The following is a 71,802-nucleotide window of genomic DNA, read 5'->3' as shown; positions in this document are numbered from 1 at the left end:
CTCTCTCTCTCTCTCTCTCTCTCTCTCTCTCTCTCACACACACACACACACACACACACACACCATCCACCTTCATGGCTTGTCGAAACCATCATCAGGTTATGGTACCACACAGGTGTTAAAAATAGGGGAAGAGGTTATTGATGCTATGGAAGTATGAATAGCTCAGCGAGGATACAGGCACCCTGAAGTTCTCCCGCGGCAGAGCGCGTCTGTCTTTTGCCTTGCAAGTCTTTGCCTGGTTAGTTTCAACCCCTCCTAAGTATCCCAGACTTCATTTCCCACAAAGAAAGGGGAAATTCTATGAAAGATGCCAGACAAATTAGCAGCTGTAAAGGTTTTAAAACGCCAAAATGAACACCCGCTGTCCTGCGGTTCCAAGGGTGTGTAGTGGTGCACGTCCCCTATGTATTGAGAAGCAGAGTTATACGGAAAGAAATAAAAATAAAAGGCAGGAGAAAGGGGGACGAATTTAAGAAAATGTCAGAAAATAGCTACAAAGACAAGCAAAACTTTTCCTGCAGGAATGTCGCAAGGGCGAAACCTTAAGCTATTGTCAGTAATCTAAACGTCCTGCCTCACCACCATGCTACTTAAACACGAAGGGGTGCTTGAGAGGGTCCCTGGGGCAGAAACGGCGAGCTGGGGGTGGGTGGGAGCGGGGAGAGGGTGTCTTTGTGACATTAAAAGTTGATGTGTCAGTAGGGATCGAGAACCTTTTATTTGGTACAATTAAGGGTCCGAATGATGCGGGCTATAGGTATTAATAGGCAGGATGGGCCGGGGGAGTAGGAAAGGAAAGGAATGAGCAGCGAAGTTTGGGGGTCTCAGAGAAAGTAAGGGGCCTCAGAGAAAAGCGGCCAGGCGGGAGCCGCAGCTCGCTAGCCTCCTGTCACTCGCCCCCGCCTTTGCTTTTGCGCAGAATCCACCCCTTGGCTGCAGCACCGCGCTGCCCCCACTGGCCTGCGCACAGCGATCGATCACAGTCTGCGTCAGAGTCCCGGCGTATAAATAGAGGTGGCAGGACCGCGCCGAGCCGCACACAGCCATCCATCCTTCCCTTTCCCTCTTCTCCCCCGTTCTTCTCTCTAGGTCCCTCATCTCCGCCCCGGGCCTGAGGGGCGCACCGGCCGCCACCATGAGTTCGTTCGGCTACGACCCGTACTTTTCGACCTCCTACAAGCGGCGCTACGTGGAGACGCCCCGGGTGCACATCTCCAGCGTGCGCAGCGGCTACAGCACGGCGCGCTCCGCGTACTCCAGCTACTCCGCGCCGGTCTCCTCCTCACTGTCCGTGCGCCGCAGCTACTCGTCCAGCTCCGGCTCTTTGATGCCCAGCCTGGAGAACCTCGATCTGAGCCAGGTAGCCGCCATCAGCAACGACCTCAAGTCTATCCGCACGCAGGAGAAGGCACAGCTGCAGGACCTCAACGATCGCTTCGCCAGCTTCATCGAGCGCGTGCACGAGCTGGAGCAGCAGAACAAGGTCCTGGAAGCCGAGCTGTTGGTGCTGCGCCAGAAGCACTCAGAGCCTTCCCGCTTCCGCGCCCTGTACGAGCAGGAGATCCGCGATCTGCGGCTGGCGGCTGAAGATGCCACTAACGAGAAGCAGGCGCTGCAGGGTGAGCGCGAGGGGCTGGAGGAGACTCTGCGCAACCTCCAGGCTCGCTACGAGGAAGAGGTGCTGAGCCGAGAGGATGCCGAGGGCCGGCTGATGGAAGCGCGCAAAGGCGCCGATGAGGCCGCGCTCGCTCGCGCCGAGCTGGAGAAGCGCATCGACAGCCTGATGGACGAGATAGCTTTCCTGAAGAAGGTGCACGAAGAAGAGATCGCCGAGCTGCAGGCCCAGATCCAGTATGCTCAGATCTCCGTGGAGATGGACGTGTCCTCCAAGCCCGACCTCTCCGCCGCTCTCAAGGACATCCGCGCTCAGTACGAGAAGCTGGCCGCCAAGAACATGCAGAATGCCGAAGAGTGGTTCAAGAGCCGCTTCACGGTGCTAACCGAGAGCGCCGCCAAGAACACCGACGCTGTGCGCGCTGCCAAGGACGAGGTGTCGGAAAGCCGCCGCCTGCTCAAGGCTAAGACCCTGGAGATCGAAGCCTGCCGGGGTATGAACGAAGCTCTGGAGAAGCAGCTTCAGGAGCTGGAGGACAAGCAGAATGCAGACATCAGCGCCATGCAGGTATGGCACGGTTTAAGCCCAGTGGGGGAGGGGAGGTCCACAGACAGGGGTGGAGTGGGGGTGGGGGGAGAGGTGCAGGGCGTACCCAGAGAGTGAACGCTAGGGGGTCCTCCAGCATAGAGCAGCTATCCTTGGGCTTCGGAGAGGTGGTGGAAAGGATGGGGCATTTGTAGGGGGCGGGGCGCTACTGATGCCTGGGAATTGCTTGTTCTGGTTGAATCAGTGTTCTTAGGGGTGAGTTGGGAGGAAGAGGTGGAGGGAGTCGGAGTTGGGCGTTGCCACCAGTCTAATGCCTTCTCTCTACTGACAATCCTTAACTCCAAGTTATCCTTAGTACTTCCTGGATCTCCTGGTTAATAAATATGGCTGCTAGCCCTCACTGGATCTGGACCACCCAGCCTTAAGATAGTTTTGTTTTTAACAGGAACACAAGAATAAATTCACAATATTTTAGGTCAATTAGTCACTGAAATTCATTTTCTTTTTAAAATTCTTCATCTTTAGGGGAGAAGAATTAGAGTTGTGGAAAACATTTTAGACAAACAACTATACAAATATATATATATAAAATCTATAATTTTTTCTTTATATATTTATTTAGACAAACAAATATATACAAATGCATGCACACACACACCCATTCCTTTCCCCAAATGTGACCTGGCTAAAAGAAGTGTGACAAGGTGGTTAATAATAATGATGATAATAATAATAATAATAATAATAATAATATCAATTTGGTAGTTTTAAAAGACAGCTTACCATAATCAATAGACTGAGGACAATTTTCAAAACCGCTTACATCAGTCTACTCCCCTCCTTTTCCTCTTCTCTTGCTTCACTAGACCGGGCATTTTAGTCCAACCCCAACCACACTATTATTTTAAGGGAGATTTCTTGAAGGTGTACACTTTGGAGTTAACTGAGGCCAGGCCTTAGCATAGATATTACAGTAAAACAAATACAGTAGAGATTTGGGTTTTGAATTTTTAAAGCAATCTTCCGACAGGACACGATCAACAAACTGGAGAATGAGCTGAGAAGCACGAAGAGCGAGATGGCCAGGTACCTGAAGGAGTACCAGGACCTCCTCAATGTCAAGATGGCCTTGGACATTGAGATTGCAGCTTACAGGTAACAGGAGAGCGGCGGGGGACCATGGGCGTGGCGGCTCAGGACGGAGCAGATGGCCTAGAGTCAGTGCAGAGTTACAGTGAATGACAAGTGTCCTAGAATCCCAAGTGTTCTAGAACAGTCTTACTCTGGTGTTCCTCCAAGAGGCTACAAATGTGTAAGGAATTAACCCTGAGGTAACATAAGCCCCGTTCTTAGCATGCATATTTAAAACCTAATAGGGATGCATAAAGTCTTTTTGGGTGGGGTCTCTCGTGAGCTCCTTATTAGATTTTCACTGTGCCTAATCTTGCTTGTCCTTGTATTTGCTTCTGAGGTTGGCTATAGGGGAAAGTGATGGATGTGTGCTTAGAGCAAGTCATGAACACATCCAGTGTTGGTCTAACTGTACTGTTCATTCCCTCCCCACCAGGAAACTCTTGGAAGGCGAAGAGACCAGGCTCAGTTTCACCAGCGTGGGTAGCATCACCAGCGGCTACTCTCAGAGCTCGCAGGTCTTTGGCCGTTCCGCCTACAGTGGCTTGCAGAGCAGCTCCTTCTTGATGTCTGCTCGCTCATTCCCAGCCTACTATAGCAGCCACGTCCAGGAAGAGCAGACAGAGGTCGAGGAGACCATTGAGGCTACGAAGGCTGAGGAGGCCAAGGATGAGCCCCACTCTGAAGGAGAAGCAGAAGAGGAGGAGAAGGAGAAAGAGGAGGGAGAGGAAGAGGAAGGTGCTGAGGAGGAAGAAGGTATGCAAAGCATAAAAAAAATCTTTCAGAATTATTACAAACTGGCTGTGGATCTTTATTGGGAGATCCATGAGCTATGCAGGCCTTGCTTACCTAGAGAATTCTATGTGAGTTTTGCAGTCATAAACAATACACATATGATGAAAACATATACATTTAATAGGCACAGATGATAAATTGTAAAACGTTCATATGCACTCATTAAACATAGTGGTTTGGTACCCAAAAGGACACTTGATGTTAGCCAAAAGACGAAGAATTGATTGTGCCCTAAAGAACGTGAATTATAAAAGAACACACTTATAAAACCATTGAGGCCAGGTCTTGGAGAGGAGATGAGCTTCCAGCACGTGGGAGTAACCTCCTTTTACATGTACATGCAAATTGTTCATGGCAAGCACTGTCTGTAACATGTCCTTCAGGAGAGTGGGGCCAAGAGGATTTTAGACACAGTCTGACAATAGTTTAGTAACCCACAGAGCCTCAGTAGAAAAGTTTTGCCTAGACTTAACCTGGAGTTTGTATTCTCTTCTTGTGTTCAAGCTGCCAAGGATGAGTCCGAAGACACAAAAGAAGAAGAGGAAGGTGGTGAGGGTGAAGAGGAAGACACCAAAGAATCTGAAGAGGAAGAGAAGAAAGAGGAAAGTGCTGAGGAGGACCAAGCTGCTAAGAAGAAAGACTGAGCCCCGTTCCCAACTATTCCAGGAAAAAAAAAATCTCCCCAAATCAGGTCAACCTCATCACCAACCAACCAGTTGAGTTCCAGATCCTATACAAATTAAGAAGTCAATATATGTATAATTCTGAGATGACTTAGGTTGGACATTCAATGTTGTGATATGACTTTCCTCCTTCCTCAGAGTATCCGTTTGCTTGCAGAGTGGCTTTCTGGCTTGCTGCCAGCCTGTGCATGGTCCATGCTTATGAGTTCAGGATCTGTGGCAATGTGAATCACACAGATGTTTACAATAATAATTAATAATAATAATAAACCACACACACACAACACGAATAAATGAATTCACTAATGTTCATGTGCAACTTCATGGAAAAAAATAGTCATTTGAAACTTCAGTGGTCAGAAATTAAGGACCTCGAGTTATGTGCAATAAATAGTAAATAAAGTTACACTGAATGACATATTTTGCTGTTGTTTTTACTTAACTAAAGTACCTTAAATAAGGCACCAACATAAACTGTATATAAGTGGATGACTGACCTCCAGTTTTTTATACAGTAAGAATTGTAGTGAGTACAGTACATAATTGGACATTCTGAGGGATAGACAAATAGGTCAAGACCAGAAAATATCCCAAACTTTACTGATAATAAATATGAATGAGGCCATTCATAAATAAGAGTGTAATTCACCATGCAAAACACACACTGCTAGCTGGAGAGATGGCTTTCTAAAAGACAATTTTGAAAGTAGGATGGATTGTTATGTAGTAGTGCAACCTGGACAGACTATGAATCCCACACAATTGTCACCATGGTTACATCTTTAATATATTCTTGAGTATCATGGGCATAAATTGAAACCCAAGCCTGTGATATAATTAAGAGGAATGTTCTTGGGGTAGGAGGAGTAAGATTATCAGAGGTTATCTGCCACTGCAAACATGTTGCCTGGAATCCTGAGCTCATGAATGGTGTGTTGTCTGCTTAATTATACTGCCTCACATAACTGCCTTTGCTGCGATACATTTTGAAACTCTTTAAAGACCACACAAGCAGGTAATGGAATTATATTACTGTCACTTCCAGGGGGAGAGAATAAATTTGCGTGCTGCAATGGCATTGCTCTGCATGTCTTAATTGGTAACTATTTGGATTTCAATGCCTGGTTGGACACTGCATCACATATTTTCCCCCATCCATCCACATCCATGGTAAAGCCACGACAATTCTTGCACTTGTGTTTGGTGTGGGGTATATGGATGATGTCTTTGCCTATCTACAGCTCTGCTGTTCTTCTACTGCTCTGATGTTCTTAAGGAACTGTTTGGTTTGTTGATTTCTTCACTACCTGTTTGTTTGTTAGATGACCTTTAGACTTAGGAATTTTACCTAAAACCAAAGTGGTCTCCATTTAAAGTTACACAGTCTCTTTGCATCACTTACTTCTACTTGAATATGTGTTACTACACAAGTAGGCAAAGCATTTCTTTATCTATCATGACCTGAGTTTGAATGATGAAGGCCCTTGGTGTTCCTTTGTAGATAGGAAGTTCCTAGTGTGCAAGCTTTTCACACTCGTCAGTCATGAGTGGATGCAAACAGCTGGTTGTTTTAAGAAATACTTGATTGAAGAACACTGTTTCATACCTAATCCTGTGTGCCATAATAAAATATTGAAAAAATCTAAATTTAATGAGTGTGCAGTCTTTTTTTTTTTTTTTTTAACCACTTCTCTAACTCGAGTCACTGGCCAGTCTTATTTTCCCTGGCTCTGCACAAGCACAGGCTGTGACTCCCATTCTTCATCCCCTGTCTCAGTGTCCCTCCTCTCTAGTCAACCAGCTCATGATATAATTAAGAGAAATAACTTTTAATCCATATTTGATTTCAAGTGGGAAAGTAAGACTATCCAAGGTCATCTTGAAGAAGTACAAAACACACACTCGTTCATGATGTTATACCCTTGTTTTTTCTCCTTTCCAATCCCATTCATTTCTTGAATCCACAAGCACCACCCCCCATACAACACTGTCCCAAGGACTTCATCAGTGTGTATTGAAGCCACTGCAATCAGCATCCTGTAACAGTGCTCAGCCCCTTCTTCTTGGGTCTTGAACTCTGTCTAGGGCAGTGAGGGAATGTAGAAAGGACTGTGACGTTGAAGACATGACAAACATGTGGTTATAGTAAATCTGGGGTCAGGTGGACCATGTGTTCTGATGGAGCCACAATTACTATCTCCACATCCCAGAACCTTATCACATTTATTGGGTACAGCATTTATTGAGAAGGAGCTAATGAGTCTGGATAGGAGGTCTGTATAGGTGAGCTGTCTCAAATGGTCAACATATGAAGTGGGGGTGGTGGGAGGGGAGGAAGCTACATTAGCTAGATTTTGTACACACTGATCAATCATCTGGGAATGCCAAAGCTTGGACCAGAGGAAGAAGGCTGTGCCAATTCTGAGTCTGAGCCATATGGGGAAAGGCCTTACCATTTGCTCATGGCATTGGTCCTTGTCATGGCCGTGCCCATGTCAACAATACACACTCACATGGGGCTGCTTCCGTTCTCTACTTAGTAGGTTAATCATTGGGAAAGCCAAGTTCAATCATGCCACAACCCCCTCCCCAACACCTTTCCTGGCTAAACTCTCTTATAGCTTTCTATTTATTTGCATATAAAACTCAGAATCTCTAATGCCATCTACACAGCTCGTTATTGTGTAAATTTCCTCTGAGACTGAAACATTGCATCGTTAAAGGAAATTCTTTAAGTAGAAAGATAACCTAAAATAGCTTCAAGAAGTCCCTGAAACCGATCAGATTCACTAGGCCCCCTCTCTATCAGAGTAAGCAACAAAAGCTGAGAGCCATCCTCAGATGGAAGAGAGCTGGGCTGCAAAGAAAATTCTAGGCAGAGCCAAGCTGCAAGGAAGACTCTCAAACACGCAAAGCTACAAAGAGAGACCACACCAGCTTTCTGGAAGAAGCAGGAACTAGTTGATCTGCTTGGAAGAGGTTTAGATCAATTGAGGCACATGGAAAGGATGTTCTCCAACCTGTTGAGCTGCTGCAGACTGTGCAGCATGTTGTAGTGTCAGGGGCAGCCTTGCTTATACAGTGAGGGTCTAAAATCAGCAATAGGCCTAAGTCAGCCTGCTAACACAAAGTCTTGGTCTCTGTGGAAAAACACTGAAACAGACAGCTATAAGATATTGTAAACAGGCAGCTTTGGTGGAAATTTACCAGCCTGGATAAGAACTAATAGTCGTAGACCTTGTAGATGGGTAGTAGCCTTGGTGGATAGCACCAGCTTAGATAAGAAACAAGTGGATCATAGACAGAGTCATGGTGGCCCATTCCCTGAACCTTCACCCAGCCGATATCCTGTTCTGGAAGATATCTGTACTCCCCCTGAAGACACCTATGCTCCCGCGTCATCCTCTTCCCCATATCCTGCCTTTTTGTGTTTATAACCCCTGTGTGAAAAAGTAAAAACTACAGTTTGATCCGACTATCGGCAAGCCGTGGTCCTTTGTATCCCCTGTTCTCCACTTCTCTCTTCCAGGTCCCCGGATCCTAGTTCACTGCCCCACAGGTCGGGGCATTGTAGGTTCCTAGCTTTGTGAGCTGTCACCTGTGCTGGGGTGGGCTTTGGTGATGCAGCTGTTTTTGAGTCATTTATGCTCCTGTAAGTAACCCTTCATCCATATTCCTGTAAGCAACCCCAATAATACAAATTGGTTCACCAAGTTGGTCTTCGGTGGTATTGTAGAATCCCTACCTGGGGTGAGTAGACATGAGTGTTGCATGTCTCCAGGAAATGTTTTGTCACACAACTGACGAGATCTTATGCTTACCTATTTCTCTGTCCCCACCTTGTGTGTATTTCTCTGTCCCTCACTTTAGGTTTCCCAACCACCTTGATCTTTTGATCCCATCCTCATCCGTGCCTGACAGTTTATGCTCACAATCCAGTTATAGGCTAATTACTGTCGTTGTGTTAGAAAGCCTTTTTGACCTCTTCAGTTGGTCAAACGCCACTGTTAAATGTGCTCATAAAACTTTGCAGACACCTCATGCTTGCCTTTGTTGTCTGTTTTGTGATCATTGGATGATTTTCTGCTCAACCTGACACCATGATCTTCAGGTGAGAGTTTGAGCTTTGCTGGTCACTTTTCTCTTTTTAAATTTTTTTTTTTTTTTTTTTTTTTTTTTCCTGCATGAGTGTTTTGCCCGCATGTATATGTGTGCCCCTTTCATATCTGGATCCCACGGAGGCCAGAATAGAACATTGGATCCCCTAGAACTGGAGGTACAGATGGCTGTGAGCATCCATGTGGTTGCTGGGAACTGACCTTGGCTCCTCTACAAGAGCAGAAAATGCTCGTAACCTTTGGGCCTCCCTTTCAACTCTGCTTACTACATTTTAAACTTTTAATTAGTGTATATTCATTGTATGAAGTTTTGTTAACATATTTTACACATGTTTCTCATTTAGTTTATGTGTATATTCATTCTATAAGTTCTGTTACTCTAGAGAACCCTGACTAATATACATACCATACCCAGGAAGATATTTCTAGTTCCATTCATTTACTTGAGAATTTTGTGATTTTATTTTAAAATGTCAGTAATATTTCATTGTGTAAATATACACATTTTATTTACCTGTTCCTCTGTTGAGGGACACCTAGATACTTTCCAACTTCTGGTTATTATGATTAATAGCCAGCAGTAAAAACAATTGAGCAAGTGTCTCTGCGGTGGGATTAAGCATCCTTTGGAAACATACCCAAGAGTGTTATAGCTGGATTTTGAGTTAGATTGATTTTCATCTTTCAGAGGAACTGCCACCCTGATTTCCACAGTGGCTGTACAAATTTGCACTCCCACCAGCAATAGAAGAATGTTTCCACTCCCTTTATTTCATATCCTCCACCACACAGGCAGTCATTTGTTTTACTGATCTTACCCATTTTGACAGGTGTAAGATGAGATCTCAAAGTAAGTACTTTCGATTGCCAGGTGGGGTTGTTGTTGTTGTTGTTGACGACTAAGGACGTTACCATCTCTTTGCATGTTTCTCAGCCATCTGAGTTTCCTGGTTTGAGAGTTCTGTTTAGATCTGTACCCCATCTTGTATTTGAGTTACTTGTTTTCTGATATCTAGTTTTTGAGTTCTTTATTTATTTTAGATATTAGCCCTATATCAGATGTGTAATTGATAAAACCTTTCCCATTCTGTAGGTTGCTGCTTTGTTCTTTGCTTCTTAGTTTCATGGCGTCCACTTTTTAAATGCTGATCTTAGTACCTGCATCAATGGTGTTCTGTTTAGAAAGTCTTTTTAAGCAATGAGTTCAAGTCTATTCCCCCTTTCTCTTCTGTCAGGCTCAGTGTATCTGGTTTTATGTTAAGATCTTTGATCTACTTATGGCTGAGTCTTGTGCAGGGAAGTAAGCACGGATCTATTTGTACTCTTCCATGTCCAGCCATCAGTTTAACCAGCACCATTTGTTAAATATGCTTTTTGTTTTTTTTTTTTCTAGTGTATGTTTCTGGCTTTTTTTTTAAATAGAAAAATCAGGCATTCATAAGTATGTGGATTTATGACTGGGTATTCAGTTTGATTCCCTTGATCAATATGTCTAGTTTTGTGCCAATACCATGCTGTTTTTATTATTATAACTCTGTACAACAATTTGAGGTTGGGGATGCTAATATCTCTAGCAGGTTTTAATTTTTTTAAAAATTTTTTGTTGTTGCCGTTGTTGTTATTCAGGGTTGTTTTAGATAACCTATTTGTTTGTTTGCTTGTTTGTTTTCTATATGAAGCTGAAAATGTCCTTTGGAAAGCTGAAGAACTGTATTGAAGTTTTGATAGGGATTTCATTGAATGTGTAGATTGCTTTTAGTAGGATGGCCATTTTTATTTTATTTTATTTTTGTGGTGTGACTTTTTTTGTTTTTATTGGATATTTTATTTATTTACATTTCAGATGTCATCCTCTTTATCCATTTCCCCTCTCTAGAAATCCCCTATACCATCCCCCCTCCTTTTTTTTGCTTTTATACCATTTTAATTACATGCATGTATGAATGTCAGTTCTAGGTTGAGGAACTAGCAATACAATAGACGCAAATAGTCAAGGAACAAGCAATACAATAAACACAAATAGTCAAAGAACAAGCAAGGGAATAAACAAAGTTCTGTGAACACTCTTGTGATCACTGTTTCTAAGGGCTTATCCGGATGACCAAAATATCTGAACCTACTTCCCTGTCCTAGCCCAAAGTCATTTTCATGTCTCAAGCCTACTTCTTTGTTCTCACCTAAGATTTAGATTCCTGCCTGAAATTACTTTTTTGTTCTAGCCTAATATTTAGATTCCTGCCTGAAATTACTTTTTTGTTCTAGCCTAATGTCAGCTTCCTGTCTGAAGCCTACGTCCTTGTCCTTGGCCAATGTCCTATTCCTGCAAAACAGCCCATTTTCTTGTCCTTGGCCAATGTCAAATTCTTGCAAGCTTTTTGGAGCTCTTTCTCTTTTTATTTCATAAACAAGTCTGAGCCTGTCTTAGGTCATTCTGCCAAGAATGCCTTCCTTAGTCATCATGGAATATGCATTATCAAAAGCAATGAACTTCTGTCTTAGGTTGGTAAGGCTCTGTACAGAATCTTATCAGCCCTTGGATTGCCAGCCTGTTAATTTAATAACTCTGTCTGGGGGTGTGTGTGTCCATTTTCAGTTTCAAGCCATGTACTTTGGCTGCCAACTTGTTGATGTTGTTAAAGACAAGCTTTAACAATGGGTAGGAATAAAAGTATTCCCAGGACAAAAAGGGCTAGCATGATCAAGTTATATATGCCCTTCTTGAAGCTTGACCAAAATAGAAATACTGACCTCAGGCCGGGATGGCCATTTTTAAAAACTATATTAATGCTACTGATCCAATAGCATAAGAGATCTTTTCATGTTCCAATATTATGTGATTTGAATAGGTTTGACTCCCATAGATTCATGTGTTTTAATGCTTGACTCACACTATTAGAAGATGTAGCCCTTTTGGAATAGGTGTGGCCTTGTTGGAGGAAGAATGCCACTGTGGGGCTGGGCTTTGAGGTCTCCTATGCTAAGCTCTGCCCTGTGGAATTCCAGTCTCCTCTTGGCTGTTGTTCTGTTTCCAAGAGTTTGTGAGCTTTCTGTTTTTTTATTTTTTATTTTTTAATTTTTATTTTTTTGTTTTTCAGGTGTTGTTGACATCTGGCTTTAATCTGTAGTCATTTGATAGGATACAGAGTGTTATTTCAATATTTTTGGTACCTTTTGAGACTTGCTTTGTGGTGATGTATGTGGTGAATTTTACAGAAAATTCCATGAGGTACTGAGAAGGAAATATATATATATATATATATATATATATATATATATATATATATATATATATATATATATTTGTGTTTGGGTGAAATGTTCTGTCAATAGGTCCATTTGGTTTATAACGTCTGTTAACTCCAGATTTTCTCTATTTGGCTTTTGTCTGGATGACCTGTCTATTGGCAAGAGCTGGGTGTTGAAATATCCCACTATCAGTGTGAGGTTCAGTATGTGACTTAAAGTGTAATAGTGTTTCTTTTATGAACTTGAGTGTCCTTTTATTTGATGTGTAGATGTTAACGATTGCAGTGTCCTCTTGGTTGAATTTTTCTTTGATAAATATATAAACGTCCTTCTACATCTCTTCATTAATTTTGGTTTCAAGTCTTGCTTAGTAGGTGTTAAACTGGCTATACCGGCTTGCTTTGTAGGTCCATTTGCTTGAAATATATTTTTTCATTCTTTTACCATGATGTAAGGTCTATTCTTGACATTAAGGTATGTTTCTTGGACACAGTAGAAGGATGGGTCCTGTTCTTACCTTCTGTTAGTCTGTGCCTTATTGGGGGAATTGAGACCAACGATGTAGAAGGTTATCAATGAGCAATGCTTGTGGATTCCGTTTATTGTGTTGTTGTGTTATGTGTGTGTATGTTTCCTCTCTTGATTTGTTGGTGTGGAATTATTTATTCATGTGTTTTCTTGGATTGGTTATCCTTTTTAGGTTGGAGTCTTTCTTCTAGCACATTCTTCAGGGCTGGATTTGTAGATAGATATTACTTGCTTAAATTTTGGTTATGGAATGTCTTACTTTCTCCATCTACAGTGATTGAAAGTTTTGCTGGGAGCAGTAATCTTGGCTGGCACACCTAGTCTCTTCGAGTCTGTAGCACATCTGTCCAGTCCCTTCAGGCTTTTAGAGTCTCCATTAAGACAGCAGGTGCAACTGTAATAGGAAGACCTTATATGCCAGTTTGTCTTTTCCCCGTTGCAGTTTTTAATATTCTTTGTCTGATCTGTACATTTTATGTTATGATTATTAGGTACCCAGGGGAATTTCTTTTCTGGTCTGGCCTATTGGTGTTCTCTGTGGCTCTTATACCTGGATAAACATCACTTTTAGGTCAGGAAAATGTCCTTTTATTATTTTGTTGAAAATATTTTCTGTGCCTTTGACCTGAGGTTTTTCTTCTTCCTTTGTTCTTATTATCCCTAGATTTTTTTCTTTTTATAGTATCCTAGAGTCCTTAGATGTTTTGTTACTATTTTAAACACTTAATCTTTATATTTGCATATATAAGTGGATTTTACTCTTTACTGCGTATTAAAAGCTATTTCAGGCATTTTTCCTCAAACTTCCCCCTCCCCTTTTGAAAATAGATTCTTTCCTCACATATTATGTGCTGATTAGGGTTTCCTGTCCTGTTGCTCCTCCTACTTTCTCCTGACATCCTCTCCCATCCTTCCTTCCTTTCTGACTCTCATTGAAAAGAAAAGGCTGCCAAGAAATAATAATAAAATATAACAAAATAAATTATAATAAGATCAAATAAAACCTATCACATCAGAGTTGGACAGGACAAACAGAAGGAACAGAACCCAAGAGAAGACATGAGATTCATAGACCCACTCATTCACACACGCAGGAATCCCATCAGTACACTAAACTGGAAGCCACACTACATACAACAGAGAACCTGGTGTAGGCCCATGCAGACTCTGTGCATCTGCCTCCATCTCTGTGAGCTTTTATGAGTTTTGATTATGTTGATTTACAGGGCCTTGTTTTCTTGGTGGCCTCTATCCTCTCTGGCTTCAACATTTGCTCTGCCTCCTTTTCCAAGGATCTCTGGAGCTCTGAGGGGGAAGAATTTGATAGAGAAATCCCACGTAGGCTGGGGTTCCAAGCTCCCTCGCACTCTATAATGTCTGGCCGTGTGACTCTCTGTATCTGTTCTCATTTCCTGTAGGAGGAAGCGTCTCTGAGGATGGCTGAGCAAGTGCCAAGGATTTTAGATTTAAATTCTTCTTTGGTTGTGGTGTCATTTCTTTTACCTTGTCTTCAAAGCCTGAGACTCTGTCTTCCATCTCTTCTACTCTGTTGGTGAAGTTAATCTTGGAGGTTCCTGTTTGAGTTCCTAATTTTTTTTTAATTTCCAGATTTTCCTCAGTTTGGGTTTTATTTATTGATCATTTTTCCACTTTCAGATCATGAACTGTTTTATTTATTTTCTTACACTGCAAGTTTGTGTTTTCATAGATTTCTTTAAGGGATTTATTCATTTTCTTTTTAAGGGTCACTATCATGTTCGTAAAGGCTGTTATAAGGTTTTTTTGTTTTTGTTTTGTTTTTTTTTTTTTTTTTTTTTTTTTTTTTTTTCTTGTGCTTTGGCTAGTTTGTAATCCCCAGGGCCTGCTGTGGCAGGGTTGCTGGGGTCTAGTGGAGACATTCTGTACTGGCTGTTAGTGTGTTTTCATATTGATTTCTAGGTAACTGGGTTTGGGAAGATTGTAATTCTAGATGCTGAAGTAGTTGTCTTGTCTTTATATGGTAGATATTTCTCCCCTTGGTTTCTCATTCTCTCTGTGGTTCTTAGGAGGGTGTGGTGGCTGTGTGTTGCCTCATAGTGAATTCTTCTGGAATCCAGCTAGGTGTGGCTTCTGAGAGGTTTCCAGTCAAATGTGGTTCTAGATATTGACAGCTGATGCTTAGGAATGAGGATGGACTAGGAGGCTGAGGTAGGAGGATATACAGGAGGAAGAAAGGCAGGGTGTTGCCTGAGGATCTGCTTAGTCTCCTAGAGAGTAGGAGAGGCCATAGCAGGTAGTCTGCTATGGAGCTGGGTATGAGGGGATTGGATTTGGAGAAGAGGAGTAACGGTGAAAATCTGAAGCTTGCCTAGCTGCTTCACTGGCCTACTTGCTTCTCTGTTAAGTTTAACAGGTGGGTACCTAAGGAATGTGTGCTGGGTTGGGAGCTGGGATTGTAAACCACTTCTTAATGAGAGCATGACTGCATGGAGATAGAACGTGGCAAGCAGTATGCTCTCTCAATAACAGCATAACCTATACCAAAGCATATGTACGCAGCATGTCTGAGTAACTCATCGCTACATAACAAATCGTTCCAAGCCTTCGCTGGCTACAGTTATATGTTGCTCTGACCAAAGCTGCAGAATATGTTTCAAGGTGATTCATTTCTGTGGCTGGTAATTTCTTTTTGACCGGGGCCTCTCTCTCTTAGCTGGCTAAGTATCCTTACAACATGGCAGCTGGCCTTCCTCAATGCAAGGCTACTCAAAACCAAGGCAGCACATACTGTGTCTCTTATGACAAAGCCTTCAAAGTCAAATATCACCACCACCAGTACTCTCCTGGTCACAGCTGCCCTTACAGGACATTGGGCATGTGATTATTATGTTTTGTAATCAGGAAGCTTCCATTCTGGAGGTTCTGACACAATTCTACTGTTAGAAATTCTTTTACCCTCATTCTTACTGGATTACATGCTCCAGTTTAAGCTTCACAACATGTTACGACAATTATAAACAGTTTGACAATGAACATGCCCACCCAATGGCTATCTACATACACCATCTTCTAGTATTTATTTAAGTATTCTGCTGGTGGAATTATGTGTTCAAAAGGTAGTATGGGATTGAGGAGATGTCTCAGAGGTTAAGAGCACTTTTGCAGACCTGGATTTGGTTCCTAGCATCCATATGGTGGTAAACAAAACAACAATCCTTAACTCCAGTTCCAAGCTATCTAATAAGCATCTGCAGGCACCATGCATGCATGCATGCATGCATACATACATACATACATACAGGCAAAACATTCATACTCATAAAAAATAAATACATCATTAAAAAGGAATTATGTTCATTTTAATCACTCCTGATAACGATCTCCATATTTGTGGGAGGTTGGTTAGTCTGTTTTGTCATTGGTTGCATGTGTATGTGTGTGGTGTGGTTCGTGGGCATGCATGCATATGCATTCATATGTGTGTGGGTGCACATGTGTGCAGGTGCATGTTCACCTCTGTGCGTTTGGAAGTATGGGGTTGGCATGTAGAGCTTCCCTCTATCTCTATCCACTGTATTCATTGAGGCAAGATCTCTCAACAGAGCCCTGGGCTGGTGAATATGGGCTAGTCTGGCCATCCAGCTTGCTCTGGGGAATCCTGTCTCGGACTTTCCAGCAGGCTGGAATCACAGGTGGATCAGCACACCTCGAAATTTACCGGGATCTGAAGATACACACCCTGGTCCTCACACTCACATAGCCAGTGCTGCACACACCCAGGCTTCTCTTCCTCCTGTATACACATTTCTCTTCTACAAAGCCTGGCATTCTACTTTAAGACCTCTGTGTTCTTGCAACAATTTATTTGAAGTAAAACTAATATTACTCTAATTATTGGGAGATAAATAGGTAAGCACTTAATATAGCACTTACAGTAAGTTGTGACAGAAACATGATACTGTTAATTATTTTCTTCTGTCCAGAGATTCATCCCAGTTGACATCTTAGATTTAAGAAAAATGCCTTAGATTCTAAACATGAGTTTACAGAGCAACTTTTACTAAACAAACACACAAAATTAATCTATGTTGATTACAAAGGAGATAAGCAATGTCTTAGCATGCAGAGGTCTTTTTTTTAAAAAATTGGTTTCGATTTCTGGGATTTATTAAAGATACCCCCTACCACCACCAGTCCTTTACTGTCCCCAGAGACATCCCAAATTGTATTGATAAACTGGGATCTTGTTTCTGGAGCTGGTAATTGAGGTCTTACTCATCAGCCTGCTACTCTGTTTCCTTTTCAGACACATAGATGCCATCCAAACCCATCCAAAATACCCTTCCTGATATCCTTGTTCTCAACTGTTGTGGCTTGCTGAATCAGAGCCGCTGAATCCAAAACAAGTGCAATATCATTTCTGTCAAGGATTAAATCATCCTTCTGGGCCTGAAAGACAGAACAGTCAGCACCTATCTTCTTCCAGACCCTGTGGATATATTTTTTTACCCAAGAAATTTTGGATTTCAACCAAAGGCCCATACTTCTGATTAACGACACCTATGGGGAAGTGAGCTCACACAGATCACATCGTGTTATGGAAGCCCTGTAACTCTTGACTCCATGAACTTGGCTGTAGATGGTGTGGACAGTGGCCAGGACCTTTCCATTTCCCCACCATTTCTTGTTTTTTTTTTTTTTTTTTCCAAGGAGACGGGGCTCCACATTGATGTGATTGAAGTCCCTCCAGGGTCCCTCTGTGGCCCTGTATACCCCCTCAGAGTTGCGTCAACATTTTCTGGAATGTTGGCAGTCTGATTGCTGATAATGCCCTTCATTCTCTCAGTAGATAAGGGAAAGCCAAGCCACTTTCCTCTGTATTCTGACGACCAGAAATCTCTTTGGTCTTAGCTAAATGTCATCCTCCAATGTATAGACAACTCATCACTATAATTTCATATGACATAGGCCTATTCCTGAAAGGACCACTGGAAATCAAACATTTCTGAGAAGGATTCCACTGGCAGAAACAGAATCCCACAATGAAGACTTTGTTTCGAGGATGAGAAAGTGACCTATTCATATCTAGTGACTCGGTACTTGTTTCTAATAATTTATTCCCTCGAGATATGTCACCATTTTATTACACATACACACAAACACCCACCCCCCCACACACACAAACACACCACACACAGCTGGACAGAACCCCCTACACCAACTCTCAACCACACAAGGCTTTAAGTGTTGAGAGAACCTCACCTGTAAGTCTCAAGTTGTTCACACAGTTTAAAGCAGAAAAATTGGTGTCAGGTATGTGTAACCAGGGGTCAGTTTTGAGGAGAGAGTAATCACAGTCCTCTATTGACCGGCTCCCACATTCAGTGTGTGTGTGTGTGTGTGTGTGTGTGTGTGTGTGTGTGTGTGTGTGTGTGACTGTGCTAAGCACCATTTTCTCTGTTTGCAGTTCCACATAGAGACAGACATTCTGTCTTCCTCCTGTACTGTTTCATTGCAGCGTCTTGTTTCTGTTTGGTAATAATTTAGCAACATGAGCAGGAAAATGCACTCCCACCCTATGCCTGCAAAGACCCATGTCCCTGTCTCCTCTCCACACCATGCCACAGTTACCCACAGCAATGGTCTTGGTTGTGAGCACCAAGGCTATCTTCCTAACACCATACCTTTTGGGATTGCACTCAGCACAAATATCACATGAAAAGAATATTTTATACACATTCCCTCAGTCTGCAATAATCTACACAGTTACCCAAGATGAAAGTTTCAAAAAAGTAAAATGGATGGTCTAATTCAGCCCTGACTTTCCCTGTGTTTGGCTTTGTTGGGATGCCATGGCAACCTCCTAATCACAGATCCTTCGGAGAATGCTGACAGGATGCAGGGACCAAGATGGGTTTCTTAGAAGCATCTGGGATACTCCCCCACTTCCTCCTAGAAGTCCTTACCTCTCCTAATGCCTTCTGGGTACTTCCCTAGCTCTGCCCAAAGGTCTTTACTGTGCAATACCTTCTGGGTACTGCCCCAGCTCCTCCCGGACGACCCTACGGCACAATGCCAGACAGTTGGACTTTGTGCTTTTTAGGCTAGAGTTCCCTTCACTCACATGGGTAAATTATTCTAAGACTGGTTGAACAGAAAACTGGGGTGAAGCTGAGGGGGAAGGAGAAGGCACCTGGAATACCCTATTATTAGGTCTTTCTCTAGGTCATTGCACCTGGAGGATGTGACTGAGTCCTGTCCAAGGCAAGGATGTGCCCATGTACTCCTGGCCAGGAGGAGGAGAGGGCATCCCTGAGGAAATGTGCTTCAGAAGGCAAGTGTCCTTTATTCAAGGATGAGGCAGTTCTGGGACTCCAGTCTCAGGCTGGGAAGGTGAGATATGAGTCTTTTGACCGATGCCTCTTCCTTATGAAGCCAGGTAAGCTCCTGAGCCACTGGAATCTGATTTTAATGTGAGACAGGAGGACTCGGGCACTGTGAGCAACTCTCTGGCATAGATGCAGGAGGAACTGGGCAGCTGGGAATCAGACCAGTGGTCAGGGTGGGGGTAGGAGTGGGGGCTGGTCTGTCCCTTCTTGGATGGGCATTTTGGGCCTTTTCATAGCTTGGGCATTGACTAGGCATACAGTTTTGACTGCATTCGAACCAGGTTTTCTTCAGTTCCTGGGAATAACGATTGTGAGATATGCTGGACAGGAAATGAGGGGTTCTGGCATTACAGTCCGGGTAGTGAAGCTGGTGAAAGAGGCAGAAAAAGTAGGGGTTACTACTTACAACAAGAAGGAAGCAAGGAAAGGCCCAGCCTTCCTTGCCAATCATAACCAGGGATTCTCTTGCAGATGGGTGTGTGTGTATGCTTCCAAAAGTTGATAAAGGGTTTTTGTAGAGACTGCTGTCCCTTATCTGGTAGGCCCAATTGGTTCTTCCCTTTATCATGGTCTGTTGCCCAGGCTCCAGTTAGACAGAGCTGTGAAGGCATATGGGTCTGCAGAACAGATCCTAAAACCCCTGAAAATCAGCATTTTTAGAGAGGCCCAGTTCCCCATCTGACTTCCTATCTATCCCTTGTACCTATCCCTTGTGCTTCTTGGAAGACCAGGCTCACAGATCTCTTTGTGAAAGCTCTTTCTGTATACTTCCTCTTGTCTTCGAGTTGAGGTGGTGAAGGTCAGGAAACATGGAGTAGTCATTTCTCTGGACCTGAGTCTGAAGCTGAGGCTCTGTGCAGTTATTAAAGTAGGTGCTTAGGGGCTCACGTGAAGGAGGGAACTGTGGTGGACAACAAGACTCAGACCACCAGAACCCGTTTACTGGGCAGTTTTTGATATTATAATTTCTAGGCCAAGCTTCGGGGACCACAGTACTCCACCTCTGCTGGGAAGGACTCCAGGAAGGAGATGCCACTGGTGTTTTGCTCATTCACTCACTCATCAGAGACTGCTTGAGAACCCATGATGGGCTAGCCACATTGCTGAGGTTCTAGGCTATTGTAGTTACAATTCAAATGTTCTGTTTCTATATAATTTTATTGAAAAAATAAATTATGTGCCAAGGGGTATGGAGTATAATGAAAAATGAATTATTATAAATAGAATGGAACTTGAGTAAGAATCTGTGATTCTAGGTTAAGGTAGATATTGAGCAAAAACCTGCAAGTGACCAGGTATCTTGCCTGGTGGAAAGCCATGTGCCTAATGGGTAAAGTCCAGTCCAAAGGCCTGAGGTGGGAGTGTGTAGGCTTACATTTTTAAAAACCTACTCTAATAAGAGTTATCAAACACTTCAACCTCCCTTTCTAGCCCACAGTCCAAAGGTCAGGCAGAAAAGATGGTAAATAAGACAAGGGAATGTGGACCTGTTTAGAAGTAGCTCTTTGGGGTGATTCCAATCACTGTTGTCAGGATACCAGCAATCCAGTTCAAAAGTGTCACCAAACATGTAGGCACAATCCAGCAGAAAATGCTAAGCCTCCACCAAATTAGAACAAGTTAGCAGAAGCAACCAAGACCAGCCAAAAAGCCAAGAGAAGTTCTCCGCCATGCCTCTTTCAACAAAGTGAAAATCAGCCAAGACTTGAGACCAATGAAGTGGTGCATGTCTGGTTATGCAAACGTCCTGTCGCTGTCTGTTGGGTCCTACTTATACTCTCTCCAAACATCATATGAGTCTGCATCACATGACACAACCAAAAATTTCCACTTCATGAGTGTGCTCTGTGTGTTGATACAAGGACAAAGAGGGTGGTGTGGCCATAGCAAACTAGACAAGAAAGAAATTTCTGGAAGATCAGATGTTGGAAAATATGTGGAGTCAGGATTACTCCAAAGTTTTGATCTGAGAATCTGCACTAGCTTTTCATTACTGAGCAAATATCTGAGACAGCCACCTTAAAAAGAGGAGAGGTTTATTGTGGCTCATAAAAGAGGAGAGGTTTATTGGTTCAGAGGTTTTTGTTCTTAGTGAGTTGGCCCTGTTGATTTTGAGCTTAGGTAGCATCACATGGCAAGTGTGTGATGGAGCAAATCTGTTCACGTCTCAGTGACCAGGAAACCAAATGATAGGAAGGGGCTGGAGTCCTAATATCCTCTTCAAAACCATGTCTCTAATAACCTTACTTCCTCCCAGCAGGCTGCACCTCTTACTGGTTATAAAGCCCCAGCAACATCAAGGGTTGGGGAACCTAGCCTTTAATGCATAGATCTTTGGGAGACACATATTCAAATGGTAAATAACATGATGGAATGGAGTTTCCATTTGATGAAGGGACACCAAATTGCAGCAGGTTGTGGAACTGAGGTAACAAGGGTCAGGTTTTATGTATCTGTCATTTGAGGACACACTCACATATACATAGTGGGAGTTTGCTGATAAAGATATGAATTTCACTAGCATTTGGGACTCTTCTTTAGCCCTTTACAAAGTAAAAGTTCCTTCAGTGAGGTGTGGTGCTAATACCTGTAATCTCAGGACTAGAGAGGCCGAGACACCAGGATTTCTGTGAGTTTGAGTCCAGTATGGAGTATGTAGTGAGCACCAAGTCAGCTTGGGCTACATAGCAAGGCATTGTCTCAACCAAACAACCCACCAACCCACCAACCCACCAACCCACCAACCCACCAACCCACCAACCCACCAACCAACCAACCAACCAACCAACCCACCAACCAACCCACCAACCAACCAACCCACCAACCAACCAACCCACCTACCAACCCACCAACCTACCAACCCACCAACCAACCAACCCACCCACCAACCAACCAACCAACCAACCCACCAACCAACTCACCAACTCACCAACCCACCAACCCACCAAGCTACCAATCTACCTACCCACCAACCAACCAACCAACCAACCCACCAACCAACTCACCAACTCACCAACCCACCAACCCACCAACCTACCAATCTACCTACCCACCAACCAACCAATCAACCAACCAAACAACCAAACAACCAACCCACCAACCCACCAATCAATCAACAACACATAAAACATAGTACCATCTCCTTTAATATGAAGTACCACAGAATCAGGGAGTTTCAGAATTATAAAAACTCTGGTAGTGGCTCAGCAGCTGAGTGCCCTGGGTTTGATCCTGTCTAATGTTTGAGGAAAGTGAGAGTCAGCAGGGAAAAAGTACACTGGGATTGTCTACAGTGGAACTCGAACTGGAGTCTACCAGTCCAGTACACTTGGCTGTAGGAGTCAGTTCTGACTGCTGAGAATGGCTGCTTTCATGCTTTGAGCTCTTTTTGGTGACCACGATTATGGAAAACTATATACATGTGTACGTTAGTTAAAATGATCCTTTTCAGAAACATTGGAACAACAGAGAATAGGTCTGTATTGTGTAGCATAGAATGGGTGTTCCATTTCCTACTGACCCTGGTGGCTAATGCTAGACTTAATGCTACTTACTGTTTGGGAAGTAAGTGCATAATCTGTCAGTGAAACTGACATTTGCAAACCTCATCTCTTGACACACAGGGTTAAATAATGTGCCAGAGCAGGCCATTTCTTCTTAGAAAAGCGATTGATCATAATTTCTGAGGAACAAAGGCAGATCTTCTGGCCAGGAACAGCCTGGCAGTAAAGCACCACAATAAGAAACTGTCTTTGGAAGGCTTAATCTTAGGGAGAGCAGGCGGCTCTGTTATCTGCAAAGCCATGTTTCACCACTAAAGCCAAAAAATTCGTTTCCAGTCTCTGTGATCAAGCCTGATTTCTCCTCTGTCTTCAAACCCCTGCCCACATGGTACCAGTTCCCCATCTGTCAGTTCCTTTGATTTTTTTCATTGTTGAGATTTCAATTTGAATTGTAATAAAATTGGTCACTCCGATGGTTTGAATAAGAATAGCCCCCATAAACTTATATATAGGAATGCTTAGTCACCACGGAGTGGCACCATTGAGAAGATCAGGAAGCTTGGCCTTGATGGAGTAGGTGTGACCTTATTGGAGGAAGTATTCCCCTGGGGGTGGGCTTTGAGATTTCAAAACCACAAGCCAGACCTAGTGCCTCTTCTTTTCCTGTTTCCTTTGGATCAAGATGTCAAACTTGCAGCTACTTCTCCAGCACCATGTCTGCCTGTGTGCCAGCACGCTCCCTACCATGATGGTAATGAACTGAACCTCTGAAACGCTAAGCAAGCTCTAAGTAAATGCTTTCTTTTATAAGAGTGGCTCTTCAAAACAAAGGAACACTCAGACAGTCACTACCACCACAACTCATATGAACAGTGCAATTGACCTCTTAAAGCACTGCTATCCTTCCTCATTGTGCTGCCAAGGGATAAGGGACACACACACTAAACAAGAAGCACCCTGTCTGTGGCAGTTTCCCTTGAGTTGCCATCTCCATTTATAATACCTGGTGATAATTTCCATGGCTGGGCCAATGCTCCCCTCCTCTTCCCCAAGTCTCTCACAGTCATCTCTGCTGGTTTCTATACCTAATCACAGAGAGCAATTCCGTAATCTAGTTTCCCAGGCCAGGTACTCTGATGTATTCTCTGATTATTCTTCAGGTCTCGATGTCAAATTCCATAACTTTCCCTTTCAAAATGTAGCCCAGGACTTCTTCTATCTCCCATGCCATTATTATTATTTTATTATTATTATTATTATTATTATTATTATTATTATTATTATTATTATTATTATTTAGACACCAAAACCTTTTACCCAACTATTACAATTGTTTTGTAAGTGACCTTTTCTTCTTAGGTATTTTTGTCCCACATTCTAGACTCAACAAGGTAGTTAAAGAGGTTCTTTCAAAGTTCATCGATTACATTCCTTTATTCAAAACCCTCCAAAGCCTTATACTTACTGAGACCTACAAGGTCCTCCTGGACCAGTTCCCACTTACCTCTGACATCCACTCCATCTTCCCTTCATTTATTTCTATCAACCAAGCCTCCTCCTCTTCCTTGCAAACGTACTACGCAAGTTTCTTCCTGGGGTCTTTTCATTTGTTCTGTCTGGAATGCATTGTCTCAGAGCTCTCTGTATGTCCTTGATAGGTAGTGAGTGACATAAACATCTTACATATGCTAGCTCTCTGTAGCTGAAGACTATTGTAGTCATGGATTCAGCCAAGGGTGTGTCAAAATATTTTTTTACATTGTTTCTGATGACTGTATCTGGAGTTTTTTTCCCTCGTTGTTATTGTCTAAACCATATAGAAGAATAACTAGACATAATGCTTTTATATTGTGTTAGGTGATATGCCATTTAGTGATCATTGGAAAGTGTGGGAAGATGTTTTTAAGTTTTTTATATATGGTATAGTGGGTCAGGTTATCTTCCTGCCCCTGCTTTTGAAATAGCTGGAACTATAGGCACACCTAACTGAGTGTTGTGCCCGCTTAAGTTTCTCCCCCAAGGCAACATCTCCTTTCAGCTGCTTTCTTTCCTCACTTCTACAGGCTGATAAACTCCACTAAGGCAGGGATTAAATTTGTTTACTATTATATTCTCAGAACCTGAACTATGCACTTAAAAACAATAGTGTTTGCCGATACTTGTTGACTGATCAGTTAATAAATTCAAAATTGTCCAAAAATAGGGTTTGCCACCTTGATTGACATTATCAAGGTTTTCTAATATTTTCAGAATGTATAAAATGGACCTAACATTCTACGAGCTGTACAGAACTAGAGAGCAATAAGATAGAGCCAGAGACACATGTCAGAGGCAATGGTCTTGAATCTGTTTTGTAATGGCTATTTATTTTGGATATTAGAATGGAATTAAAGATAAAATCTCACCCAGGTGTGGCGGCACATACCTTTGAACCCAACACTTGGGAAGCAGGTGGATCTCTGTGAGTTCCATGCCAGTCTGGTCTACATAGTGAGTTCCAGGATAGCCAGAGCTGCAAAGTGAGACCCTGTCTAAAACAAACAAACAAACAAACAATCCAACAAACAAAATCTCTATGTGCATGTGTGTAGGTGCATGTTGTCTAGAGAGCCCTGCGGATGTTAGGTGTTGGTCTTTGCTTTCTTCATTTCCAAGCAAGGACTCTTTGATATATATATATATTTTTTTTCTGCTGTAAGGCTAGCTGGCCCAGGAGCTTCTGGGCAATCTCCTTGTTTCTACCTTCCTTCATACTACAAACACATTTTTTAGTATGTCTTCTTATGTGAGTTCAGAGTCTTCAAATTAAGGTCTTCATCATGTGACAAACATTTAACCTACTGAGCCATCTCCCCAGCTTTTAGCACAGACATTGTGGTTGTGTTTCAGGATTACAATATTAACTTAAAGATTGCCTACAAAGTTAGCCTAGTGTTATGGTTATTCTTGGTTGTCAATTTGACCACATCTGGAATTAACTATTACTCAGAAATGGAGAGGCACACCTATAAAGGATTTTTGCTTAATATGAAGTGGGACGATCCACTTCTAATTCAGCTCTTCGAGATAGAAAGACACACCTCCAATACAGAACTTTTGAGGTGGGGAGATCCATTTCTAATCTGGGTTATGGCTTCTGCTGGGAGCCTGTATAAAGGATATAGAAGAAGGAAGCATTGTTTCTTTGCTTGGTTGCTCTCTCCTTTTAAGCTTGTCCATTCCTTCACTTTGGAATTCCAGCATATGCTGAAGACCAGCTGAGACATCTAGCTTTGAGGCATGAATGTGTTCAGAGGCAGCCATTGCTGGATTAGCTGGACCACAGTCTATAAGTCATTCTAATAAATTACACACACACACACACACACACACACACACACTACATATATGTGTGTATATATCAACTCACTTAATGCTACAGTTGGCATGTCTTCTGCATCACCTCAGTGCTATTGTGCAGTCACAGTGAGGTCTTTAAGAAGTGACAAGTTTAAGTGTCACATTAGTAAAGATTATATGCATTATATGTATCATGTATTATGTATTATATATTTATTATATAATATATTATATATGTTATATGATATATGTTATGTTATGTGTTATTCATATATATATTATATATGAATATATACTACATACATATATTAATTTATTCTATAGATTTTGTTACTCTAGAGAACCCTAACTGATGACACCTGGTTTTAAACATTTAAGTGACATAAAACAAAGAATAGATGTGATGGTAACAATATCCCAGCTTTGGATTCAAAGAATCTATGAAAGGACATGGCCAAAAGATGAGTGTCCTTCTGACTGCAGAGTCCACCATTTATCTTTTAGACCCCATGCTCTAGTCCCTGAAAGATCACTCATTCTCCCAACCTTTCCTCAATCTCTCAAATTGTTTTCTATTTGGGGATTTTCTTCAACTCTATGCTGCCTACAGTTTGACCTTTGCCTTTGGTATTTATTTTGCCTAGTGCCAGTTTTGAACCCCAAAAAATCTGAGCACAGATTGTTTCTGCTGACTCAGATTTAAGTGGGATGCATCAAATACCAACTCACTCAGTGCTACAGTTGGCATGTCTTCTGTATCAGCCCAGTGTTGTTGTGCAGTCACAGTGAGGTCTTTAAGAAGTGACAAGTGTTAAGTGTCATCTGAGTAAAGGTTGTTATTATCAATCAGATATGCTTATTTTCATAATCTATAGTTTTAGGCTGTAGTATAAATTAACTTGAAGCCAGTGAATCAACTAGAATAAACTGATTACTGTGCTCATGGTGGGGGACTATTTGGATGGTGGGATATGAAAAATGCTAAATGTTGAGTGATGTGTAGTCTCCATGAATTTGAAATTAAACAGGGTAACAATTATAATACACTGTTACTGGAAATAGTTATAATACAGTGTTACTGATTAGATTGGATTATAAATGATGTATTCAGAATGGCTGAGTCATTACCAACTGTTGTGTGAAAAAGTAAGGAAAAAAGTTGGAAATACTCTGAAACACAGTAGAGACCAAGAAAGACAGAAGCATGCATGGATATTATACAATACCAGTATTCTACATCAAATATCCATTATACTTAGGATTTAAAGTGCAAAGCACTCCTTTTATAAAAACAACCCCAGAGAAATGCCCTTGCTGGTGACTGTCATCTGACCTAGATGAAATACTTCTCATGTTCCACTTCTGCAGATCAGAAAGAAACGTCTCAACATCTGACTCACATGTTGTGAAACTCAAACAGGATAGCATGTCTAGTCTGGAGAGAAACCTCCTAATCTGAAGAGAAGCATATGTGCTTTAGACTTTTGATGTCTGAGCACAGCTACATAGATGAAGGGTACTGTGCTGCAGAGAGATTTCTGCTTTGGGCATCTCTAGACATTAGACACAATCATGTTTTATTTGTTTATTGGATGATGATGCTTGACCAGATACTCACATCTAACCCTCAAAGATAAAAGCCTAGAATAAGGGAAGTATTATTGGTGTCAACAGGAAACTAATTGGTTTTCTTGGCAAATGTTAGTCCTCAAATGGCTGCTTCTGGAACACTGCCGTGTAAGTGCGTAACACCTGGATTCTGAATTGTCTACTCTGGATTCTATCCCTGTCACTCTGCTGCATTCTAATTACTTAATGCATTTGCCTCTATTTTTTGTAATTGTTTCCGTTCTGCAATCTGGGCAGATGTCTTCCACTCAACTCAGGTAGGGAACAGGCCCACCCACCCCAGGAACCTCAACTTTGTTGGTGGAACTTTAATTTGCACATCTTTGAGTCTTGAATATGCATGTTTTCTAGAGAATCAGATAGAGTAGTTGAGATTCATTCTGCTATAAACGAGATCTCACTGAACCACAACATTTGTGTTCTTAAAAGCTATGTTGTACTTCCTTGATTGTTGTAATTGCCTGCCCACACTTGATGGAGGAACCAAGTAAATAATACGAGAGACTGTGCATGACTAGTGGTCCCCGAAGACATCGATGTGAATATATGTTTCAGACATTTCAAGGCTTTAAAAGCAACATTCCAACAGTCTTTATAGTGGCAAGTTGGAGGTTATTGGTTCTACTGTTGTGCACAAAAAAAGGTGAGAACACTGACTCATGGAAAGGGGACGTAGACCTCCTGTTCCAAGTGTGTTGTGAAGGCATGGCAAGTCCTCAACCATAGGAAATGTCAGCTTCATGGTAATGTACATGTAACGTTCTTTTCTCTGATAATATTGAGTCATAGGATGTTAATGTGGGCAAGATAATGGTCTTGGATGCTCTTGACTCTTCTCACCCTTAAACAAATCTTTTCTATTGAAGATTCTCTCTCTCCTTTTCTCTCTCCTCCCTCCCTCTCTTTCTTTCTCCTTCCTTCCCCTTCTTGTTACCTAGAGATATTTGGGGTACTTTGGGGGTGACTCTCTCTACTTTCCTTTTTTTTATATATATATATCTCTTAATAGACATATTTGTTTCCTGAGCAAAGTGTCTAAACAGATTCATAGCAAAATACTGGCAAATGAATTTACTCATTGCCAAGGAGAAGTTGACAAGTTCTGAAGCTTTCGGTGGCATGTTTCATGGGTGACTGGAGAAGGGTAGATGAGCCTCAGCTCTCCAAATGTCAGGACAATGTGATTTCGTCTAATTATAAGCTCATCCTGGTGTGCCAAGAGAATGAACTCAGTGGGTGGACACAGCTAACTGTGTTCACAGGGACACGGTGATTGTGAAGCTCCCTAACAATGCAGCGGAAATCTCATCCCAGGCTCTGGTAGTAACAGATGACAGTGGGCGGGAAGTTGAAGAGACTTATCCAAATTTGTCCAGATTTTTAATATGTTACATTCAAGCCAGGCTTTATCAGAACTGCCTGGACTTGTTGGGTTACTAGTGGATAAAAATAAGTTTTATTGGACACTTGGTCATTTTAATCGATCTTGAAGATTTTTCTTGTGTGTCAATCACTGAAGAGGAAAGTGTTGGTCACAGCTGATATTAGCAACACATGGCTTTACTCTAAAGGGTCATCACTATAGGTGACTGACCAGTAAAAGCACCCTTTTTATTATGTCTAACTTATTATCCTAACATATTATTTCTAAAACTAATTTCTAATTTAAAAGTTTAAAAAAATGAAAATATAGACACATAGTCTCCCCAGCACCAGTGAGAATCTTGATATAGTTGGCACTACTTTTTTCACTAAGTAATGTCACATACGCATACATAGGATAATGGAACCCAGTGTCCAGGGGACCTGATTGTTGAGTGAAATAAATTTAGCATTCTTGTAACAATGTGATTTTCATTACTGTTTTGGACTCTTTAAATATGGTGACAGGCCTTTATCTCTCTGAAGGTCCACTCTGGGGAATATTGGACTTTTGTCAGATAGAAGTTACAGGAATTTAGAGATTAAAAAGCTTCCTAGAAGCTATCAAAGTACTCCTCTGGGAATAGTATCCTCCAAAGAGCTCTTCAGTTACAGTTAGGAGTGAGAAGGGCAGGTTAAGGAATAAAAGCCAATCCAGCCTTTAGGATTCTGAATCTAAGTAGGACATAGCATGTGAACATCGCTGCAAAGATTGCTATCTGATGGGCTGAGGAGATGACTCAGTGGTTAAGAGCACATGCTGCTTATGCAGAAGTCACAGGTTCACTGAGCAGATCCCGGGCAGGCAGCAGCTCTCACAGAACCCAGAGGAAACTGGCCTCCCAGGAGCTCTAACCAGGCAGTATATTAGATAAGCAGACAGCAACGCCCGCCCCAAACAGGGAGTAACCGGGACCCACTAGGACCCAGGAAGTCACTCTTGGCCCGGAGCACTGAGCAGATCTTGGACCCTAACATTTCCTGTCTGCCCCTGAGCACTGAGCAGATTTTGGGCCCCAGCTCTAACCTCAGTAGTAACACCCACCCCACACAGTTCTGATGCAATTGGAAAGACATACTCCACTTAGAGACAGGGCAGATAGCACTAAGGAGATCCAGATGGTGAAAGGCAAACGCAAGAATATAAGCATGAGCAACCCAGGGTACTTGGCATCATTTGAACCTACTTCTCCCACAAAAGAAAGTCCTGAATTCCCCATATCACTAGGAAAGCAAGATTCAGATTTAAAATCATTTCTAATGATGATGATAGAGGACTTTAAGAAGGATATAAATAACACTCTCAAAGAATTTGAGGAGAACACAGGTAAACAGGAAGAAGCCCTTAAAGAGGAAACACAAAAATCCCTTAAAGAATTACAAGAGAACACAACAAAACAGGTGAAGGAGTTGAACAAAATCATTCAGGACATAAAAATGGAAGTAGAAACAATAAAGAAATCACAAAGGGAGACTACCCTCAAGATAGAAAACCTAGAAAAGAAATCGGGAATCATAGACACAAGTATCACCAACAGAATACAAGAGATAGAAGAGAAGAGAGAATCTCAGGTGCAGAAGATACCATAAAAAATATTGACACAGCTGTCAAAGAAAATGCAAAATGCAAAAAGTTCTTAACACAAAACATCCAGCAAACCCAGGACACAATAAGAAGACCAAACCTAAGGATAATATGTATAGATGAGAGTGAATATTCCCAACTTAAAGGGCTAATAAATATCTTCAACAAAATTATAGAAGAAAACTTCCCTAATCTAGAGAATGAGATGCCCATAAACATACAAGACGCCTACAGAACACCAAATAGACTAGACCAGAAAAGAAATATCTCCCATGACATAATAATCAAAACACCAAGTGCACAAAACAATGAAAGAATATTAAATGAAGTAAAAGAAAAAGGTCAAGTAACATATGAAGGCAGACCTATCAGAATTACACCAGACTTCTCACCAGATACTATAAAAGCTAGAAGATTCTGAACAGATGTCATACAGACCCTAAGAGAACACAAATACCAGTTCAGGCTACTATGGCCAGCAATACTCTCAATTAACATAGATGGAGAAACCAAGATATTCCACGACAAAACCAAATTCACACAATATCTTTCCACAAACCCAGCATTACAAAGGATAATAGCGGGAAAGCTCCAATACAAGGAGGGAAATTATACCCTAGAAAGAGCAAGAAAGTAATCCTCTTCCAAAAAATCCCAAAGAAGATAGCCACACAAAGATAATTCCACCTCTAATAACAAAAATAACAGGAAGCAATAGCCACCGTTCCTTAATATCTTTTAACATCAATGGACTCAATTCTCCAATTAAAAGACATAGGCTAATGGACTGGATACATAAACAGGACCCAGCATTTTGCTGCATACAGGAAACCCACCTCAGTGACAAAGACAGACTCTACCTTAGAGTAAAAGGCTGGAAAACAAATTTTCAAGTAAATGGTCCTAAGAAACAAGCTTGAGTACCCATTCTAAAATCTCCAGCCCGAGAACACAAAGGGAGGGACTCATGGTTCCACCTGTATAGGTAGTTGAGGGTGGCCTTGCCAGGCATCAGTGGAAGTGGATGGTCTTGGTGCCTGAACGTTTGGATTCCCTAGTGTTGGGGAATTCTGAGGGCAGGGAGGTGGGAATTAGAGGATGGTAAGAGTACACCCTCATAGTAATAGGCGGAGGTGGAATGGGGCAAGGGGTTAGGCATCAGTGGAAGTGGAGGGCCTTGGTGCCTGAAAGTTTGGATTCCCTAGTGTTGAGGAATTCAAGAGCAGGGAGGCAGGAATGGGAGGATGATGGGAGCACACCCTCATAGAAATTCTCAGAATTATATGGATTAGACATGACAGAGGCAGGTCACCAGAAGACTATATTCCAGAATTCAAACAAAACATTATCTTGATACTAAAATTTGTTTTGAGAATTGTATATTGCAGAATACATAGCCTTGGTATATCTACTCATCAAGCAAGCTGAGCAGACCTGCTCGAACCTCTGATGTCCTGGAATTCCAGCTGGATGCAGTGAAGACACAGTGTCAGAGGCTTATCAATTTACTCTTCCCCCTGCCCCTCTTCTAATATCTCAACACCCATAATCAGCTTGAAGAAGTTAATGAAGAGTCAGTGACCCTATTCCCTGGGCTTGGGGGCTGAGATGGTTAATATTGGGCTGTCTTTCTAGGGAAAAGTAGTGGTTTTGTTGGAACAGGGAGAATTAGCTAGGATTTATTGTATAACCATAACCTATTGGTAGAAATATGTATAATTGTTATTAAGATGAAGCTATAATTTCTTAAATGGTACAAAATTTACTTTGATTTCAAATTTAAGGTTTTCATTGTTACAAGCTTCATATTGATATAAAAGTGAGATTAATATTGTTACTCTCATAGGCATTGTGCCTATATAACACATTTAGGAATACAAGGCTTAGACCCAGTCCTTCTTTGACTTTTTAAAACTGATTTGAGATGGTTAGCCTGTTAGTTAAGTGCCTATAGAAAATTCATGGCTTTGAATTTATTGTTAGGGTGTTTTCTATATTTTATTTAGAAATAGCTGAGAGGAGTTAACAGATAACAGTCCAGATTATCTTACATGCATAGATGGTTTTCAAAACATCAGATGTCCACAGAACTGATGTTACAAACATTTCTGTATTAATGTTCCTTTTGATTAGAGACCTGTCTGCTCCTGACAGCTTCCTGTCTTGGATTCTAAGAAGAAATTGAGCATCTTTGGAGCTACTCCAGTTGTGGTGAGACAGCCACTAGGCATGAATTGCCTCTTTTCATCTACAGATAAATCACTGTCCAGAAAAGGACACACTTGCAGAATAGTCGACTGATTACATCTGCCAAGACAGAGTAATCAGCTCTTAATAATTCTGCAGCACTAAGGTCTGTCAGATGATCCTGGGCCAGAAGGCTGAAGATCGGATGCTCCAACATTTTGTAGTATAGAGAGTGTCCAGGTGTTCAGTGGTTTCTATAAATTAGCTAAGTTTTAGAAGCTATGTTTTGTGCTCCCTATAATTTCAGTTAACTCAGTCATTCTGGATTTCTGAAGAGTTGAAAACTTATAGTCTCATAGCCAATCCTGTCTATTTACTTTGAGAGAAAAGATTTGAGAGGATGGTTTTCAGCTGATATTCATTATAATGCCAAGAAAAAAAAAAAAAAGCCAGATTCAGAATTAAGTCTCTTAGTTAGGAGAAATGACAGAGGTTCTTGTTAGTCAACAAAATGACAGACTGGGTATTAGGTCTATCTTGTACCTTACTGACACAAATTGGTATAGTTATGCTCTAACTGTATTCTGAGAGAAAAGTTTTATTTTAACAGGAAGGGTGATATGTAGGAGGAGCTAAGCTGGGAGGAGTATGGAGAGGAAGAGGAGGAGTAAGAAGAGGAGGAGGAGAAAGAGAGGAGGAGCTAGGTGATGTGTGTGTGTGTGTGTGTGTGTGTGTGTGTGTGTGAGAGAGAGAGAGAGAGAGAGAGAGAGAGAGAGAGAGAGAGAGAGAGAGAAACATGGAGGCAAATGTTTGAGTGTTTCTGCCAGTCAAAGATAGTTGATATATCTAGGTTGGGTATTGGGTTACACTTCTGATTGATATTACCAAATTATTCTGATTGAGCATTACCAAACTTATAAAGCCTTTGATTAACAGTAAAAAAAAAAAAAAACGTGTATAAGAGCAAAAAGGAGAAGGGGGCATGGGTTAAGGTTTTTCTAAGGAGGGGAAATTGGGAGAGGGAACGGCATCTGAAATGTAAATAAAATATCCAATAAAAAAGAGAAGTCACAGGTTCCCTTTACAGTGGTCACATGGCTATTTAAATGCATTTCAAGTCTAGTTCCAAAGGATGCCATTCTCTCTGCTGGCCTCTATGAGTACAGCATACACATGATGCACCGCTATATGTAGGCAAAAACACCCAATAAATAAGAAATAAATCATAAACAATAATAGGCAGTTGCCCACTCTTACTTGTCAAATCTGTGTGTGTATGTCTTACAGACATGGCAATTTAGTCAACATGACTATTTTAGTCATTACTGTTAAAAATAATAATAGCAATGGAAACTCACCATTTATTAGGAACATACGATTTGTAGTTATTTGTTTTGTGAATCCTACATCTATACTTTTATTTAAGTCACTCTGAAATCCAGCATAGACTGAAGCAGCAAATTTGGTCAGAATGAGGCTTTGCAGAAAGGGTAAGACAGGGTTGTGATGTTCACATATGCAACATTGTTTCAAATAGTTTAGGTTAAAGTCACACTCTTTCAACAGGATGACATTTGGCCTCTTTATGAGCTCATGACATTTGGCCCATGAGCTGCATGCTGCCTTGTGGATCGAGCAGTTTGGTGTTTTCCATAGCAGGCAAGAGGATGTTCTCATCACTGGCACACCTGGTGGGTAGGAACACCTTTCAAGCCCCACACCCGCAGCTGGTATATACTGGGCTCTTGGGTCCCTTGCAGCACCCTGGGCCTGCCCTGATGTTCCTTCCATCTGGCAGCCTCTGCCTTGAAAGGGTACAGCTGTGAATTCGGCTCCACGGAGTATCATGTGCTGTGTGGTTTTGATGGGGTCTTAAATTGTGGGCTGATGAACACTGCTATTGTTCCTCTAGATTTTATAAAATGCCTCATGCAGGTGGACTCTCAAAAGTATAAGGACATATTAAATAGATTCTGTTACACCAAAAGAAGATAGTATTCATGGTTTGGCTAAAGTACCAGTGTTGGGGATTGGTTCTAACACTTTGAGTGAATCCGGCCTCTAAAATGGGGAATCTGAGTATCCAAACACTGAAAGTCCTTGTCCCCAGTTGGTTTTTGATCCATCAGTAAGTAGCCAGTGGCTAATGGCTGGGCAGGTAGATTGACGTGGGACCTTTGGATTTGTCGGGGCTAGGAACTGGAAGGGAGGACAGGGGGATTGCCATGATTTGGAGGGAGATAGATCAGATTTAGAGCTGCCAAAGGAAAATCGTCTGAAATGTAGGTGAGAAGGAACGCAGCCCCCAGAAGGGCTGCCCGGAAGCATCTTGGGAACTACCCAGAAGAAGCCAGGGCAACAAAGATAAAATATAGAATTAAGGAGTGTTAAGCCAGGATTACAGGAGGGAAATGTGTGCTAGCTTTGAGGAGGATTAGAATTGCCCAACCTTTGAGCTAGTCAAGCCATTTAAAATTAACTGGCGAGCACGCACGCACGTGTGTGTGTGTGTGTGTGTGTGTGTGTGTGTGTGTGTGTGTGTGTGTGGTGTCTTTCATGCCCTGCCCACCTCCAGCACAAAGTGGCATAGCTGATTTGCTGCTAGAGACCAGCCAGCTTTGATTGACTATTCCATGCAAGGGCTCTGTGAATTCAACTTTTATGAAGTCCTCAAAGCTGTATATACCAACATGCTTGGTGAGGAAAACACCTATCTGTGGCACACAGCAATATATTACTGCTTCTGACAGTGCTGGGTTTTGTGCTGACACTGCTCTGGCTCCTATGGAAGCTGCTGAAGCTGGATTCAAACTCAGCCTGGCTATGTCAACACATTGAGGAAAGCCATTCCCTAAATGTAGAGAGAAAGGGGCTTAAGTGCATTCTACAAGGGCATTGCTCCTCTGTGGATGAGACAGAGTCCATCCACCATGATGAAATTCTGTGGTCCATCTATGACTCTCTGAAGAAGCAGCTTGGGTTAACTGAGTAGACATATGAAAGTAACATGGACTGAATCTGCTTGTTGATCAGTGGTGAAGAAAGCACAAATGAACTTTCATAGACTTGATGTGTAGAAAATCATCTGTTCCTGATATTTTTACTATACTACCTTCAGGCCTCAAGGCAATGAGATGGGCATGATAAAGACACCAGAAGTCTTTCTCTGGCCTCTGCATGTGACTGCATGTGTGTGCTTACATGGTCATAAGCATGTACCACACAGCCCAACACACACACACACACACACACATACACACACACACACACACAAACACACATATACACTTTGATGTTGGACATTATATGTACATTTAAACACATATTATATCTTATATAATTAATACTATTTAATTTGCATTGAAGTCACATATGCTAATTAATGTAGCCATTAGTTTCTTGTCTTCAAATTAAATGAATCATTCATCTGTTGCTTTGGTCCAGTTTAATATTGAATATGACCAAATAGTTGTGCCTGCTATTGTGCTGGGAATTGTATGTTTTCTTCCTCCTCCTCCTCTTCTCCTCCTCCTCCATCATCGTCATCATTGTCATCATCGTCATCATCGTCATCATCATCATTTGTGTGTGTGTGTGTGTGTGCTCGTGTGCATGTAAAATATGTTTGAGCATGGGCAAGCACAGGGCCAGGGTGCTTGTGTTTAGGTTTGAGAATAGAATTTTGGAGTTGGTTCTGTTCCATCCAGAGGTGAAACTCAGGCTGTCTGGTTGGCAAAGCAAGCACTCACTGGCTTTGAGATCTCAAAGGTCTCGGAACTGTCATAGATGTTAGTGGAAAACCTCAGCTTCCATAGTCTGCAGGCAGAAAGGGACGCTTACAGGATAACAATGACCCAAGGTACACAACTGTGCTGTCCCTGACAGCATTTGAACTCTAATCCAATGCTGCTGTCAAACCTTGGCACTTCTAAAGAGAGAGAGGGATCTTGGAAATGGAGGAATATTGTGTAGTCCTTAATAAAATAACTCACCTAAAAATAACTTCTGCTTCCTTTTGGGCAAGTTGTATAAGCCACCAGAGAAAAGAACTTGTTCCAAACTGGAACTAGCAACCTATTTGTTGTGGAAACGGCTATCCTAATGTTTTAATACTGTCTGTGTACTGACTGGCAGTAGACTAAAACACACCCGAAATAACTCCTTTTTAAAAAATCGAGCATGCAAGTTTACTAGGAGAAAAGCACTTGTCAAATCTATATACACTGCAGCCATGTGGTAGAATCACACAGATGTCAGTGGAGGACCCCAGCTTTCACAGTCTGCAGGTACAGAAGGGTAAACTCACAGGATAATAATGACCCCAAGGCACACAATTTTGCTCTCTCGGAGGGCATTTGAAGTCAAATCCAACGCTGTTGTCAAACTTCTGCACTTCTAAAGAGGGAGGGATGTTGGAAATGGAAGAATCACTGTGCATTTTTGTATTTGATGATGTAAGTGATGCCCTAGAGATAAGGATGTTAAATGAAAGACTCATGGCATGGCTTCTCTGAAAGGAAACAGGAATTAGATGGGCATCCTTATGATATGTACACATGGGTGAATCAGAGAGGTGGTGTGTTGTAGGGCCTCCCACTGTGCATTCTGGAGCTGGACTCCCGGTTAATGCTCAGCTTGGTGATCTAACTTCTGACTAGAAGGTCACAAGAAAGGTTTACAAGAAAATTCTTTTAGTTTTTTTTTTTTTTTTTAATTAAGAAAATTGAGAACTAACTAGCTTTGATACTTCTCAGAGTATATAAAATGAGCAGCATCTCAAAGGCAATCTACTGGCCAGGCAGCAACTCTCCTTTTCAATAGCTTAGTGTCCCTATACTTAGATGCCAGCCTCTAGCTTCCTGAACTCTTGGAGGTGTGGATACACTGTCTCACTGTCACTGAATGTATTTAGATGCATGAATTTCAGATTGTTTTCTTTTAAATTAAAGTGCAATGTTTGTTGTTCACAATAGAGTCTGTAATTCCAGGGGCTAATGAAGCACAGTGTCTTCAGGGGTCTTTAATAATCACTCTGCTTACTTGGTGAGTCAGCAAGGCCATTTATTGATTTAGAAATATTCACATGGATTATCAAAGGAATGTTACTTTATTATTTGTGAGGAGATCAAGGGAGTGATTCTGTCTTTTACCATATGTGGAAGTATTACTAAGAAAGAGGGTGAGGTGGATGGAAACAGAGCTGGGGGTAAGTACACAGTTCCAGCAAGAGAGAGAGAGAGAGAGAGAGAGAGAGAGAGAGAGAGAGAGAGAGAGAGAGAGAGAGAAAGAGAGAGAGAGAATATGAATTCAGGTGACTGATACCACTTTTTAATAGTACATGCTGGGGGGAAAAAGACAATACAAAAATTTTAAAAAGTGTTTCTGTATTAATTTTTCTCCATTTGTACTTTTATTTGATGAGATTGTTTTAGGAACAGATGATTATTTTTATAATAATGTTTACTTATTTAGTAGCTACCTAAAGTTTATATGGATTGGATCATATAGAGCTAGCCTCTATTCTTCTTATAGGTAAAGCCATTTACTGAATTAGGAGTGTTTAAGTGGATTATCAAAGAAACATTTTACTCTCTGAGAAGGTCAAAATAGTGATTATGTCTTTAAGTGTTCTTAGGAAAGCAAATGAGAGGTTTGGAAGAAGTCAGGGCTGGTGGGGCACTTCCTTCTTACTTCTGATCGCCTTAGGCCTTGGGGGAGCTGCCCCAGCCCCCACTGTTGCAAGTGACTGGAGTCACTTCTGATTGGACTGACAATCAAGCTGCTTCTTTTGTTATTGGTCTCGGTGGGAGGCAAACAGGATGCTGTTTTCTGGAACTTTCATCAAAGCAGCATATTTCTGGGCTGAGTCACCTTGTGCTGTCTGTGACCTCTGCCCCAGCTCCCCTTTCCCAGTACCTGCTCATCAGTTGATTTTTCTCCAGGTGTTTTCCTGGATCCCTCCAGTATATTCAGTTCAGTTTTGAATCCACATAGAGTTGGGGTTTGGGATGGTTATTCTTAAATAAGCCTATTTTATGTTGGGTGTTGTGCATATTGCATCTGGAAAAAAAATGAGTGTTTTAACATAAACTACGAGTTGTTTTAAAGAAAAGATATAAATAAATAAATAAATAAATAAACAAACAAATGTGTAGGTGGTATGCAGGCTTGGTAAAAACTGAGGTTTGGCTAATGGCTGGGGAAAGACCACTATAAACCTGCCATGAACACTAAGCTTCCCTGGGTACATTCAGTGTTTCAGATTGGAATATCTTGAAGATACTCCAATTAATGGAGTTAATTTGATGTTCCCATTAATGGGAACATCAAAGGAGGATATCCTTGGGCTGGTCTCATTAACAGGAAAAAATAAAGACTTGGAAAAGATAATATGCTATTAATTTATACATGGGTGTAAAGGTCTAAGGCAAATGACTTTGGGAAGGAAATAGTATTATTTTCCTTTGGTCCAGATCAGGGCTTTTCACCTAAAACTGTTTACTATCTAAATCAAAGACTCATTTTTTAAAAAAATAAATCCAATAAGAGCATTTTATTTATTTTTGGTATTATTTCTCCAACTAATAAAAACCGACAGTATAAATCCTTTTCAACCAAATTAAGAATCAGTGTTGGAAATGGCTGCTAACCAGAGTGGATATTTCTTGACTATTTAAATCCCACATTGTCTAGACATACGTACATGCCTTCCCTAGCTGGGACTCAGCTCTATGGTACTTGTTATGGCTCCATCGTCACCATCCTTACCTTGAGATTTACTATGGTCCTTGGGGTGGAACCGTCTAGAGATTGAAGACTTCTCTCACCAAATCTCCTTTCATTTACCTATGATGCTTTTATTTTCATTTCAGAACTACAGTTTTAAAGTTTCAGGGTGAAGCTTGGGGTAAGTACATGTGTCAACACATGAAAATGTCTTACACAATGTTTTCCAATGAGATTCTCTCAGAGAACTGAGCCGGGCAGGTCACTAACAATTCCCAGAGACAATGTGCAGGCAGCTAGCTGTCTGCAGCAGGCACTTCACTGTGAAATAACACATCACCACACATTTAGCTTATGTTTCCAGTATGACCTTTATTGAGCAAGGACTGCTGTGACGTTTTACATCGATCAACATAAGGTTGCGAACTGTGCAGGTCAGCAAGGTTCTCCCATGAACAGAAGTCCATTTTAAATGCACCAGTGAGGTAAACATAAGTATTCATATATAGCTTTCTTAAGGCTAAGAGAGTTCTGTTTCACTTATTATTTTTGGCTCAGTTGGTACTTTGCATAATACATCTCAAGACATCCCCCCAGTGCCCCTCTTCCAACAGCTTAGGAAACTGGCGAATTCCCTAGGTACATACACGATCATGCATTTGAATTCCCCTAAGGACTGAGGAGGGGGGCACCCTGAGCTTGCATGCAGTTCCCTCATATTGCACAAAGGAAAATACAATGTCTGGAGCCCCCATGGGAGAACCCATTCTGTTTTGAAGCTGTCAATCACATGCATTTTGAAATTGTCGTATGGCTTAACCTTTTGCAATGGACTCCGATCTTAGTCACCCTGGGTGACTTCCTTGACTATGGCATGTGAAGTGACCTTTTCTACCTTTTTAGTTGACACCAGCTTCTCCTCAAAGGTCTCCTCATGCTCTTCAACCTTTTGAGTGACGGTTACAGATTTGGTGATGTATTTGGTAGCACCATCGCCCCCCTCGCTAGTGATTTTTTCTACCTTCGTGGTCACCACCACTTTGTCATCGCTTCTATCCTCTCCTTTCTTTTCCTCCGCAGGGCTCACGTCTAAGCCATTAGTGACCACCCCTTTCTCCTCCTCCCGCCCACTGCCCTTCTCCTGAGTTTCCTGCTCCTCCTCTTCTTTTCCTTCCACCTCCCCATTGATAGCTATGTCTTCCTTCTTGGATTCCTGTGGGCTTTGGTCACCCCCTTCCTCCTCACTGCCCCCCTCCTCCTCTGCCTTCTCCTTCACCTTCTCCTGCTGCTGAGGCTTCTCCTCTTTGGTGTCTTTCTCCAGGCTCACCTTTACTGACTTGGTAATGGTGATCACCTCCTCCACAGCCTTCTCTTTCACTGGGGACTCGGCCTTCTTCTTATCTGGAACATCTTTTGGCTTCTCCTCCTTTTTCTCCACCTTCTCTTCCTTGGGTGATTCCTTGGGTGATTCCTTGGGTGATTCTTTGGGTGATTCCTTGGGTGATTCCTTGGGTGATTCTTTGGGTGATTCCTTGGGTGATTCCTTGGGTGATTCTTTGGGTGATTCCTTGGTGACTTCCTTCTTCTCCTCCTCAACTTTCTCTTCCTCTTTCTTCTCAACCTTCCCGGCCTTGGCTTCTGGCTTTGGCTTTCCTTCTTCCACGGGTGATTTTGGCACAGGGGACTTGGCTTTCTCCGGCTTCTCGACTTTGATTTCCTCCTTGACAGCCACTTCCTCAACCTTTCCCTCAGTTTTCTTTTCCTCCTTAGCTTCCACTTCCTCTCCCTCACCTTCTGCCTCAGTTTCCCCTTCTTCTTCCTGCTCACCTTCATCTTTTTCGCTAGACCCTTCCTTCTCAGATCCCCCCTCTTCTGCCTGGTCTGACTTGACACCTTCATCTTCCTCCTCCTCTTCCTCCTGGCCTTCCTCTTCTTCCTTTTCCCCTTCCTCTTCTTCCTTAGCCTCAGGAGACTTCACGGGAGACTTTTCAGCTTCTGGTTCCTCTTCCTTTTCTTCTGCCTCTTCTTTCTCCTCTTTGGCAGAGGCTGCCAACTCCTCTGCGATGGCTGTGAGGGTGTCTTCCATCTCTGACTTCTCATCTTCCACTTTAGTTTCTTCAATGATCTCCTCCACAAATTTGTGTTGGACCTTGAGCTTGGGGGCTTCGACTTTGGTCTTCTGAATCTTACTGGATATTGTGACTGAGGGCTGTCGGTGTGTGTACAGAGGCCCGGTGATGCTTCCTGAAAATGTGCTAAATCTGGTCTCTTCACCCTCCAGGAGTTTCCTAAGGAGAGAACCAAAGAGGATGAGACAGCAATAAAGATTTATTTTGTCTTCTAATCTTCATTACCACAAGCTTAATGTAGCGGGCACTTTTGAATAAACAGACCACATAAGGAAACATTCTTTCTACCAGTGTAGTGCCTACTGCCATTTCATCAACATGTTTGTCATATCCAGTGGCAGAATCTCCCAGAGTGCCAGCCACTCTGCTGCAGTGTCTAGCCACTCCCAGTAGACAACCACACCCAGCCAGTAAATCCAGCTCTGCGGCAGGCACGCCATCGGTGTAGTATGAATGCGCTAAAATGGTCCCTAGTGGCCAACCCACTTTGTCCCCCAAACAGTGGCCTCCCTCATAATTTGAATTGTCAAGATTTGTATGAATTTTTAAAGCAAATAAAACATCCAATTTAAAAATTAAAACTATTGAGCATAAGTCAGAATGTTGATGAGTTTAAGTTATAGCTACATATGAATATAGGTGAACCAAATTATAATTTGTTCTCTGATATCAGTGACAGAATGTCTGTTTGTACAATCATTTGGTTCCCTTAAAAAGAAAGTGCAGTTTATTCTTGCTTTAACAGCCGTACGGGAAGTGATTGCCTCCTCAAGAGCTGTCTGCTTTGAATTTGGTCAGCAGAAAGACAGCGTTACTCAGGAGACCTATAACCAGTTTACAGAAGAAGAGATCAAACCTATATTTGCCTATATGGTTAGTTCTATACATACATGCTTGTATAGATCTAGATATGAGGGTACCATACTTTACATATGTAGATAAATATGTATTAAATTTATACTTATAGCCAGATTGAATGCATGTATATCATCCATAGACTTAAAATAAGTGCACCTATATTCTGACATGTCTGTATCTAGCCTCAGCCAGAGGATGGCAACAGTAAGCTGTAACAGAGAAACAGGAGAATGACCTGGTGTTTGTCCTTGGCATCATAAAAGAGAAGCATCAGATGAAATATTAAAAATTAAAACTTCATCTGCTTGTCAGACATACAGGTGCTTAAAATTTTAAACCTATTGCTATGCTCCCCCCCCCCCCAGCAACTCAAAAGTACCATTCTTTTGTGCATCTTTGAGCTTTTTTCATACAATGTATTTTGGTCCCCTCCCCCAGCTCCTCCCTCCTTCCAGATCGTCTCCATAGTCACTCTTTAAAGCTGCATAAAATTGATAAAACTGTATCTGTAACACTCAGGATTCGATTTGTAACTGAGCTGGGAAAGCAGGCTTCTGAGCCTGTTTCACCCTGCCAGCTTTGGCCTAAGCAGGGAAGGCTGTTCTCAGAAGCCTCTGCAGTGCCTGTAGTGTCTGGACCAAGTCTGCAGAGATCCTGTACCTGTATGCGGCTATCTCGATGTCCAGGGCCATCTTGACGTTAAGGAGATCCTGGTATTCTCGCAAATGACGAGCCATTTCCCACTTTGTTCCCCGAAGCTCATTTTCCAACTGCTGGATGGTGTCCTGAAAGGTACAGGGAGTCTCTAGAAACTTCCTTCACAAGACACTTGCTATCCGCCCCCCCCCCACGCCCTGAGTTCGTTAGCTCCTCCACCCCCACCTCTCCAGCTCCATGAGACTCGTAGACATCACTCCTAGCTATCCCCCGTTTTAAAATGATAGTAAAATTCAAAACAAAGCAACGAAAATCAACCACAGTTCTCAGGCACAACACACGCGGAGATTGGCACGCCTAGAACGCCCCTGGAAGGGACGTTCTCAAAATCTGAGGAAGGTCCCTGGAGGACTTGCCCACCCCACCCCCATCCCCACCCAAATTCTGGACTGAAACCAGCTTTAAGAGCTCATCCCATCGCTGCTGGAGGCAGTGTGTAGCGTGGGGAGTAGGGGGGGGTGAGGGTGGGGGTGGAGGTGCGGGGTGGGTGGGTGAGGGGATGGGGGGTGGGGGTCTCGGGTCTCGGCAGGGCGAAGAAGGAGGTAGGAATACAAGAGACTGTGTTTCTGTTTATTAAACGATGTATTTCTCAAGCACCGGAGTGTGCCTTTCTTCTTTTACAGTAGAATCTACAGTGGGAAAGCAAGTTTTTGAAAGGAATGGGGATTTCTAAGTAGTTGCGGCAGGTGGGTGGGGCAACGAGGAGGGGCGGAGCAAGGACCATAGGCTAAGGCTAACTCGCGTCTGCGCTCTCGTGTGCGCGCTTGAATGCCGCCACCAGGGAGCGCGACCAAGAAGGCCTCTGGGCGCGCGCTCGAGTGTCGTGTCGGGGGCGCGCGGCGCTGGCGCTGGCGCAGGCCGGCCGCGCAGCCGCGGTTCCTACCTGGTAGCTGCTGAGATCGTGGTTGTGGCGCTCCTCGATGTCGCTGAGCTGCCGCTCCAGGGATTCCTTAGTGCCTCGCACCGACTCGAGCTCGATGCTCTTGGACTGCAGCTGGCGCCGGTACTCGGCGATCTCTTCCTTGGCGGAGCGGATGGCCTCCTTGTTCTGCTCGGCCGCCTCAGTGAGCTTGGCGTAGCGGCATTTGAACCACTCTTCGGCCTGGTGCATGTTCTGGTCTGAGTGACACTCGAGCTGGGAGCGGATCTCCTTCAGCGCTGTGGAGATGTCTGTCTTCAGGTAGTCTTTGCGCTCTACCGTGATGTGCGACGCCTGGATCTGAGCCAGCAGGTCGGCCACCTCCTCTTCGTGATTGCTCCGCAGGAAGGCCACCTCGTCCTGCAGCGACTGCACCTTCTTGTCCAGCTCCACCTTAACCATCGTCGACTCCTCGATGTCTTTGCGCAGCGCGCGGATGGCAGCCTCGGTGTCGTCCCGCAGCCGCGCCTCCTCCTCAAAGCGCTCCTTGAGCCGGTGGATGTCTTCCTCCAAGTGATCGGAGTCCAGCTGCACTTGAGCCTTCTCGTGGTTCACCATCTCGAGGGTGGCGCGCAGCTCTCGGATCTCCTGGTCGTAAGCATCACCCAGCTGGGCGTGCGAGGCCTGCTTCTGCCGCAGCGCCTGGATCTCTGCCTCAATCTCCTTGTTCTGTTGTTCCAAGTAGTGCACTTTCTCGATGTAGCCGGCGAAGCGGTCGTTCAGCCCCTGCAGCTGCTCTTTCTCGTTGGAGCGGGACAGCTTGTAGTCGGCGCCGGAGCCGCCGTTGAGCAGCGATGAGGACTGGCTGAAGTCGAGGCTGCTCTCGGCCGAGCTCAGCATAGCCGAGCTGTAAGCGAGGCGCGGGGCGAGCGCGCTGCGCTTGTAGGAGGAGGACACGGTGCTGGGCGAGCCGCGGGACCAGGACTGCGAGCGGAAGCCGCTGGACGGGGAACCGCTCACGCGGCTGAAGCTGGAGCGGGTCTCGGTGACCCGCCGGTAGGCGGACGGGTTGCCCAGCGAGTCCAGCGTGTAGCTCATCTTGGAGGCCTTGGGGTGTGTGGCTGTCACAGCGTTCTGCCGGCCTCGCCGCAGCCCCTTTATAGCGGAGCAGCTGGTCCCGGGCCAGGGCCCCGCCCCGTGGAGGCGGCGGCCGAGGAGGCGGGGACTGCGGGCACCGGGCCGGGGGTGGGGGGAAGGGGGAGACAAGCCCTGCGGTGATTCAGCGGCCCGCTCCACGCTCCACGTGGGCCCGCGCCACACTGGACCCCATACTTGGGTGTCGCCGGGCCGGCCCTTTCCTAGCGTCCCCTTGGGTTCCATACCACTTGTCACCCGGTAGATCCCCCTTCTCTGCTTTTTCACCTGCAGTTTGCAGTTCACAGCTTTGGAGCAAGTGCCCTTTTGCAGCGCCCTTTCTTTGTCTCGCCACTCTCCGTCCTTTGGGTAGCTCTTCTCCGGTCTCCTGGCTTTCCTTTGGCTCCCTACCTCTTTGTCTCTTTCTTCCTTACTTTTGGCCTCAGGGTCTACTGTTCTTTATCACACACCCCCTCCCACTCCTCCCCCCCCCCCGCAGCCCTTCTCCCTCTACATTTATTTATTTAATTTTAAAAGTTCTTCTCACCCCGCATTTCCCTTGAAGCCCTTTCCCCTGGGACTTTTTTTCTTTGCAGCCTCATGTTTCACCCCTTAACCCCCAACTCTCTTTTTTCTTCTTTATCTTCCTTGTCCTCCCTCTCCTCCCCCTACTCCTTGTCTTAAAGCAGCAAGAGATGAGCTGAGAGTTATGCAGAAGAAAGAAAGAGAGAGAGAGTTTTTGAGAAATGACCTGCCAGAAACCTTCGGAAAGGGGACAAAGAGGACAGGCCGGGGTAGTCATTTGTGTTAAAAGTGGGAAGTGGCGCTCCAGTCTGCTTAACAGTTGGGGGACATCTGCAGCTTCCAGCAGGTAAGGCGCTGCGACGCCCAAGAATCCGGCAGCACCAAGGACAGCGCCCAGGCGAGCCCAAGGGCTGCTGCTGGGTTTGCAGAGCCCAGAGGAGGGTCACTTCTGGCTCATTTCCCCCAATGAATACTATTAAACTTGTTTGTAGCGACTGTTTGTTTGTAGAAAACAAGCTGGAAATCCCACGCTAAGACTTCTCTGCAGTGCAGAGTTGGCACAATGAACAGACTGCAGATTTTGAAAACAACTAGAATTCATTAAACTCAGTTAAGGAAAATAAGAGACTTGAAACCCAGTTTGACTTTACCAACCAGTGATGGATGCTAGAAAAGGAGGAGACATAAGGCCTGAAATTTGAAGGTCAACTATTCATTGGGAAGGGGAAATCCGAGATGAAAAATCCAGGGAGATAGAGTGCATGATAAGTTTGAAAGATGCATAGTCATCTTTCTGTCTGGGTACTACTTACATGTACTGTTACAACTGACAGAGCAACTGAATTAGTTTTAAATTAATTGAAAGGTAACTGGACAGACTCATCTCAGGCTTGAATAAACCAGGTGGTCCCCCACCCCATTTAAAAGTGCAACATATTTCCTTATGTAGACTATGATGACTGAATGACTGATTTGGAATAGATCCACCGTCCTTTAAGCATGTTTATTTAAATAAACATTCTACAGAGGGTTTCCTTTGGCTGTGTAGTTTAAACTGAAAATGCCCTTCTAGTTTGGATTACAGTTTGGGAAAATTCGGAGTGAAAAAGTTCAGATTCCTGCTAGAGAAAGTAAGGGATGGGCTTCAGTCCTAATGCCCGAGCTGGGGGTCGCAGGAAGGAGTGGGCATTGTGAAATGCTTGCTGTGGGCCAGAATAAACCAGTGCTTGGAAGCAGAGGCAGCAGACTGATGTGCCTCCTTTTTCAGTGTATAGTCTCTAATCTTTGCTTTATTATGAGACAGAGTTATATTAATTAGTAAGTAATCACAGACGCCCTCCTTTCTGAGGCTTTGATTTTGTGGTTTTATAAGCTCCCAGCCCATGCATTTTAAGATAGAAGCGAGTTTTTAAAAGGAAAAGGGCTCGTTTTAAGGAGTTACTTTTGGTTCTGGAATGTGAAACTGCAGCATTGCGGGCTGCGGGGGTGGAGGGTGAGGGGGCTGGGTATGAGGCCGATCTGATCTGCTGAGTGTTGCTTACTGCTCAATCAGAGAGAGCCCAGACTCAAGTCACTAAGAGTGGCGTTCCACAAAGTGGAGGACTAACTGGTACATATTGTAAAAAACAAAAATTATTGATTTCCCATGGAAAAGTAAATGAAAATGAAAACTTCATGGGCCTGTCAGATGTGGGCTAGCAGGGTGGAATCTCAGCAGGATGCCATGTAGATACTGCTGCATCCTACCTATGCAGCATTTATCCCCGAGCTCTGTGCGACTGCCTGTTTTTACTAAGATATATAAAGCTGCCTGCAGCATCTTGCTGCATGCTTATGGGAAAAGCTCCCTGCAGTGATTAGCACATGGGTAGGAAACAGGCTTCAGCTGCGAGTTTTCTGTGGGGCTTTGGTGATGAGATGACTCTGCAGCGACATTTACAAGGAAACATGTGCTTAATTTCACAATCAGCCTTGTTTTGCCTCGTGTCTAAACCAGCTCGAAAATTGTTAAACATCCAACCAGTTGCAGAAAGGAAAGTGCTGCTTGCAAACAAAGTCATAGCCAATTACTTAGGCTAAACCTGGCGCTGATAGCTTAACATCTTAGCTGCAATGTCACACTGAACTATTGATTAATCTGGGCCTTAAGGGATGCTGCAGGGACTTATAAGTTCCTCTGTTAAGGGGAAAATGTGCCAATGGTTTAAAAATTAGGGCTTCAGTCCCACCGTACTTTTCTGCAGCCTTGCACTTTCTACTTTGCTCTTTCATTTCTGTATTTGTCCTGAAGGTGACTTGAAGGGTAAATCCACCATACAGTCTTTTAAAAATTATTATTATTTTTAAAAGGGCTATAGTAACTGTTCTTTTTTTCCCTTTCTCTCCTGAGTTTTTGAAGAAAATTTACTTCCTTAATATTTTTCATAGAGAGAAATGGTTTGCATATTTCCTCTCTTGGTGACATTAGCTATTGTACTGCAGCATACCAGCAACAGAGAAGATGAAGGAGAAAGGGTATCTGACTTTAGCGCACTGTGGGGTTAGTGTTGGGTTTATGACAGTACTTTTGTGGTTTATTCCAAAGAAGAACACTGTACATATGATTCAGATATAAGAGTCTTAACGAAATTATCTCTGAATTGTTGCATAAGATACTGTTTTAAATTGCCTTTTGGAGAATGGAAGGACATTTTTTTCTATTTCTAATTCCTTCACTAGGATAAATATGAATGTTAACCTAAGCAAGAGGAAGCCACTATAAGGAATTTGAGGGTCTGCTGCTGGTGAGTCAATTCCAGAGAAGACCGAAGAAGGAGACTTAGGTTTTTTTTTTTTTTTTTTTTTTTTTTTTTTAAAAAGCTAGAGTCTCTCCAGGAGTGATTCTATAGCTAGGGCTCAGCACAGATGAATTGGAGAGGCATTGTTATGTTAATATGCAGCATGTTTTTGATGGTCAAGCTGGCTTTACTGAGAGTCAGAACAGCTCTTGATTGAAAATGGAAATACAATATTTGCATAAGAGGTTCATTTATTGGGTCAAAAGTGAAGATATATATATATAGATGGATCATATTTTTCTTTTTTTTTTACTTTCTTATTTTTTTTTTCTTTTAAGATTTTACACACACACACACACACACACACACACACACACACACACACACAAATGGAGAAATGGAGAGTGGCACCAAGAATCTCTGGAAGAAAGAAAGAAAGGGAAGAAGGGAAGGAGGGAGGGAGGGAAACATATTGCCCAGCTGGTAGGTTGCATCTGCCCATGATGAGGTCCCAGAAGCCTGCTGTGATGTGGGTCCCATGATGTTGCCTGGGATCTACTTCTAGAACCTATAATAAATGATTATTTAGGGATCTACTTCTAGAACCTATAATAAATGATTACCAAAGGAATTTTCCTTTGGTAGTTATTAAAGGGGTGGTTGATGTAAGAGGCCCAGAACAGAGTCTGCTGGAAAGGAGACTATGAGTTGAGAAGAAAACCAGGCCACTTACTTATTTCTGCTTGAGTCTCAGATGTCAAAGTTTACAAGCAGGCCAGGCTTGTTTATTTGTTTCATTTGTTGGAAAGAATGTAAAAATACCCCCAGGAGAGAATTTTTTTTTTGGTCAGAACAATTGGGTAGTATGTGTATGTTGTTACTGTTTTTAATTAAAACAAATCCATCTGATACAGCGTCTCTTTTCTGGCATTAAGTCCCCTAGAGTATGCTTACTTCTCTTACCAAATACTTTATTCATTGAATATTACATTACATTATGTTTCTGCCAGTTTCTGCCTTTATAAAGTTAGCTTGAAGTCTTCAGAAATCTTAAAATAGCCCATCTTTATGGACGTAAACTTAATCAGTTTGAAGATTTTCTCCGTAGACATTTCATGTTTCCTGAGGCTAAGCTTTAGCTCTCCGCCGCCGATGACAGATCGCTGGTTTTCCTTTTTGCTGTGTAATGCTAGCACTCTGCTGCTGTGAGGCAATTCCAGAAAAGCCTGAAGAAGGAGACCGAGGTTTTTTTTAAAAAAAAAAAAACAAAACAAAACACTAGAGCATCAACAGGAGAAAGTCTATAGCTAGAGCTTAGTGCAGATGAATTGAAGAGGTATTGTTATATTAATTTGCAAGATGTTTTTAATTAATGGTCAAACTGGCTTTACCGAGAATCAGGATAGCTCTTGATGAGGTGCACCTGAACTCTTAAAGCTGCAGTGCCTCTGAGTTTACCCAGTGCAGCCTTGTAACAGTGTATCTTAGTTCAAGCTTACATGGTCTGACTTAGCGAGTTACGTTCCTCTTACTGGAGATGTTTATTAGAACATCTGTAATCTATGGTTTGGTGATTAAATTTCTGAGCTAAACCCAGGGATAGAAATCTAAACCTCTCATTAATTGTCATCGTTTCAAATCTGAGTTCTTTTCCATATTTTTGACCATCCTGAAAAGCTGGGTTCTCTTACAAACCTCTGAAGATGACTCATGAGTGCAGCTCCAGGTCCCTCTTGGTCTGCCAAGAACATCATATATTTTAAAAAATATTTCATTCCTTTATTGAGTAGAAAATAGAAATTTACAAAAAAATAGAAATTTACAAAATGCAGAAAGACAGTGTTATATTTTTTTCTAGTTTTTAAATGAATTTAAATATAGATTACAGTATTTGGTTATGTAATATTATGCCTATTTGCAAAATAAATGAAAAACACAGCGCTGTGTGCCATGGAGCCTGGGTTTGAGCCTTGTACTTAACTTGTACGTTCCAATCTACACACACACACACACACACAAAGATTATTAGAGGTTCTGTAGATCAAGAATGACTAACCAGAGCAAATGTGGCTACCCTTGAATGTAATCCTAGCATTTGAGTGGTAGAGGCAGGAGGATTAAGAGTGCAAGGATATTGCTACTATGTTGAGTTCAGGCTAGCCTGGGCTAATTGAGTCCTTGCCTCCAAAACCAAAAACAAACACAATCAATCAAAAACTCTCAACAAGAATAACTAATGCTGTTGCCCATCAGGAAAGTCTGACTGGATTTGATATCAGTTTCCTATCTGCCTCTCATTTATAGAGGTAAACACCATTGTGAAGTTGAAGGCTGTGTGTGGTGTGATCTGTGATGTGTGATGAGACCAAGCGGATGTTTTGATGTGTGATCTGGTGCCTTGCAGCCTGACCTAGTAAAGCTGGGGCACTATATTCCTTTCTACTTAATGGGACCCAACCCCAACAATACCACCAGCAGGCTTTTACATACAAATAAAACTTTATATCAAAGAAGTAAGATGAAATAAATCAGACCTGGTAGCGTATGCCTGTAATCCCAGCTACTCAGGATGCTGAGACAGGAGGACTGTGAGTTCCAGGACAGGCTGCTTCAAAAGGAAATGGTAGAAGAAGGGTGGAGTTACAGCAGTGGAAGCTGCTTCCTGCTCACCCACTTAACTAGCACAAGCGAAATCCCAGGTTCAGTCTCCACTACAGCTAGAAACCAAGCTCAAACAAATCAGCAGCAGCTTCACATGGCGCTAGCACAGGGGCAGAACACAAGTGATTCTTCTCGTTTTACAGTTGATCAAATTGACTGAAAGATTTGCTCAAGGCCACAGATCTGCCAAGTGGTGGCGCTGGGACCAGAGCTCAGATCTTCTGGTGGTATTGTTAACATTACAAAACGTCCTCAATAGACTGACAAATTCAGTCTCAAACTGGAACTCTCAGCACAAATGTGAACTGTTGTAGAGATCACAGCAGTGTGGTTACAATGTTGCAGAGAGGCAGATCACAGTAGTATGCTTGCAGTAATTACTGATCATTTACATGCAGTCAGTGTGTTAAATGTTTTGCCAAACTTCCCTGAGGTGTCTTATTTAATCAACACAACTTCCTCAGATGACCTTGTTATTGTTTCTAGTTTGTAGAAAAGCAATCAAGTAGAGAGAGACACAAAGAAGTTATTTATACACATAGCTGCAAGGTCATCAGAAGGTCATTGTTTCCAACTTTAAAAGCAATCTCTCATTTTAAATCTCTCATTAGTGCCTAATTGTCAGGCCACATTAAAAAACACTCAGGCAATGTTATGCATACAAAATCTTCCCCATTCTGCAATTGATATCAAAAGACCTTATTTTCTCAGTTGGGTATTTTTGTTTAATTTGTGACTTTATTAAAGACATTAAAATACATTTTGAGTCACTTGCCTTTTTTATTGTATTTTTTCCTAAATTAGTTTTCTATGTAATTTGAAGGACATGTAATTCACTCAACTCACTCTGGTCCATGCTCTGTGTATGAGGCCCCTAGTCATAGCATTAGATCTGGTATCTATCATTAACATTTACATATGCTTTGAGTTTTTAAAAGATTTTAATTCCACACATAATTTACCATCCACTAACTTATTTATTACTACCTTATCCACATTTGAATTATAAAGAAAATCTTTTAATCTTATCTTTACAATCCTTACTTTCTCCTTCTTTTCTTCCTTCTTTCCTTCTTTCTCCCTCCCCTCTCTCTTGCTTCCTCACTCCTTTCCTCACTCCCTCCCTCCCTCCCTCCCTCCCTCCTTTCTTTCCTTCCTCCCTCCCTCCTCTTCTTCCTTCCTGGACATTTCTTCCTTCTCTCCATTTTCTACTCCATCCCCTTGCTTCCTGTCTTTTATGGATCGTATGCTTTTTAAACTACATTTATTTTGTGAGACCCAGTAACATTCATTTATAATTTGGCCATAGAAATAACTTGGCCCACTCTCCTTAGTAAAGGTTACAATGGAATGTCTGGCAAGGAAGAAGCTTTTTAAAATCTATTGAAATAGTGAAGAGACAGCCATGAATAATTTTAAGTGAATCTCTTGATCATCTATTTTATATACTAAAGCCAGGGTTTTGTGATTGCATTTATATATGTTGCTTGGAGACAAGTCAGTCTTAATCCACTTTTTTTTGTTATTTATGGGATAAAGTACTCTGACTCACTCATTTCCATCCCTATAAATCTGCTTCTATTTATCCATTATCAGGGTCAAGGAAAAGAATCATTTTTCATTTCTCTTGAGCAAAGGTTGACCTTGAAAAGAAACATCATCCTCTATTAGTCATGGCAACAATCAGATCCTGGATTTGTATTACATAAAATTATTAGAGACTCAGTGCCTAATGATAAAAATGCTTCCTTAGCCATCCATAGTGACTCACAGATAATAATTGGCAATTTTTTTCTGATTCCTAATAGTATACATACAGCCCTGTCCACTTGCCATGTTCAATATATTATGAGAACTCAACTCCTCAGACTGAGGAACTTATCTTCCCAAGGTATGCTTATGATTTGATGAGGCCATTAGGTGTGTACAGAGTTACTGTATTACAGCAGAGGGACTCATTGATTTAGGGTTTGTCAGTCTCAGGTGTCTCCCATGATGCTTTTAGAAAAGTGCCAGAATCTCTCTGTTGTTTCTCTAGGTATGAAGTTATCTTTTGGTCTCTGGAGCTTATGATTGACAGTCTACTTAGGCATTACTACTGCTGATCATTTTACTAACATCTTAACATACGTTTGCCTAACTGTGCCATTCTAGATGGTAGACATCAAGTCAGCTCTCTCTCTCTCTCTCTCTCTCTCTCTCTCTCTCTCTCTCTCTCTCTCTCTCTGTGTGTGTGTGTGTGTGTGTGTGCGCGCACATATATTTATGTTTGTGTATGCCACATTGTTCTACCAAGAGTGATTGCCAAGTGAGTATCTGTGTGGATGAGTACATGAAACTCTACCTCCCTTTCCCCCAAATTACATCAGACAACATGTGGGCATCAGGAAGCTGTTTTAGGGGCAGAATCCTGGCTTGGATGAAGAGAAGAAGGAAATTCAGCTGGTGAAGACACAACCACCTCAGGGGATACTATCTCCAGGATATCTAAAGAGAAACAAAGAGTGTGACAAGGATGAGATTGCTTTGGGGTGGGAGGGGGACCTGCAATGATTTCTGAGACATGAAGTAGGCAGAAAGGGCAACACAGCCAAGCCTGATCTGCTTGAGGAGTCCTGAGGTCTTGGTATGGGGCAGAAGCATCCAGTTTTAGGTGGTGAGGAGAGACAAGCAGTCCTGAGGAAAGCAAAGGCAGAAAGTCTAGGCTGACATTTACCACAGGCGGCAGGGGGCTGCAGAGAGGCTGCAGAGGCCGCAGAGGGCTCTTTTGTTATGAAACTATTTCACTTACAACTGGCCAGCACCAGACAAAGTATTTAATTAATTAGAAGACTGACCTGATTGTGCTGTATTAGAAAAATCACTTTGGCAGAATAGTTCGGAGGATAGAAGGGACTAAAAGTAATCAATTTGGAAGCTATTCCATAACCCAGATGAGATTAAAGATGCATATTTGGGAAGTAGATGAGGAGAGGCCGGGGATGAAGAAGAATGAACAAATCTAGCAAACAGCGAAATAGCAATATAATGCTTGCATTCCTTTCTGTGGATACTGTAACACATCGTCAGACTCCAAATCTTTTTTTATTGGATATTTTATTTATTTACAATACAGATGTCATCCCTTTCCCCCATTTCCCCTCCCTAGAATCCCCTATCCTATACCTCCTCTTCCTTTATGCTTTTATACCATTTTGATTACATGCATGCATTAAGGTCAGTTCTAGGTTGAGGGTCTAGCAATACAATAGATGCAAATAATCAAGGAACAAGCAAGACAATAAACACAAATAGTCAAAGAAAAAGCAAGGCATTAAACCCAAGTACGTGAACACTCCCATGATCACTGTTATCCTGGCTTATCAGGATGACCAAAGTATCTGAGCCTACTTCCCTATCCTAGCCCAAGGTCATTTTCATACAGACTCGGAGTCTTAAAAGAATGCACAAAGGTCTTGTCTTCTGGTCTTGGGGGTGGAAAGCTGGAACTCATTCATGGCCCTTGAGTTAAAACCAGTGTGTTGACAGGTCTGTGCCCCTTATGGAGATTCTAGATTGAATCAATTTTCCCCTTATATGTTCTGGAATCCATCTATGAAGAGGCCTAGATAACAGACTCCAGGTTTTTCCAAAAGGCAGCAACATGGTAGCTTCTCTTCTCACTGACCCCTGTCCTGCCACCTAGACTTCCTCTCATAAGACCTTTGTGACTACATTGGACTTCAGCATAACCTGGGACAAGCTTCCCATCCCAGGCTCTGAAATAGCGCATGCCCAGTACAAACAACAGAAATGCATCTAATCTTATTTTCCTTTTTTTTTTTTTCTTTTTGCAGCTTGGGAGGCTCAATGTCTGAGGACAGGTGTCAGCATGGTCAATGTCTTCAGAGGTCTCCTTGGCAGGTAGTTGTCATTTTGTCCCTCTCTCTCCATAGCTATCACTTACTGTGGGCCTGTGACACCACTTTCTGATATAATGAGGATACCAATCATTGGATTAGGGGGTAATCTATTGACATCATTTTAAGTTATCACCCTCTTTTAAAGTCTTATTTCTAGATATTGTTATATTCTGAGGTACTGTGTGGCTAGGGCTTCATCATGGGAATTTTGAGAATACTCAATTCAGTTCCCAGTCTCTCTCTCTCTCTCTCTCTCTCTCTCTCTCTCTCTCTCTCTCTCTCTTCCTTTATTGATTTTTCTTTCTTCTCCAAGACAAAGTCTCACTATGTAGTCCTGGTAGTCACAGAAATTCACCTGCCTCTGCCTCCCAAGTGCTGGGATTAAAGGTGTGTGCCACTCTGCCTGGCTGTTTTCTTAATCCTATCAGCAGAGAGTAGATGTTCACAAGGGTGAGGTAGGAGACGGGTCATCTGTATCAAGAGAGTATGATTTAGAGTACAAAACTAATGGGGAAAAACAAATTTAAAGATATGGAGGTAGAGGCTGGAGAAATGGCTCAGTGGTTAAGAGCATGGATTGCTCTTGCAGAGGACCTGAGTTCCCACACCCAAACTGGGCAGATTATAGCTTTGGGTCATTTGCTCCCTCTTGTGGCCTCTTCAGGCAACTGCATGCATATATACATACTGCAACACAGATACACATGCATACACATAAATACACAAAAATAAAAGCAACCTTAGAAAATCAAATTTAAAGTTGGGTAACTTTCACTTTGTAGCACAATGTGCCTGTGGTACACAGAAGGGAACTTCATTGCATTTGATTTAAATTGAGTTTATATTCCTAGATGGGCAATGGACTCCTTGCTGCTAATTTCTTGTAACTTTTGTAAGTTAACCACCCAAACTTTCTTTTTCTTCATTTGTAAGTCAACAATGATGAGGGGTCTGACTTCATAACATGACTCTGTAAAGAACTCAGTGGATTAGACCATATTCAGTAGGCCCTAGAGAGTCACATGATCAGTCATCTCAGCTCTACCCTGGCTAGAGAACACTGGGTATGTGCTCTGCAAACCTAAAGAGAAAAGCCTGGTTCTTTCATGGAAAGGTATAAAGAGAGTCAAGAATTTTTTCATAGTAGAAGGGGCATAGATGGGTGTGTTTCAGCTCACAAGGTGAGTGGTAAGAGTATAATAGACAATACAGATCTGTTCAGCCAGCACTGTTGAATGCTTGGTTTCAGCAACTCCTCTAATGACGACATGTTCCCATATGACTGAGTATGTGAATGTATTGATTAGACCCCTTCCCAGTATGTAACATAGAAGAGAAGGCTGCCATGTCACAGGCAACCCTTGCTGTGGTCCTGTAGGGCAGATTCCTATGGAAAACTTTTTTCTGATTTCCATTTCTGCTCTTTTCCCACATTCTAGGCTTTTTCTCATTGTTCATGGAACTGGAAGCGCACACTGACTTACGGTGAGTGGCGCATGCAACCTGGTGAAACTCCATTTATCTCTGACCTCAGGCATAACACTATATGGCTACCAGTACTGTATCTGGAGGCGCACAAGGCCAAAATGCTACCAAAATAGATGTGAGAGATGAAGCCTCTTTGTGGGATGAGGGAGGACATCTTCATCTACAAAATCAAATCTGGCTGCCTGAATTCAAATCTGAACTTTGCTGATTTTCAGTTCTTTACTCCTGTGAACCTGGACATAAGTATTCAACAGTTTCCTTATCTGGTCCATGATAAGTGTCCTCTGAGATGTCTTGGAATTGTGCTAAATAAATAGTGGCAACAAGTAGAATTGTTCATTTTCTTTATTTAGGCTCAACAATGTCACAAGTATTCACTGGGCTCCTGTGGTGTGCTGGGGACATATTCTAAACACCGTCCTTCGTATTCCTACCAACCAGGAGAAATCCGTCACGGTTCATTCTGAAGAGAGCAGTGAGAAATGATGCTGCCATCCTCCTCACTGAGGACTTTTAGGTAGTGAGAACTGCTCCTCCTCAGGTCTAAAGCTTTTTTATTCCCCGACACGCGCGCGCACACACACACACACACACACACACACACACACACGTGTTTCTCATAATCTGTGAACCCTTTTATTATAACTCAAAGCCCTAATTTTCTTGTTAGTATAGAATTTGGTTTATTATCCACTTAAGTGGTTAGACTTGTGGCTTTTTGAATCTTTCATTTATAGGCTGCCCTATCAATAGGTGAGAAGCAGAGGAAAATTATAAATATATTTCTGCAAAAATAATGTGGGGGTGTAAACAGTTACGCACTGAACATGCTTGTTATTAGACTATCTGACAGCTTGTTATTTTCTCGGCTGACTGCTAAGCCTCCAGAAAAGACTTGGAGACCTCCTTCCCAATGCCATTCTTCTGAAACAATAATTGCCACAGTGCTCAGAAACTTCCTGTGCTCATGAGAACATTTTAAAAAAATTATAATCAGAGAAAATACTGCAACATGCAAATCTGAATGCAAATTACCTTGTTTTTAATTACATTATGGGTGTAAATTACCCTCAAGTGCCAAACATGTCTACCCTAGCTTCCAGAACTCTGTTTTGCAATTATATCTTCTGGTGTGTCTTGCAATCTGACAGTAGCAACAAACGTGTAATAGCAATAATTATGAAGCCAGGCTATGGTGTGCAGCTTAATTTAACATCTAGGATCTATATTTGAGATGTAAAATTCAACCCTGTCAAACTTGCATCAGCACCCAAAGGGGAAATGGTTTCTTTGTGTGTGTGTGTGTGTGTGTGTGTGTGTTCACAACAGCAGGGATAGGAGGAAATGATGAAATTAAAATGATGAATGTAAAGACTAAGGCTTTGGGAATCAGTGATCAAGAAAGCGTTAGCTTGTTTAGTGACCTTGGGCTGCCCTTGGCTTTAGTTTGCTCATGGCAGAAATAGGTAATATCTGATCTGTATAAATGGGATGACATCTTCAGCGTGAGCATGAGAGTTATATATGAAGTGAGAAAGCTAAGCCCAGGTGACGTGATACTCTGGTACATACATGATAGACTAGAACAGTGGCTGGCTAAGAGAATAGGGATGGGTTCTCCTCTCTGTGCTGATCCTGAGCTCTCAGTGGACTGCTTTATTTTATGTAGTCATTTTGGGGTTCTAGATTCCTTCAATTTGTGTCTTTGCTGTATCCCAAGACCTTGCTTGCAGACTTAGAACTGGATTTTAGCCAAATCCATTTTGTAACTCCAGAAAGAGGAAAAAAATCATGCAATGGCTTTCCAAGGCCAGACCCTAAACAGGGTTTGTGTTTATCTGTCAGGGGCAGGGACAAAGTCACATAGATCAGTCCAGGGATGCTGGATAGTCTCTGGCCATTCAGGATGGGCTCAACCAAAACTCTATTGCTGGAGAAGGAGAACGAATAGATTTTGGTGGACAAATAAGTCTCCATGTTTGGAAGGCGTGACTTCCAATATAACACCACAGTGAAACTACCAGATCGGCCTCAGTGACCTAGCAGGGTATACAGCCTGCCTTAGTATCTTAACAGTGACTAAAGGGAGACATATTAAAAATGTTAATCTAGCTGAATAGAAGGACTCATAATGACAAAGCTGAGGTTGGAAATATATCATCTTGACTAGGGTTAGTAGCTCTGTGTCAGGGAGGGAGAGCTAGAGCTAGAGCGAGAGCGAGAGAGAGAGAGAGAGAGCGAGAGAGAGAGAGATTCGTGTATCAGTGCTACTGAACACATCAGAATTAGAATTCAAAAATATAAAAATCAGTTGATTAGTTTTGAAGGAATTGACAGAGCAAAGGGACAGGGTGGACTGAATTCTAAGGCTATGGGATGTTTTTTTCTGGACTGCTTTGTCTATTGTCCACTTTCCAGCTAAAATCTGTCTTCTGGGCCTCAGCTCCATTTCTCCCTCCTGAAGATGGCATTCCCCCTCCTCTCCTCCTCTTCAGGTTCCCCCAGCATGGCACTTGGCAGCAACGCTGTTCAGGGAGTCTCCTGGCCACTACTATTTCAAATTACACATTGGATATATCTTGTCCCTGCAGAGGACTCTGGGATCCTGAAAGGCAGAGACTTCCTGCTCCTGGCTCACTTTTCTCTGTTCACACTCTGTAGCCGAGTGTAGGATGGACCTGTCTCTGTAGGACAGTGCTGTGTTTTATAAATAAGGCAACTGCTTTGTAAGTAGACAAATTGAAGTAAACGAAACCAGGGAAAGTGTCAGAGACAGGAATCTGAGATTCAAGGGAAGAGAAAGGAGCAGGGTTGACCCACGTCATTGACAGTTTTCCTGAGTATAGCTTTTGGCCTCTTGATTTTCTCTCAGGACACTTGTTTAAGAACTTCTTATCCTTAGATCCCAGAGTGTAGGTCAAACAAAAGCAAAGAGCAAGGCTGAAAGAGTCAGGAAATGTGGCTCTTTAAGAGTGTGTCTGTGCTAATGTTCACGGTGGTCATGGAACTCTTGGCTATGCTAACGGTCATGGCAGCCACAGGGCTCTTGGCTTCCCTCCACTGTCTCTACTTCTTCATCTTCATCATTTCATTTTACCTGGAAGAAAAGCTAAGGACACTACATGGCTCAGGACTCCTTACATGCAATCGACAGCCCCTGGATACTTGTGATTAGACAGCACACGCTGAGATGGAGAGGAAGGTGTAAGGGAGTCTATTTTACTAGTGGTCTTTTCCAATCAATATGGAGAAAAAAATGATGTTTGGTTTTCTGCTTCCTGAAGGAAAATCCTTATGTTGAGGTGCTGTGTAAGCTGCATGCTGGGCGTGACACACACGTATCGATTGTATTGATTGACCTTTCGATTTTTCTTGCTGCTGAAGTTCAGTTAAAACCCTCTATTGCATCTGCTCTGTTCTGATTGGCATAGACGGAGAGGCCGGAGAATGTCCTTTGAGACTGCTGATCATTGTTGGGGATACTCACGGGGAGCCTGAACCTCTGGTTTCAGAGGCTAAGAGGGAACCTGCCTTGCAAACTGGTGTGTTCCTCTCCAGATGGCAAGGGTGGCTATAATGGGGTCAAATCACACATGGACCAGGAAACCAGAGGGCAGCATACGTATCTTGGGTTATTTTTTCTTGACAACTCGGTTATTTTAGAAAAATATGTGTGGGCTCTTGTTAGACAGCTGGTAAAAATAGCAAGTGTCACATGCCAGTTTTTTTTAATTAAGCATTTACATCATATTTTATACTTTCAAAGCACTCAGATTTGCTTGTCAGGGCTGTTGCTTTGTGAGTTGTATTTATGACAGCATTTTAACTTTGCCTTGGGAGAGAGGGGTGGTGAGGAACTAGCTCTCAGGTGATCCCAGGCCCTGGCTCCTGTCTGCACGTGTTCCGTGCTGTTTCTATGAGTAGAAGAGAATGATAACATCTGGGGGTGAGGTTTTTGAGTAATTAAATAAATCCAGGAACAACTGAAAAAAAAATAAAAAATAAAAAATAAAAAGGCTCATTTGCCCTAAAATCAAGCAGAAGCTCTTTCTCCTCAAGCCTGACCACCTGAGTTCAGTCTTTGGAAACCATAACAAGCCAGATGTGGTGGCTCACAGCTGTAACTCAACTGCCTTGGTGCGTGGATGTTGAAGAGAAGAGAATTGCCTGGAAGCTCCCACATCAACTAGGCTGGAGGATGCTGACAGATGCTGCCTGAGAAGGCAGAAGGAGAATGAAACCCTGGAAATTGTGTTCTAAAATCTACACACACACACACACACACACACACACACACACACACACACACGAACCAAGTCAATTTAAAAATTTTAAAAAACTCTCTTAAAGAGGAGAGTCTATATTTGTTTTAAAATAAAACATATTAAATGTAGGTGTCCTGGGGGAGATTTTAATTTAGAAATAAATGTACAAGACTATATTCATCAACATCCTGCCATGGAGAAGATGGGACCTGAAAGAACCCATCCTTCCTCTGTGGTGATCTTTAATTGTTTCTAGGGGAGAGGGAGGTGTGTCCTAGATTTTCTTAGTGGTGTAGCCTCTGGCACAGTGTTCATGCCATACACATACCAAGCTTGCACTTAGAAACTGTGTGATCTGGGAATCAGACATCTTTTTCCCGGGAACCTGATAGAATATTCTGGAACACTTCTGAACTGTTGCTTCTTTCATTGTTTTCTATCTAGCTTACCATAATAGTATCCTGACCAGAAAGATTTTCCTAGGCCTCTACGTTTAGAAATTACTATATTTTAGAACAAGCTGTCATTCTCACAGTTTAAAAAAATTCCCTACCTTTTCTAGGGGCTCAGACCACCTACATCATTGAAATAATGGAAAAACGTAGCCCCAGACTTTGGCTATTGGTAATTTGTTGTATACCATTGGACAAGGCATTTTCCAAATTACTGTTCTCAATTTCATCTGGGTAGTCTTCTGTTTTTAATTTTATTTCTTTAAAAACATGTTTTTATTAGAGCTGGAGAGATGGCCCAGTGGTTAGAGCACTGGCTGCTTTCCCCCCTAGGACCAGAGTTTGGTTCCCAGCACCTATGGTGACTCACAACCATATAAGTAACCTATATAGTAACTCCATTTCCAGGAGGTTTGATGCCTTCTTCTGGCCTCTGCAGGCACTGGACACACATGTGGCACACAGATACACATGCAAGCAAAACTCATAAAATAAAAATTTAAAATGTTATCTATAGCACATGTTTCATAAAGAGTTTTATTGTATTTTCACATATCGATATAGTACATTTTAATCATATTCACCATGTCATCCTGTGCATTCCTCTGGTTAGTCCCTTCTCACTCATGTCTCTCCCTTTTATTTCCTTCTTCCTCCTTCTCCTTCCTCTTCATCCTCATTTCCTTCCTCCTCATCCTCTCTTCTCTCCACTCCCTCCTTCTCCTCCTCCTCTTCTTGTGATCTGTAAAATGAGTTTACAGGGACATGAACACTGTACCAGTGGCTACACCATAAAGAGGATCTAGGACACACCCCCTGTCCCCAGTAACAACTAACTAAAGACCATCACGGAGGATGGGTCCTTTAAGAGCCTACCTCCTCCTGACAGATGTTAATGAATGCAGTCTTGTACAAGTATTTAAAGGCTCTGTGCCAGCCTCACTTATTTCTTATTTAGTAAACTTTATTCATTTGATTAGCTATTTGGTTGCAATTCATTGAGATCCCACAGTGGTTATAATTTTGGGTTAGGATTGGAAAGATGTTTCTGTTGGCCTCAGGCTGTAGAGTTCAGAATGTGTCTGATATGGACTTGAATGCTGTCAGACAAGTTTCTGAGGATGTCACATTGTAAAATGAATTAACTATGGAGTCATCTTATAACTCAAAGCAGTGCTTGCCCCCCCCCCCCTTAATTCTGGCAGACGCTGTAGTCACCCCTGGAAAATTGGAAGCAAGACCAAGTCTGGAGAAACCATACTGGAAGCAGACTCCAGCCTTGGTGGCAATCTCCGTGGCCGGGAGCAACCATCAGGGCAGTCAAAGGTGTTTAGGACGCTGTCTACACATTCACGTCAATCTTACTGTCCGAGTGACCTTTCTTATTGCTGTGATAAAAGTCCCTGAGAAGAGCAACATAAGGCAGAAGGGGCCGATTTGGGCTCACAGTTAAAGTGCACAAGGTCATCATGGAGGAGCAATCACACTAGCAGGAGCTTGGAGTGGCGTATCACATTGCAGCTTCAGACAGGATGAAGGCTGTGGCTCAGCTTGGGTTCTCCTTCTATTTGTCTAGCAGTTAAGATGAGTCTTTACATATTATACAAGCTCCCTAACCTAATCTAGATAATCCCTCACAAACCAGCCTAGAGGCTTGTAGCTTAGATGGTTCTAGATACCATCAAGTGAACAGGCTCTATCAACTGTCACACTTACAAATGGAAACATCAGGTGGTTATTGTACGTATTTTATGATTTAGAAGGCCAAGTTTCCAAGAAGTGTGTCTTAGTTTTTAAATCAAGGGGCTGGAAGAAGAACACATGTTCTTTGCAGCACACACATCCGCCCGCTTGAGATGCCATTCCCAATTTTGTCAGGATTCTGAAGTTTTATGAAAGAAACAGAAGATAGGTTTTGTTTTTCTGGCATCTTCCCTTACCCTCTAAGTCCTCTCATCTGGACCAAATGAAGTGACTGGAGGAGCTCCGATGCCTCTGTGTGTGTGTGTGTGTGTGTGTGTGTGTGTGATCTGTTAATAAAGAACATCTGGTCTCTGTTTCTACACTAGATAACAGAGCAGTTAATTGACTTGAGAAAAGCAAGTTTACCTAGAAAACCATCTGTTTGGGAAAACAGTTCCTCTGATTCCAGGCATGGGGTTTTGTTTGTCCTACACCACTTTTCCCATGATCTCTAAGTTGCAACTTGCAGTGTGGGATGCATAACGCCCAGTGAGGAACGGAAGAGGACTACAGTGGTAAGCAGGTGCATCTGTACACACCTGCAACTACAGTCTGCAAACCAACTCACTCTTCTCTTAAATCCTGGGGAGTAGAGTGAGCTTAAGAGATCCAGCTTTCTCAGTTTCTGTGGTGGTTTGAATAAGACTGTCCTCCGTGAGCTCATGTATGTGAACATCTGGTCTCCAGTTGGCAATGCTGTTTGGGGAGGTCTTGGAGGTGTGGTTTTGTTGGAGGGCATCTGTCACTGGGAATAAATAGACTCTTGAGTTTTTAAAGCCTTGCACCATTCCTGAGTCTCTCTCTCTCTCTCTCTCTCTCTCTCTCTCTCTCTCTCTCTCTCTCTCTCTCTCTCTCTCTTACTCATGATTTGAGGCACGAGCTCTCAACTTTCTGCTCTATCTGGCTTCCTGCTATACTTCCCTGTTGTGACAGACTCTTACTCTGGGACCATAAACCTAAATAAACTCTTTCTTCTTTACGTTTCCTTGGTCATGATGTTTTATCACAGTGACAAAAAAAATCATGAATAAAGTTTTATTTCTGCTCTGTGTAGATGACCCTATCCTTTAGTTAAATGTGTTGCTAGATCTGACTTTTGCCAGGCAGTGCTGAGAGCTGAATATGGGGCTTGACCATGCTTGTCTATCAGCCTTGGGGAATTCAAAGTCGATTTTACATTCTTCTCCATTCCAAATTCATTAAACAAAGACACATCTGAGTTAACAAAAGGCCAAACATATTCAACAGAAAATGAGAATTAAGAGCTGGAAGGAGTTTTAATGGATATCATTCAATCCAAATCTGCCGAGTCACAGACGAGGGAAGTGGGACCCAGCAAAGTCTTGGCCTTCTAAAGTCACTTTACTCCTGTGAATTTGAACCTGAGCTATGAGCCATGTTTTCAGTCTCCTGACCTCCTGTTGCTGGCCTTAAAGTCAGTGGACAAATAACTGAATATTTTCCTGCAGAAACTGAGAAGTCACATGGCCGACTTCAAACAAAACAACAACCAGCAACACAGCCACTGTAAAACAACACACACTGGCCACTGGGGGCGGAGTTGGTGTTGGGACAGAATTTTTGTTTTGTTTTGTTTTATTTTATTTTGATGTTCACCAGCAAATTCTAAAGTGCAGTCAACATGGAGAGCAACTGTGTCAACATGGAGAGCAACTGTGTTAGGAGCTGTGAGGGAGTGGCTGAGACACCTCTTAGCCTCTGAGGCTTCTCTTTAGGTGGAGTGGGCTGGGAGGTATGCCTCTCTGGGCAGAATGCTCCCAAGATGGCTTCAATCATTCGTCTTAAAGTCAGATAGAGTCCCTGACATGTTCATCTCCCCGGTCTCTTCTATGGTTATAATTTTTTTTTTATTTAATTGCAGATTATGACTTGGAATTTATTTAGTTCTTATTTATATGTCTGTATTATATCTCAGTTTTAATACCAAACTTAATTAGATTTCAAGAATAACATTTATTCTGTTTTCCAAATAAGTTTACTCTTTGATTTAGTTATGTCATCGGAAAGTTAATTGGCTCTGCCTAAATACATTTCTATAATTAGAAAATAAAATAAAAGTGAACCAGTGTCTTTAAACTACAAAAAGAGCAAACACTAAACAAAACAGAAAACATCCGTTTCCTTCACCTACTCTGCCCTGGCACAGCTATTTTGGTTAATTCAGGCAGCTAAAGCACAGGGCTATAGGCTGAAGAAATTACACACTACAGACACTTGCTTCTCAAAAGTCTGGAGGTCAGGAAGTCCGAGATCAAGTGTCTGGTGAGGGCTCTTGCAGGATCCTCACCAAGTGGAAATAGAGAGGGAGCCCTCTGAGGTCTCTTTTAAAAGGATACAAATGTCATTCATGAGAGCCCCATTCTCATGACCTTCGGGAGCTCGGCCGTCTCATATCTCACACTACAATGTCATATGGGGGTTAGATTTCAAAATACATCTGTGGAGTGGGGAGAGTTTCAAACATTCAGTGTATAACATTATCTCAGTTGTGGACACATATGCACACACACACACACACATACACACACACACACACACACACACACACACACACACACACACACACACACAGGAAAGAGGGCAACCTTAAGTAATGTTTCTCAGGTGCTATACAAACACCTTGGGTTTTGAGACAAGTGCTCTCACTGGTCTGGAATTTGCTAATTAGCTTAGATTGGCTGGCCAATGAGCTTCTGAGATTTGCTTGTCTCTGTTTTCCTACCACTCGGATGACAATGTCCACAGACCACAATGTCTGGCTTTTTTTTTTTTTTTTTTTTTAAAGGAGAGTTACGGGATCAACATCAGTTTTCACGTTGCAAGGTAAGCACTTGGCCAACTCCATTCCTTGATGTCTCATCTTACTTTGTAGGTGGAGAATGAGTTGGGGTTTTGGGGGGTAAGGGGATGATGATCAGTGGCTTCCTCTGGGACTTACAAGTATGTAAGGAATGAACGGCCCTGAGCAGCAACAGCACCTGGGCCTCTTGCAGCTCACAATCAACTTCCTGTGGATGGTCCATATTTCAGACTGTAACCTGCTACCCCATTAATTCCCATAGCTTACATGACTTTATTAATCTATCATGAGGGAAAGCCAGGGTGGAAGCAGTTGTCCATGAGCAGTCACAGTGTAGAGATAAACACCCGGATGATAAGTGTAAGCATTCGCAGAGCTAGCTTCATTAGTTTCTAGGTTAATTGCGTGTCTCACAATTAAGTCTAATTGACTTGTTTCAGGCAAAGCCAGCCTGTGAGCATGGCTGTAAATCTGTCCTATTCAAAATTCCGTAAGCTGGGAGCCCTGCACGTGGCTTGCCCTCCTGAGTGACAGTTTGTGTGCTTGAGGACAGATCCAACAATTCATTGGTGATATCTGAAAGTGCACCATGAAAGGTTTTGAATCATGCTACATGAATAACATTCTTCAGTGAGCCTTAAGCTCGTACTGATGGCAGGTGTGATTTAAGGAAAACAAGAGGGGGTTTGTAATGAGGTAAATGACTGAATCAAACCAGAATGCAGAGACAGACACTCTGCCCACTCTGGTTTAATCAGTGATGGCTGGGACTAAAATAGTTGGGGAAGAGAAAGATCTCAGAGCCCTTTAGGATTCTAGCCATTAACCAGAAAGCCTATAAAATGGGAATCCCTTCTAACGTGTGTGTGTGTGTGTGTGTGTGTGTGTGTGTGTGTGTGTGTATGAAGTATGTGTGTGTATGCTAATGCTGCCTTATGTATGTGAGAAAGGAGACCAGAGTCTGACATGGAGCGTCTTCCTCTGTTTTGTTCTACCTTATTTTCTAAAAGAGGATTTCCCCAGAACGTTGACTTTGCTGTTTTGACTAGATTGTCCTGTCTCCCACTTTGACCAGTGCTTGGGCTGTAGATGCACACAGGTATATCTGGGTTTCACCTGGGTGTTGGGAATACAAACCAAGGTCTTCATGCATAAGCAGCACCTTATCAACTGAGCTACCTCCCCAGGACACCTACTTGTAAGATGTTGAAAATACACTCTACACAGACTTTCTTTCCATGGGTGTGGACAAAGGGGTATAGCACACAGGATGACATACTACAGATTCTACAGTGAGATTTTTTTCTCTGTTGTGGGGGTGATTGCAAGGTAGCAGGTGGGTATGAGGGTAGGGGAAGATGAATGGCTTTGGGTGCATGATTTGGAATTCACAAAATATAAATATATATATATACATATATAATATGTATAATAATATATATAAATATATTTCAACCTAGATTGGCCTATAGGCCAGTCTATCCCTGGGCAGGTGGTCTTGAGATGTATAAGAAAGCAGACTGAGAGAGCCCTGGGCAGCAAATCAGTGAGCGGTGTTCCTTCATGACCTCTGCTTCACTTTCTGCCTTCAGGCTCCTTCCATGAGTTCCAGCCCTGACAATTGTTCCTTGAGCAATTGAGTGTGACCTAAGAGTTTTAAGATAGAATAAGTCCTTTCTTCCTCAAGTTGCTTTTGGTCTTGGTGTTTTATCACAGCGGTAGAAACCTAACTAAAAGATGGAGGTGGGGTAGGAAAGAATGTGGGGTGGGAATTTTACTTTGAAAAGAAAATAAAAAACTAGATGATTTTGTTAACTGCATTTTCTACAGCATTGCAGTACTCAGATTATGAGTACAGGTCAGACCCCGCTGGCTAGTCAGCACACTCATTTTGTTGATCCTGTCCTATTTCTGGAAGGTCAGGAAGTCCATCCCAAGAGCTAGGGAGGTGAAGGCACAGAAACGGAGGCTGATGTTACCTGGGGTGGAGTGAACCAGAGCAACTCTGTGGGAGTAGTCAATTACAGAGAGTGAAGAGAGGTAAAAGTGCTTGCCACACAAGCATGAGGATGTGAGTTTGGATCCTCAGAACTCAGGGTGAGCATGTGTAACTGCAGGGCTCACAGAAGGAAATGGGAAACAGAGGGAGAAGAAGCCCTGGAAATGAGCCAGCAAGCCTAGTGCACTCTGTGGGGGAAATAACAAAGAAATCCAGTCCAGAACCGGTAAAAGTGAGGCTCTCCCCTGACTCCATAGTCACACTGTGGCATGTTCACAACAACACACACATGCACACATACGAACACACATACACACGCGCACATACACACACACATGCACACACTTATGATGCACTCAAACACACACACAAACATGCATGCATGCAAGCACTCACACACATATAAGCATGTATGCATGTATGCATGCAAAGATTCACACAAACAGACACAAGCATGCACACATGCACATACACTTATGCAAGCTTCACACATGCACACACTCAAACACAAAAGCATGCACACATGCATGCACTCATTCACACACACACACACACACACACACACACACACAAACACACACACACAAAAGCAAGCACACATGCATGCATGCACCCACACTTTAAAAAGTGAAGCTGGATTACTGTTTATTTTGTTACTCTGTTCACAAAGACTCCCCGAGGCTTGTCTGTGTAGACTGTCCACACAATATTTATTGCACGTGCTGGATGTGCCAAGCATAGGATCAAGATACTGAAGAGAAAGGGTGAACAAAACAAATGCTTGTTAACTTGCAGTTCCTGGGAGCTTGCTTTCCTACAGAGAGACTGCTTTAGAGAGCCCTGCTGGGCTTGCAGCTGGTTCCAGAGCTGAGATAACATTGAGAATGTTTGGCTGCCGGCAAAGGAGCTACTGATGAAGTCAGCCCAGGGGATCCAGCATCCAGGAATGTGAGGCTAGGAGAGTTAACTGTACCACCTAGTTCAGAGGGCCTTCTTTCATAGTTAGCAAGGCTCATTTGAATGTTTTGTGCAGGACCAAGGAAACTAAGACTTAAGTATGTAGAGAGCTCCCCCTACTGGGCAGATGCCATTGTTACATAATAAAGCCAGGTAGAGCGTGGCACCTCAAAGAGACTAGCAGTCACTCCATTAGCTTTTTAAAATTTATAGTGCTGTAGATGTTCACACAGGCCTTGCACATAATAGAAAAATACCCCTGCATTAATCTGTTTTTCTCCCATTTACACACACACACACACACACACACACACACACACACACAATCTGCTTTATGCAGACATCAGCTCTGAAAGCATCCATTGTTAACGCTGAGCATATGTTTGTGTGCTGGCTGGTTTTAGATCAGTTTCACTCAAGATATAGTAATCAGAGAGGAGAGAGCCTTAGTTGAGAAAAACTCCTCCATGTACACAGGCCTGTAGGGCATTTTCTTCATCAGTGATTGATGGGGAGGGTCCAGCCCACTATGTCTAGGTACTACAAGAAAGCAGGCTTAGCAAGCCATGAGGAGCAAGCCTGTAAGCAGCACCTCTCCATGGCCTCTGCATCAGCTTCTGCCTCCAGATTCCCACCCTGCTTGAATTCCTGTCCTGACTTCCTTCAATAACAAACAGTGATATGTAAGCCAAAAAACTTTCCTCCACAAGGTGCTTTTGGTCATAGTGTCATCACAGTAATAATAACCCTAACTAAGACAGCTGGCATGTGCCAGGACCACAGCAGGAGCTCTTACCTGGCAGGTGCCACGTGTAATTGGGACGTCCAGTCACACATATACAGAAGCTGCTGGGCAGGGAGCCTCCATGTGGTCTTCTTTTTGTTTTTTTCTACCTTTGCTTCTCTGTCTCTCTATCTCCCTGTCTCTGACTCTGACTCTCTCTCCCCCCACCCCCCAAAGGCCATAGGTCTGGACTGTTTCCCTGATCCTGGCTTCTCATGGAGTGCAGCAGTGTTTCCCAGGGCCCTTTTCAGTTACTAGCCACAGAGCGCAAACTCACATGTGGCTCTCTCTCTGCAGTCACCCTTCCGTGGGTGTGTACCCTGGTCCTCTCTTAAGCAATACATTTGTTAAGGGCAGACACTGAGTCTAATGAGGAGACAGATATGTAGACAGGAGTGGTCTAGACCACTTTGCATTAGAAATACTTCTATTTGGCTCTTTGGCTTTCATTAGAAGGCAGGGATAGTATTTCACTTACTATTTGGTCTTAATCACTTAACACAGTGCCTAATGTATGCTGTGATAGAAATTTATAGACTAAGATCTTCAAGGGGTTGGGAAGAGAGATCAGTTGGCAAAGTGCTTGCTATGTAATGAATTTAATTCCCAGTAACAGTGTAAAAGTCCATGTCTGAGGAATGTTATTTCTTGATTGAGCTTGAGGTCCAGTCCTGGTACCTATGTGCACATATGTCCTTGTATACCTGCACATACACACACCCACTCTTACACATACTATACAACTGCACATACACGTACACATGCACCTGCACATACATGTGTACCTAGACATGAATAGCTAAATAAATCTCTACATCTTTTATAGACACACATTCAAAGATGTTAATTTTTTCATATTCATAATTTCTTAAAATTAAAATGTCAGGGGCTGGAGATGGAGAGATGGCTTAAGTGATGAAGAACACTGGCTGTTCTTCCAGAGGTCCTGAGTTCAATTCCCAGTACCCACATGAAGGCTCACAACCATCTGTAACTGAACCTCATGGGATCTGATGCCCTCTTCTGGTGTGCAGGCATTATATACAGACTAAACACTCACTATGCAAATAAATAAATCTTAAAATAAAAATGTCAAACATGGTTGCATAGGGAGCAATGAAGTAGATCTTGCTTTGTATGGTAAAGTCAGTTACTGTTCAGTTAAATTGTTTCTTGAGGAGTGAAAATTTTTTATGAAAAATATTTTTATATTTATATATTATGGCAAATTTAAGAAGGGAAGCTGTTGAAAATGTGATTCAATCTCTGTAGTGTAGTTAAAACACAGAAACAGCATTAAGGAAGTTCTAAGGAATGTTAATGTTGGAGGATCTGTGATTTCCTGTGCATCCATTTTATCCCTATAACGAGCACATATTATGTCTGCAGTCAGAAAGATATCTATAATTAAACCCCATGGTGTAAAAACTTCATTTCCATTTTAAAGCCTTTAGGTTTTCCAGCGGTGCACAATATAGAAGATAAATCACATTGCTTGCTGATTAAACCATACTCAGAAAAAAATCACCATTTAGCTTCCTTTGTCTTTAAACTGCTTTTTCCCCAACTGCCCATTCCAGCCACAATTAATTTATTCTTTTAAGAAACTTTTTATCAAAACATAGTTATTTCTAAAAATTTTGGAAAGGTCTAGAAAGCATAAGGAAAGTTGAGCTGGGAGGAAACTTTGGCTGAATGCTACAGACCTTTGCTGATTAGATAATACTGCTTCTAGAAGCAGTGAGTTACTGAGCAAAGCTCCCAGTGCCAGGTACATGATTCTTTCATATCAGCTGTTGATCATGGTGGCTCCAGAGCCCCCCTAAACAATATAGGCCCTTGTCAGTCATCTTGGTCACCTACCAGAACTGGAAACTACACATCTCAGCTGCAAGATAGGGAGAAAGCAAGCTGGAACTGAGTTGGAAACCTTCTCCTTGCTGGCTAACTTTCAAAGTGGGAAAGTAATAATAATATATAAGCAGCTGGGGAAGAAAAAGCATCAGTGGTCTTGATCATGGTGAACCTTACAAACGACAAAACCAACCTGTCAGGCAAATGTGCCAGCTGTGTAATAGTGGCATGACAGTTATGGGGCAACCATCCACTCTCTCTGCTTGTATTTGAGGACTGTTTCAGAGTAGAGAGTCCATTCCACAAGCTTGGTTAGCAACCTGTGCTTGGAGAGGTCACAGGTTCAAGAGGGGAATGCACTACTCTCATTTAACTACAATGGCATGGCATCAAAATGCCTTTAGATATTTGTGTTTATACCCATAATGAAAGCTACTCTCAGGCTTAATCAGA

At 42.5% G+C, this 71,802-nt stretch overlaps 2 protein-coding genes, 1 long non-coding RNA gene and 1 pseudogene across 10 annotated transcripts; 3 read left to right on the top strand and 1 right to left on the bottom strand.

Annotated features, from left to right (window-relative positions):
• Window positions 1-1,022: 1,022 nt before the first annotated feature.
• Nefl (neurofilament light chain) lies at window positions 1,023-5,191 on the top strand. The gene is made up of 4 exons (XM_034498698.2): window positions 1,023-2,185; window positions 3,195-3,319; window positions 3,732-4,051; window positions 4,595-5,191. Exons 1-4 carry the CDS (start codon window positions 1,139-1,141, stop codon window positions 4,732-4,734), a joined length of 1,632 nt encoding a protein of 543 aa, XP_034354589.1. The 5' UTR covers window positions 1,023-1,138; the 3' UTR covers window positions 4,735-5,191.
• A 25,352-nt stretch (window positions 5,192-30,543) lies between these two features.
• Window positions 30,544-35,664, top strand: LOC117705584 (solute carrier family 25 member 3-like; annotated as a pseudogene).
• A 4,112-nt stretch (window positions 35,665-39,776) lies between these two features.
• Nefm (neurofilament medium chain) lies at window positions 39,777-45,367 on the bottom strand. Its single transcript, XM_034498716.2, has 3 exons — window positions 44,012-45,367; window positions 43,072-43,196; window positions 39,777-41,712 (listed from the first exon to the last, which is right to left on the bottom strand). Exons 1-3 carry the CDS (start codon window positions 45,365-45,367, stop codon window positions 40,266-40,268), a joined length of 2,928 nt encoding a protein of 975 aa, XP_034354607.2. The 3' UTR covers window positions 39,777-40,265.
• On the top strand, window positions 44,956-63,983 carry LOC143441686 (uncharacterized). Of its 8 annotated transcripts, none has more exons than XR_013109296.1 (5): window positions 44,956-45,100; window positions 45,811-45,992; window positions 54,921-54,987; window positions 56,426-56,471; window positions 56,828-63,983. It is a non-coding gene; the product is annotated as an uncharacterized LOC143441686 (long non-coding RNA). The 8 variants fall into 8 exon arrangements; XR_013109302.1 differs by lacking the exon at window positions 56,828-63,983 and adding an exon at window positions 48,365-48,429 and having other exon boundaries at window positions 56,426-56,806; XR_013109303.1 differs by lacking the exon at window positions 56,828-63,983 and having other exon boundaries at window positions 54,921-54,990; window positions 56,426-56,806.
• Window positions 63,984-71,802: the final 7,819 nt, after the last annotated feature.

Source organism: Arvicanthis niloticus, chromosome 3, assembly GCF_011762505.2.
Source record: "Arvicanthis niloticus isolate mArvNil1 chromosome 3, mArvNil1.pat.X, whole genome shotgun sequence".
Classification (NCBI taxonomy): domain Eukaryota; kingdom Metazoa; phylum Chordata; class Mammalia; order Rodentia; family Muridae; genus Arvicanthis; species Arvicanthis niloticus.
This window is presented reverse-complemented; position numbering and strand designations above follow the sequence as displayed.

Bases quoted from the DNA above. Each gene is read 5' to 3' on its own strand.
- Nefm (XM_034498716.2), bottom strand. From the start codon at position 45,367: ATGGAACCCAAGGGGACGCTAGGAAAGGGCCGGCCCGGCGACACCCAA. The intron at 43,197-44,011 runs GTAGGAACCGCG...TGTACCTTTCAG, and splicing joins ACGATCTCAGCAGCTACCAG to GACACCATCCAGCAGTTGGA. The intron at 41,713-43,071 runs GTACAGGATCTC...TTCTCTCCTTAG, and splicing joins ATCGAGATAGCCGCATACAG to GAAACTCCTGGAGGGTGAAG.
- Nefl (XM_034498698.2), top strand. From the start codon at position 1,139: ATGAGTTCGTTCGGCTACGACCCGTACTTTTCGACCTCCTACAAGCGG. The intron at 3,320-3,731 runs GTAACAGGAGAG...CCTCCCCACCAG, and splicing joins ATTGAGATTGCAGCTTACAG to GAAACTCTTGGAAGGCGAAG. The intron at 4,052-4,594 runs GTATGCAAAGCA...CTTGTGTTCAAG, and splicing joins AGGTGCTGAGGAGGAAGAAG to CTGCCAAGGATGAGTCCGAA.